General features: G+C 37.3%; 1 non-coding gene and 1 pseudogene across 1 annotated transcript; one reads left to right on the top strand and one right to left on the bottom strand.

The window, feature by feature from the left end:
- Positions 1-39,576: 39,576 nt before the first annotated feature.
- LOC121164944 lies at positions 39,577-40,091 on the top strand (annotated as a pseudogene).
- Positions 40,092-56,005: 15,914 nt separating this feature from the next.
- On the bottom strand, positions 56,006-56,109 carry LOC121165451. The gene has a single exon (XR_005885242.1). It is a non-coding gene; the product is annotated as a U6 spliceosomal RNA (small nuclear RNA).
- Between the last annotated feature and the right edge of the window lie 15,980 nt (positions 56,110-72,089).

Raw genomic sequence — 72,089 nt, 5'->3', positions numbered from 1 at the left:
ATAAAAATCAGAGAATATCAAGGCTTGGAGTTCACAAGTGAAGGGAGATAATATATGTTGCTGACAACAAGTAAGGTTTTCTGGAGTGGACATCTGATCTCACATCTTAGACACCATTGGGAGTGCCCAGATTCCATATCTAAGTGATTAGGTTCAAGCCGTAGCTCCACTCCCAATTTTTCTTTCCTGCCAATGTATACTTTGGAAGGCAGCAGGCAATCCAGCTAGTCATGGCCTGATGCTGAGGTTGAAAGAACACACAGTAAATTCAACATATTCTTAATAAATACATGTATAAAGAAACACTCGAGGCTTCACTGAGACAAATCATTTTTAGTCTCCTATGTATTGTCCTAATTTTTATATTTAACTGCAATGGAATTCAGACCTGCTGCCTCACAACGTTTGGACTCATTATCATAGATGCATTGGCCACTAACCTCATTTGCTTAAATATCCATGAAGCTATTATTTCTTTCTTGTATAATCTAGTAGCTTCTTCATACCTTTTGGGAAATTCTTAAGAGGCACTAGCAGTTTCTTACATTTGATATTTTAATGTCTAGCATGTATATTTTTATCTTAATGATTTCACTAGGAGAAAAAGTACACTTGTGAATATGTGTTAGCCATATGGAAAAGACAATGAAGTTTAGTAATTAAAACTGAAAAAGTAAAGAACTATGCAGTAATTAGAACACTGATTAATCAGCTGATAATTTTATCTTGATTAATGCTGCCAGTTTCTCTCCTTATTGACCCAGGAAAGGTAGGTTTAGACCAATTAAATATAAATTATTCTCCTTTCCTTACATTCTAGGCAGCTTCCGGGATTCTAAGTCATACTACATTAAAGAAGAACCATGAAATGCTTTCACTAAATTGGGCAGCTCAACAAAAGATAGAAATGGATTCATGTTCCACATATACTGAAGCTTTTATCTAAGCCTAAATTGTACAGAACCGGTTTATTTGAATATTATCCAGTGAATATTAAAAGTAGAATAAAGTAGTATTTTTAAAAATCCTCTGATAACACTTGAACAGTTTTAAAAAAACAACTAGATATCTCATATAATTTATTGAATCTAATGAGAAGTTGGGAACACTGCAATTCAAGAACATAACAAACTACATGCAGGGTCTTACTTCTTTGGCTGTGCGAGTAAACAGGGAGAATCATCCTGCTATTAGGAGACACAATACTAAATCTTAGCAATGATTTTCCATCGCTTCTCGGCCTTTTGGCTAAAATCAAGTGTAGCAATGGTTTTCCAGAAGAGAGTTCATGAAAAAGTAATGAGCTAATAATAAACATTCCTAAATTTTGCAAAGAAACACAAATCCATGAAACACGTTGTTCAAAAGGTTAGAATGCCTAAGAAAAGTAACAATTACAAGATAGTTAGATGAAAGTTAGGAGTTAGAATAATTTTCCTACTTTTCCATTAAACTGATCACGTTCAAGACATTTGATAAAGCCAAGCAGTTAACATACCGATGCCATTTGGGACTCTGAATGTTTCTCCCATCATTAATGCAAGATCCACTCTCATCTACGTAGAAGTCCCCTTCTAGACCAACTTGTGAAAAATCAGCATATTCCTTCCTCTGTTGCTCCAGTCCTGTGCACGTATCTGGCTCCACGATTTCCAAACACTGTGGAAGGCCAGACTTGACCAACTTGCCCTAGATGACTGCCTTCACTAGCTACTCTCTGAGAGACAGGTGTAAAAACAGCACTTCCTGGTCCCAATCTTGGAAAAATGTCCTTTGTTTATATCTAATTCAGTATTTTTGTTAAGACTGTAGAGGCATATAGATAGTTCTAATTAAAACAGCAGCTATAAGCTGTGAAAATCTGTATTACGCAGAGAAAGGGAGACAGAGAGAGAGAGATCTTCCACCCACTGCTTCACTCCCCAGTTGTCTGCAATGGCTTAGGACTACAACAGGTGGCAGCCAGAAGCCAGATGCTTTATCTCAGCTAGGCACATGGGTTACAGAGGCCGAAGCAGTTGGACCATCCTCCACTGCTTTTCCCAGGGAGCTCAATCCAAAATGAAGAAGACAGACATGAAGCAGCACCCAGATAGGTGCCATCATTTCATACCCATGATACCATGCTGCTGGGCCCAGAAGCACTTCCTGATAGTATCTGAGTTAGGATCTTTGCCATTCATTTCATACCTGATAACCACAGAAGAGTGAAAACATGAAATACAGGATTAATGTACAATATGGCTTAGGTATTAGTTTGAACGTTGCATACTCCCCAAGGACCCATGTGGTCCCCGCCAAAATCTTAGATTACTGTTGCTAAGAGGGTAAAACCTTGATCACCTCAGACTCTCTGAGGGTAGCGTCTTTGGGAAGCAATTGGATTGGGCTGATAGAGTGGAGGCTGGATGATCAGACCCTGGGGGCTCTTTCAAGAGTCTGGACAGAGGCAAACACACACTGCCTCTTGCTATGTCAATGCTACCTCAGGATTACACACAAGAATGCTTTTACCGGAGCCCGAATCAACGTGGTCTGCCCAGTGCTGAACTGCAAACCTCCAAACCATAGTAAACTTCTCTTTTCTTGTCTCAGATATTTCTTTATAGTTTTTTTTAAAAAGGCTAACTCAGACAATGAAAATTAAATTCAGAGTGTGTGATTTCACTCTCACAGCTTTGATGGAGTTCTAGTCATTTGTATTTCTGAATTCTTACAACCTTAGCACCATGTAAGACTAGAGAGTGATTAATACATTTTAGTGGCAAGTATGTCCAATAATCATATCTTTTTGATTAGTGGTCATTTAAGCATCTGTGACTGAGAGCCAGTAATGGTACTGAGGGTTAAGCTGCGGAGTATGAAGCCGGCATTCTGTAACAGAGCATCACTTTGAGTCTCAGCCACTGTTTTCCAGCCAACTTGCTGCTGACATGTTTGGAAAGGCAGTGGATCATGGCATAAGTCCTTGGGCCCTTTCCACCCACACTGGAGATCCTGACAGAGTTCTGGGCTCCTGGAGGAGGCCAGTCACTCCTACCATTTGGGGAGTAAACTAGTGGATTGAAGAGCTCTCTCCTTAATTCTGCTTTCAGACAAATAAATAATATTATTAAAAGCAACGGATAACGTAATTCTCGGTAACAGTTTGTTGCCTACAAGTATACAAAATGCAACCAAGTACCTCATTTCATAGTCATAAGTAATGAGATGTTTTCCCAATTACATGCTTAATTGTGAAGTGAGTTTTAGAGTTAATTTCTTGGATTTTTTCCTAAATGAAAAGGCCATGCACTCAGTAAGTCTGTTTGCTATATTTAGCATGTTGCCAATCCTGGTTCAAGTTGCTATTTGCTGAATCTAAGAGTCATCCATTCACTCATCTGACAATGCCATTTACATTATGAGATACAGTACTGAAGGAAACTGTTCTCATGAAGCTTACAGTCTAGTTACAAGGAACAAAAACTAAACGCAATAACACAATGAAAAATAAAAGACATTTTCTTTGTAAGTTCTTTGCAGAACTTACAGAGTTCATGTTTGACTTGAAATATTCCAACAGGATTTCAATTTCAAGAGAGAATTTTATTAATCATAATAATTATATTTAACTTGTGCTTAATTCTTGGCACTTAACTATGATATTATCCCTGTTAGCCTAATTCCTACAAGTTAAGTCAAATTGTTACTGTTTTACAGAAGAGGAACTGCAACTCAGAGAAATTAAGTTACTTCTCCAAAAACATTGAATACACAGTATAGCTATGCTGAAAATTGTGGCAGAAAAATCAAATAGAATGCTAACTAAACTATAAACATATAACGCAAGATGATATGATAAAGAACCATGTCAACAAAGCTCACTTATTCCACAAATATTTACTTTGTTGACTAGGTGGGCCACATGGAATATGTGACCCTTTATCTGAACGTTTATGATTAAGTAAACATTTAAATAAATATAGTACATAAAAATGGGCAACATAAAAAATGGGAACATATGGAAGCAAAGCACAGTTACAGATTGTAACCCAAGACAAGATGTAATGCCATGAACGTATCTGGTACATTTGGGGAATTAAGACTGCTAAGGGTTACAAAAGTGCAGGGTCAATAAAGAGGATGTATTCAACGACTGGAGGGTATGTTAGAGGATCTGTGGGTACCACGCAACAAATATGTGCTTAATGTCATGGCCTTCATGGCATCATTAAAGAACTTAGTTAGCAGATATGAATCTTGTATCACGTGACTGATAGTATTAGGATTTAACATTGTCAGAAAAAGGGTTTGAAAGCTGAAAGCTAGGCTGGTTGAGTTCTCAAAGCCACATGGTGCACATGTGAGGACCAGAGATTGAGATTAAATGGCTGAAAACAGAAAAACACATAGGAAGTAGAGATTGGAAAGGTAGACTGGATCAGGATGATGTAGAACTTGAATTGCTAATAATTGGATTTCCAAATATAGACAGTAGCACTTAGGATCAAAATTTAGTTACTCATTTTTATTACCATGAGCATCCCTAGTTTTGGATTATTCGGTGGCATACATGATAGAAAAAAGTACATTAAAAAATCAATTCATAATACAGAACTAAATCTAATCAAAATCAACAAAGACAAATATTACTATGGAAACATGATATATGTATTTCTGAACAAAAATAACTCTTATGTTCTATTTAGTTGTGAATCAGCAGATGGAAAATCAATCGTTTTTCTCTGCTTTTCACATAGATGAAAAAGTAACATAAACATTAAAAAATTAAAAATTAAAATTGACTTAATAGAGGATTTTAATGGAAAATGTGTTATAGCACTAAAATTATAACCAATCAGAGTCCACAATAACAACAAAATAATTTTAATCTTAACAAGGCTTTCCTAGTTTAAACAGCATGGTAAGTGATAAAAAAAATTACTCTAGTAAATGTGGACCCTCCCCTTTAAAAAATAATGATTTGTGTAATTTTTAATTTTTTAATTTATTTTTTTAAATTTTTTAAATTATTATTATTTTTTTTAATTGGAAAGGCGGATATATAGAGAGGAGAGACAGAGAGGAAGATCTTCCGTATTCACTCCCCAAGTGAGCGCAACGGCCGATGCTATGCTGATCCGAAGCCAGGAGCCTCTTCTGGGTCTCCCACGCGGGTGCAGGGTCCCAAGTCTTTGAGCTGTCCTCAACTGCTTTCCCGGGCCACAGGCAGGGAGCTGGAAGGGAAGTGGGGCTGCCATGGATAGAACTGGCGCCCATATGGGATCCCGGGGCGTGCAAGGTGAGGACCTTAACCACTGCGCCACCGCGCCGGGCCCAATATGTATAGTTTGACAGAAGCAGATATTTGGCTGAAGGTTGAGGTTGCTGATTAAAAAAAAAAAAAACCGGGCCCGGCGCGGTGGCGTAAGTGGTTAAAGGTCCTCGCCTTGCACGCCCGGGATCCCATATGGGCGCCGGTTCTAATCCCGGCAGCCCCGCTTCCCTTCCAGCTCCCTGCCTGTGGCCTGGGAAAGCAGTCGAGGACGGCCCAAAGCTTTGGGAACCTGCACCCACGTGGGAGACCCGGAAGAGGCTCCTGGCTTCGGATCGGCATAGTATCGGCCCGTTGCGCTCACTTGGGGAGTGAATCATCGGACGGAAGATCTTCCTCTCTGTCTCTCCTCTCTGTATATCCGCCTTTCCAATGAAAAAATAATAAAAATAAATCTTTAAAAAAAAAAAAAAACCGAAAAATACACACACAGATAAAAAAGCTCAACTGACTCCTCCAACAGAGTACACGGTTTGACTCTATTGTCATGTTAACCAGACATGAACTTGATACCAATAACTATTCCTTTTTCCCTTGTATGCTGGCCTATGTTGGATTTCTCTTGAGCCTCTATATCATTTATTATGCAAAATATTAATTACATAAGAATCCGTGCACATCCATTCTAAATGGATATAATTTCCTTATTTTAAAACTATGTAAAAATTCGTGTTTCAGAAGCAGATTTACAGCAAGATGGATTGTAACTGAGTTATTCAAAGAAGCTTCTAGTAGCAACTGTTTCTCCTTTTTTAAAATAAGCATACACTGAATAATATTTAATAATATGTGAATAACAGGTAAACGAAAAGTAACAATGAAACAAACAATTCTATAGTCACCAACCAGCTTAAAAGTAGCATTGTTATTCTGCACGCCACATCCAGGGTCTACATCAGTACACCACACACAGAGGTAAACACCATTCTGAACTCAGTCTATATCATTTGCTGTTTATTATAAAAACTATATTGCTTAATTTTGCATACTATGCTTTGTTTTTTACATGGAAATATATTGGACAAAATCTATGGCTTGTTTTTAGATTTGCTTTTTAGATTTCATTGTAATCAGGTATGTGGGTATAATATCCCCATTTGCATTGCTGTATAATACTGCATTTCATGAATACATAAAAATTCACTTATCCATTCTACTGACAATGGACATCTGGGATATTTTACACTTTCTTGCCATTGTAAACAAGGTATTTATGCATGTTATTTTGCTTGTCTCCAAGCATAGTTGTACGGCATAGCTCTTGATACATGCTGCTGAATTACAGGGAATCTATAATATAATACTGATTAATTTCTAAAGTGGTCCCAATTAATTTCATTTCTAAATAAATTTTATGAAAGTTCCCATTCCTTCACCTTCTTAACAAATATAAACTTGTAAATTCTACCAATTTGGTAACTATAAAGAGTATCTCAGTAATTTGAATTCGTGGTTTCATGACTCCTAATGAAATCAAACACCATTTCTCTAGTTTGCTTGCTGATCATCCTTCCTTTAATGAAGTTCAAGTCCATCTTTTCTTTGGAAGTCTTTGCCCTTTACACATACGTTTGTATATTATCTCTGTATATGATAGATTCTAATTATTCATCAATGTAAATATATGTTAACACATTCTTCCCCTTTATAGCCTTTTTTTTCCTTTTCTAAAGACACAAAGACAGCGAATGAATGAGATAAAGATCTAGAGGGGGAGAGAAAGAGAGAGAGAGACCTCCCATCCACCAGTTGACTCCCCAAATGCTCCCACCAGCCTTGCCCACTTCAGGAGTTCAGGATCCCATCTGAGTCTTTCATATGCAAACAACAGAAACCCAAGCACCTGAGCCTTGATTCATGGCTGCCAGGCTTGCACCAGGAAGAAGCCAGAGCAAACAGGAACAACTAGGACCTTCACCAGCACTCGATACAGGATGTGGGTCTAGCAAACAGTGGTCTGATCTGATGCAGCACAATGTCTGAGCTTATGGTCTACTTTAAGAAGACTAAGCAGGGCTACAACACCTGTGTACCTCATGTGGACGAGGTCAGGGAAAAGCCAGGCTGGGCTGATTATTCCTACTGCTGCAAACAAAATTAGAGTGGGTGAGGGTTGTTCAGGCTTAGCCACAGCATCAGCTGGCAGAAGCTGGCACTGGGGTCTAATTCTGTCAAGTCAAACCACAGAACTACCTGGAGAGTGCAAAATCTGGGAGTAGGAGAGGCCTGGGAGGGAAATAGTGGGCTCCTCCCTCTTGGGTTACCACTACCACAGGAGGGCATGAAAACTAGGACAGGGGCTGGGGTGGCTAGACAGATACCCAACAGCATCTGTGTGGGCTGATCAGTGGTGCTGGTTAGAGGGAACAAAGCTTTAATACCCATAGACATGTACGAGAGCCGAATGGGATGTGGGATAGACTAGACTAGTCTGCTACACATACTGGCAAACCAGGGTAGGTGGCGGGCCTGGTGGGGGTTATTGTGGGTTGTTCCAACTAGGCTGCAGCTCCTACAGGTTTATGCAAGGGCCGAGTATGTGCTGGGCAGAACCAGGCTGGACTGCAACACCCATTGGTTCCAATGGAAGTCGGGGCTGAAAACAGAACCAACCCAGCGATAGCAACCACCAGCTGATCGGGGCGGTGGATTGTGCCAGGCCCTGTACTTGCTAGTACATACAAGAATCTGGTCCAAGAACACCTCAGACAAAGTTTCTTTGGAGATCTCCCCAATCAATAATGCTGGACTCAGAACCCTAACCAAGAAAAGACAGAAGACAGAACAGGTCAATCAACCATCTCAGCTATATGTTGGCAGCGAAATACGGAGCAAACAGAGACTCTGTGATGGATTATGTCAACCAGTGGATTTTCAAAGACCTCATAGTGCTTGGAGTGGCAAGATTGGCAGCGATTCATAACTAATGAATTATCAAAACCACTTGAGCAAGAACCTCAGAGCATACCCTACATGCGGGACCTGGGGAGGGTGGGAAATTGGGTGGGTCTTCTCCCTTAATACACCCCTTTAAACATGAAGGAAACAATATGGAAATAATAGTCTTACCCATTTTCCTATAGCCCTTGAACCTCTTTACCCTAATCAACTATGGAAAGAGTGTCAAAAATATAATAGAAAGAAAGAAAGAAAGAGGAAAAAAGAATACAATATCAATCGAAATGGATAGTCCTAAGTTTTCTTAAAGTCAATTTTGTCTTCTTCATTCACCAATTCTGTTTTCATTAAGAAAATTTTCTTAACCCTAAGACATAAATGAATTCTCCCACACTGTCTTCTCAAAAGTTTAAAAAATCAAACTGTCTTTCCAGAATGCTGAACAGAATTCTACATGTCGTGTCATGTAAGCAATGAGGTAAGATGGGATTTCTTTGGTCCATGTTGACAATGAAGTATTTCAACAGTCGTTACTGCAGTAATTACATTCTCCCACTGACCTGCAATGCCAGTGCTTTCTCAGAGGAAGTGTGGCTGGGTTTCTGGAACTTCTCTCCTGCTCTGCAAACAACAAAAGCATTAGTTACTGCATAGTTGGTGGGATAGGTCCTTTGACCCTGTTCTTCTTCTGCATGCATGACTTGGCACTTCTTGCCTTTTATTTTCCCATGCACAGATATAATTCATGTTACCTAGGTCGACACTGGCTTCAGTTTGAATGTAATTTGTCCTTGCAAAAACATATACTGGGATTTGGCTGCCAGTGTAGTACAATTAGGAAGTGGGTCCTCTAAGATGGATTAGTATTTTTCTAAGTAACTAAACTAGCTCCCATTTCACTGAATGAGTTCGCACATGGTCGCATCTCCCTCTCTTCCACACTGGTCTACTCTCCACTCTTGCCAGTACTTCCAGCAGACAATTCTATCTGCCATATTTTGCTAAAGCATGACATGCAGCTTGATGATCTTAACCTTCCCAGCCTTCAGCTCCTGAGACAAAATAACTCATTTTTTGTAAGTTACTCAGTCTCAGATATTCTGTTATAGAAACAGAGAATGGGCAATATTCATCTCAAAAGAGAAAAAGCCTTCAAACCCCACCTTTAAACTGGACTTTACAGGGTTTCCCATAGGAATATTTTGTCTTGACAGATTTTCAACCTGACTTGCCAAAAAGTTCCTTTTGTATTATTAAATCTTATCAATTTTTCCAGATCTATAATATTGCCATATTGTTTTCTAATGCTCTGCCACCCTGAATTCTTAACTTAAACCCATTGGGTTCTGATACGGTATTTATACTTTGCTAGATTCATGCTGCTAACATTTCAAGGTTTAAAATCTAACTTCATGAAGAAATATAACTCTTTCTTAAACCAACCATCTCAAACCAAAAAATGGGGAAATTTATTTGTTCTTCTGCCTGAAAGAACCTTGGTAAAATATTCTAACATATGTCCCTACCTTGCACGCACAGGGTTCCCATGTGGGCGGTCCCAATTCACTTCAGCTCTCTGTTTGTGGCCTGGGAAAGCAGTCAAGGATGGCCCAGAGCCTTGGGACCCTGCAACCATGTGGGAGATCCAGAAGAGGCCCCTGGCCTCTGACTTCAACTGGCTCAGTTTCAGCCACTGCGGTCGTTTGGGGAGTGAATCAACAGATGAAAGATTTTCCTGTCTGTCTCTCCTCCTTTCTGTATATCTGACTTTCCAATAAAGATAAAAAAAAATAAATAAATCTTACACATGTTGTAATAATTTTTGAAGAGATAATCTTGCAACCATTACTGTGACACAGCAGGTAAAGGCACCACTAGCATCCCACATGAGACCAATTTAAACTCTAGGTGCTCCACGTTGAATCCAATTCTCTGCTAACTGGCCTGGAAAAGCAGCAGAGGGTGGCTAAAGTCCTTTCCTTTGCTAGGCTCATTTCCTGCCTGAGTTTTAAAATCATAAATGTTTTCAAGTCCGGCGCACTGATCATTTTTTTTTCTTACAACTGTATTATTGGACCCAGCACAATAGCCTAGCGGCTAAATCTTCATCTTGCACAAACCTGGATCCCATATGGGCACCAGTTTTAATTCTGGCAGCCCCACTTCCCATCCAGCTCCCTGGCTGTGGCCTGGGAAAGCAGTTGAGGATGGCCCAAAGCCTTGGGACCCTTTACCTGTGTGGGAGACCCAGAAAAAGCTCCTGGCTCCTGGCTTCAGATCAGCTCAGCTCTGACCACTGCAGCCACTTGGGGAGTGAATCAGCAGACAGTAGATATCTGTTTCTCCTCCTCTCCATATATCTGATCTTCCAGTTAAAAAAAATCCTTAAAGGTATTATTTTGGGTTACACATATTTTGAAGATATATAATTTTATATTTTTTATATTTTCCAGACTAACTAAAGCTTTTATCAATAATGTTTCAACTCAGTCTACAACTAACCTTTCCTCCTGCTTTAAAATCTACTTTACCATGTATGACTCTATTAAGGTATCTTCGATTAATGATTGCTTGGCACATCTTTTCCTTTGTTATGACTTAAATTTGTATATGCTCACTTGATTGAGGACTAAATTCATTTGTCATAATTTTCAAAGCTTCCAAATAGGAGTTTGAGTCATTTTCTTTAACTGAAAAGTTTAGTTCATCCATACTGAGTATAATCACACATTTACCTTTTTAATCAATGCTCTTTTTTTTATCAACATTGTTCCATTATTTTAACCTGACTGACTTCTATGCTTTTAGTACTTACTAATATTTCCACCATTGTAATTTTCCATATTATAATTTGAGAGCTCTGTACACATTTTCTGATTCTGTGGCTGTTACAGAAATTTTACCGAACATATTTAACAAAACCTCAAATCATCTAATCTTTTTCGTTTCCCCTAAAACTTCTAAAGAACTTTGGAAACCTCTTAATTCCAATCACCTCCTCCGCAAGTAAACATTTGGGGCAGTATTTTGGTTAATCATCCCTTCGTAATGCATTTGTGTCATGTATCCAATGTTTATTTAGACTAGTTTCCACACACTTTGCTTCCATTTTGCTTTCTCTTTGTCTCACTCTCTCTCTCCTTCCATCTCTCCTTTCTGCAAATAGAATTGCTTTGCTTCCTAAAAAAATATCTGTGCCAGAATTCCCTTTGTCAACGGTAAACTCTCTTAACTCTTGTGATAAATTTTCTCCATATCGCCTCATTTTTGGAAGGCAGCTTTCTGGATGGGTAATTCTAAACAGACACTTTCTGCATACAGACATAATTCCACACTTTCCTCTGCTTTTCATTATATTAATGCAATGTCAGCTGTCAGTCTATTCACCATTTGTGCCAAATCTGTTTCCTATTTGCTGAATGGCTTTGAGATCCTTCCTGTGCCTTGGTGTTATACAGGCACAGTATAAGATTTCTAGATTTGGACTTAGTTCTATTCTTCCTCTGAGAATTCTGTATCCAAAAGTAAAGTGTTTTCCATCAATTCTGAAAATTCCTGCCACTATTTCTCTAAACAGCGCCTCCTCCACATTCTATTTTTTCCTTTTGGGAATCAACTTTGAAATGAGTTCTTTTTTTTAAACTATTGTTCATACATCTTAACTTGTCTTTTTCTATATTTTCTTTTCTTTAATCATTCTGTGATGCACTCTAGATTATTTGCCCAGAAACTCCAGTTCCCTAATACTCTCTGAATCTCTGTATAATTTACCACTTAACCTATCCTTTGATTTTCTAAATGCTAACTTTAAATTTTTCAAATCTTATTATTTTGTAGTTCTTATTCATAGTTTTCAATCTGTCTTTTAATTCTTTAAACATTTTAAAGATTTGTTATGAACTTGTTACAATACAATAGTATTTATTGTGCCTCTAGGCTCTTTTGGGTGCCGATTTGTTCCTGATCTATGCATATGAGTTCCCATTTTTTTATTATGCACTCACTCCCTTTGCCACATACACTTTCAGAAAATTCTCCAGGCCTGCCTGAGAAGCAATTTCCATCACAGAGGATTTCTGTTTACCTCTAGACCATTTTCAGTGCGGTCTTATTTAGAAACACATCATTGATAGGAGCCTTTCTTCCTATTCATTTGGTATTGCTTTGTTTTGCCAGCGCATATCCTATGTTATGAAGTTTCAGAGAAAATGTTCCCCATCCCCTTTGAACTACTATTAAGGTTTTGTATGAGAAATTGCTCTTGTACATGGAAGTTTACTTTAAATTCACTCTTAAAACTGTACCCCTTGTAATACCAGGATCATGTAGCAGTCTTCTAAAAGATCTCATACATGATACAGGAAATAGTTTGGGTTCAATCCTGGGTACTTTAATCAGATATAAAAGTCAAGGGTAAACATCATTCTAGTTCTGCAAATGTCTCCTAGGCAAAAACAGGAGTTAGCAGAAGCTTGCCTGTCTTCCCCAGTTCCATGTTCATTTTACTTTTGGAGTCTGAAGAGGGCAAAATTTCTTTCAAGCTTTCAAACAAAATCACAAAATTTCATTTTATCTTTAAATTTAAATAATCACTGGAAATGTGGCTCATGATTTCTATTCTGCATACTTTTGGAAACAAACCAAAGATTCTTTTTTTCCTCGTTTTTGTTTATCTGATAATGCTAGATGAATTCTGGTTGAATGTACAAAGAAATGGCTCAGCTTTGACTAAGGTTAGAAAGCAAATATGTTGGGCTTTGGAGTTCATGACCTCTATCACAATTACTCAATACTACCTTTGTAATTCAAAAATAACCACAAACAATACCTTAAAGGTGAGCGCAGTTGTGCTTTCAACAAATAAATAAAAACTTAATTTACAAAAGCAAATAGTAGGCCAGACTTGGGCTACAAACAGTAGTTTGTTGTTCCATGCTTTACACCATTATAGTGTTAGTAGAATGACAGTAGGGAGGAAAACATTTTATGGATGTATACAGCTGGTGGGACAGACAAAATATCCAGGCAAATTAATTAATTAATCTATCTTTGCATTGCTTAAATACAATGAAAATGAGCTTCTGCTAGCACAGGAAAAACTCTAAACAACAAAGTAAACATTATGAGGTCAGTAAGCTGTACAGACCTAGTTATTCCCCCACTACAGACCAGACCAGCTCTCAAAGAAACCAAATATTACCCCCAGCTGCTCTGTAATAGCTCTTATTCCAAGATACTAACCAGTAATCTCTTATGCTGGGTAAATTCTGCATTGAGACCTATCTAGGATTAGATTCACTGTATAAATTTTTTTTATAGAAGAGAATATACCCCCTAAGCATTGGAAAAATAAATATATTAGTTGAGATTGGCTGTAATGTATGTCCCTGGATTGGGCAATACTTATGGGATTCACAACAGGCTAAACTAAGACTAAAATGGTTACTCAGTTTGGAAATGACTATTTTTGCCACTCAGCAAAACAGAATCTTATAAATTCACCTTTGTAAAAGGTGAGGCATTACATGAACTCATGCTTTAATGGTTTGCTTATCAACCTACCTTGGGTTTTCAAAATTTTAGTATAAATTATAAAATATAAAGAGAGGTCCAAACTTTATAAAACAGTGTTACATTTTAATATAAGAGATCATAACTAATAGTGACTATTCAATTGTACAGAGGGCAAAAAATACCAAGTATGACAAAAATAGAGCTTATGTTACCTTTTTAAGTAATATATCAAAATAATAAATGTGCAAGTATTAGCTATTGGTTCTTTGTAGAGATGTTGGTCAACTTTTATCTGGATACCATACTATATGTGCTATGTGAAAGAAAGAAAAACATGAGCCACTCTTTAAAGAAACATCACTGAAATATACTTCAAAATAGTTTCAACATTTTATAACTAAGATAGATGTGTTTGTGCGTGTCTTGTGTGTTATACGCAAGCCCTCAAACTAAGTACATACAGAGGTCAAATTTCTTTGAGAAATCAGAGTTAGCAATTAAACACTATCCAAAAAGTATTTCCTTGCTTTTTTCCAAATGCCCATTGCAGAAAATTAATCACAAAGACTACAGGCACCATGATTTTCTCTCTAGATACAAATACATTTATGTGCCATCAGCTTCCAATTGTGGAAATGTCCTGCATTCTATAATGTAAAGAAAATAAACATGCTTTCTTTCTACACTTCCATATTCAAAGATGATCTCTCTTTTTAACAACAGATAGATTTATAAGAGGAGAACATACAAATATTATTGAAAATTTTATGTGACATGGGAGCTTGCACCAAAATATAAAAACCCAAGGGAAATAGTAAGCCTGAGGATATTTATACCAGTTTTAATCAAAATTGGAAAATTGTGGGGAAAAGGGATAGCATAAAAGGGGTATGAACAAAGAGTAATCAACTAGGAAAAACCTAGAGAGCCTTATTCAGAATGTCTAGAAATCTCTATTCGGTATCCCTTCGGTACACTGCTTGGAGAAAGAGTAGTGTGTTCCTTTTTGGGACAGAAGGAGAGGTTTCCATAAGAAGATATATCTGCCTCAATGGATGCCTGGAGTCCTACTTGCACCTATCATTTGTCAGCTGTCTTCAAGTTGAAATATCAATATTCTAAGGTGCCCTGTTTTGGATAGCAAGTCCTCAGTCACATCAATGGCAAACCTCATGTGGACCTTTGATTCTCAAGATATGGATTTTAATCTTTTATTGTATTGTAATTTTAATTTTTATTTTTTGACGTGAAAGGATGGAGAAGGAGTTAGATCATAGGTGCACTAGTTCACTCCCTACATTACTGCAATATCTATTGCCAGGAGTCCTAAACTGGGATCCTAGAACTCAAATCAGGTTTCCATATGGTGTCAGGGACCCATTTACTTGAATCATCAGCTACTGCCTCCCAAAGTTTGCATTAGCAGGAATCTGGAGTTGGGAAACACTCAGGAACTAACATTAGTTACAACATTAGTTCTAAGATTTAAGTTTACAAAACAGAATTTCCTATAAAAATAACAATTCAGGTGAGTTCCTAAAAGAGTATATTGATATTCACTTAAACCCAGAATAATTCAGTCTCTACACATGTATGCACTGATGTTAAAAACAGATGCCAGCATTTGATGCAGCACATTATGCTGCCAGTGGCAAAGCCAGCCTCCCTTAGGGGTTCCATTTCAAGGTTCTACTATTCAATTTCTGATCCACCTTCTGGCTATGGGCCTAGAAAAAGCAGCAGCAGAATGCCCAAGTGCTGGGGCCCCTCACACTCATATGGAAGACTCAGATGAAACCCAGCCTTGGCCTGGCTCAGCCTTGGCCTGGCTCAGCCCTGGCAAGTGAACCAACAGGCAAAAGATCTCTCTCTCTGCCTCTGTGTGTGTGTGTGTTTCTCACTTTGTCTCACAATAAATACATACAGCTTTAAAAAGTAACAACAATTAAGTTGTTCGGTGATACTGTAACTAACAATGGCACTTGTCATGCTAGCAACCCTTATCAGAGTGCCTGGAACTGAGCCTTGGCCCCACACCTGATTTCAACTTCTTGAAAAATACACCCTGGGAGACAAACGTAACAGATCAAGTATTCACGTCCCAAACATTCATGTGCAAGTTTGATTCTGTCATCCATAGGTTGAGTGCTAGGTTCCTGGCTTTGACCAAAACCAGCTTAACCTGTTGCTAGTATTTGAGAAGTGAATTAGTAAGTAAAAGATATCTGTCTCCCTATCTCTTTTTCTTTCTCTTTCTATTTCTCTCTCTCCTCTTCTCTTCCCTCCCTCCCTCTCTCCCTCTAGGCCTTTAAAATAAATAGTAACTTTCTTTAATTTCCATATTGTTTCCTTCATGTTTATTCTAAATATAAACATGTTTGATAAATATATGAAAAGAAAAATGAAAGGAAATAAATTAAGCAGGACTGTCACAAAACAGAGACAAGTCCCCCAAATAATGCAAAAAGTCAAAAATGAAAATAAGAGAGTAAAAGAGTATCAGACATTTTGGCTGGCAAGGATTTGAAATACAATTACTATGATACTAATGCTAACAGAAAAATGGACAATTTGGCAACAGGCAACAAATGCCTGAATGTTTGCATACCTTTCAAAATAGACAACACAAACTTTCAGAGCTTACCTTTAGAAAATATCATGAGCTCTCTGCAAGAACATTCGGTGTGTCACCAAGACAAAACCTGCTGGAAGGCTGAGGTTCTGCGGTTTCCGGGTGAGGCTGGACCGAGCCTCGACAGCTCGGCTGACCCAGCCTGCCTCGTCAGTCCCAGGCAGACCAGCTCTTCCCGGCAATGCTCAGCCCTGCCCAGACACCAGTGCAGCTGGCCCCTGCTCTGGTCAGCGGGCAGCGGGCAGGCATTAGTTCGCCAGTTCTGAGGCCCGGTGAGGGCTGGCCCGCAGTGAGGCGCTATCTGAGCCCGTGGCCCTCAAACTCTTAAACCTGCCAGACGCGAAGCTTTGCCTCACCGCATCTGGTGCCTAGCAGGCTCCTTCCCTATGGATACCTATTTGTGCTCTGGCTGCTTCACTTCCCATCCAGCTCCTTGCTTGTGGCCTGGGAGAGCGCCCAGCACAGCAGTAGCACTTCCCGCGAGATCGGGAAGTGGCTCCCAGCTTCGGATTGGCCAGTTCCTGCAGTTCCGGTCATCCGGGTTACTTGGGGAGCGAACCAGTGGACGGAGGATCCATTCTTTCCCCTCCCTTTTTCTCTCTTTCGCTTCTCTCTTTCAGTCTCTCAGCGCAAATAAAAATAAATAAATATTAAAAAAAAAAAAACAAAAAACGGGTACCTCACCAATAGAACATAGTGAGGCCACAGCCGGTCCTGGCCAAAAAAAAAAAAAAAAAAAAATCCTAACTGTAAGCCAATAAAATCAAGGTCTCGCCCAGTCATCCCTGATTGGGTCAAAAGCCCTTCGAGGAAAAAAAAAAAAGGAACCCTGAGGCACTCCTCCTTTTGCTTTGCTTAATAAACGTTTCTTGCTAGGGGGCTGAATGCTCGCGTTTCAGGCTCATTTTCCATCTCCAGCACTGGCATCGCGTAAAGCCGATGGTTCGTGTCCCGGCTGCTCCACTTGTGCTCCAGCTCCCTGCTTGTGGCCTGAGACGGTAGCAGAGGATAGTCCAAGGCCTTGTGCCCCCACACCCACAAGGGAGACCTGGAGCAAGTTCCTGGCTTTAGAGCAGCTCAGCTCCAGCCACTGCAGCTACTTGGGGAGTGAAGTGCTGAATAGAAGATCTCCCTATCTATCCCTCGTTGTCTCTGTAACTCTTTCCTGTACAGCAAATACATCTTTAAAGGAAAAGGAAGAAAACTTTGACATACTTGTAATTGTCTTGCAGCTTTTTATTTTATGGTAAGCTAAGGAAATACCCTGACCAAGCTTCACACACATGAGACACACACTAACATGTGAAACAAAGATGGAGCATACTGTAGAAGACATGACAATGACATAGGAAGAAATCCAAAGCACATCAAAGGAGAAAAACCAACATGTATATCATGCTCACTCAGAGAAAAAAATAAACATTTGTGTATAAATGAATGGATGATTAAACAGATGGAGTGTAGATTTGTACATGGGGTTAAATCAGGAGACTAATCAATGGAGGTGTGCAAAGACTGGGGAGAGTGACAAAATATCAACAACTTTGGTTAACCCTGCTGTGGTAATGAGTATGTGGTTGTGGTTCTTAAAGTTTATGGGTAGGTTAGCAATTCATTTGTGACTCACCTAAAATCTGTATCAATCTAGACCCCAATGAAGAGCTTGACATTTAATGTGCCAACTTGTACAAATGCTTTGACCGTAAAGACAGCCAGTCTGCTAAGTAGCTGCTACTGACAGCTTTTTCTAGGTTATTTACGACAGCCTGCTGAACTTTAATTAAGAAATAATTAGTGCTTCTTCTTTTGTGGATTTTCCCTTGTTGATTTTTAAAATTATTTTGTGCTTGCAACTGTTCTCCGTAACTAACTTAGCTAACCTTTTTACTTAACATTTCAAAGAGCCCATGCTTATATTTTATATTTACCCCTTTTAAAAGATTGATTTATTTATTTGAAAGGTAGAGACACATAGATGAAAGAGAGAGATGCAGTGAAAGGCACTTCATCTGTTGGCTCACTCCGCAAATGACAACTACTGTTCTTCCAGGTCTTCCATGTGGGTGCAGGGGCACGGGGACTTGGGCCATGGTCTGCTGCTTCCTCATGTACATTAGCAAGGAGCAGTCATGACTTAAAGCATACCCATATGGGATGTTGGTGCTATAAGCAGCCACTTAACTTGCTAAACCACAGTGTCGACCCCTTCTATTTACCTTTTTAGTTATCTTGAGTTTATACTTTTATATAAGAGACTGAAACCTACTCAGCTATTTTCCACATTTGAAATCAGCTGTTCCCATGTTATTTCCATCTCTTTAAGAACTATTGATGTATTTAATCATCAGAGAAAAAGGTGAGGAGAAAGATCTTGCACCCACTGGTTCACTCCCCACATGGCCACAACAGCCAAGTCTGCACCAGGCCAAAGCTAAGAACCATGAACTCCATACTGGTCTACCACATGGATGATAGGACCCAAGCACTTGGTCCATGTTCCATTGCCTTTCATTGCATATGAAACAGGAAGACATATAGGTGAAGTATATACTTGAGTATATACTTGTTGGGTATATTATATGATGAAGTATATAATGTATAATGGAGACTAGCAGACTGAGAAGTGAAGGTATGTTGCAGTATGCATCTCCACTCCCAAAACAAAAGGACTCTCGATTAATCAATTAAATATACTTTGACAATATGATATTGGATTTTTTACCTTTGCTTATACATACAATGCCACGATACACTTAAATAACAAAATGATAAACTTGTAACTGTAGTGAAAGATTATACTACAGTAATTATATGGGGGGAAATGGCAGGAGGGGAAATGGGGAGCGAGAAAGAGTAGGGGGAGGGAGGAATCATGGTAAACAGTAAGAATAAAAAGGGTGGGAACAAGAAGCAATTCAGAATGAATCTGCATTCTGATATGGTATGCTGATGTTACAAGTGGCAGCTTGATCACTGTGTCTCAACGCCAGCCTCCAAGTGTATTTCCTATGGAGTTGCTATAGTACCCTAACAAAGTTTGAACCTGTCCTGATTTTTCTTTCACATTTGTGGGGAGGACAAAGCTATAGTGTCTTTATAACTCAGAGTGTAAGAGAAATGAAAAAATCTTTCCCATCTCTAGGATCATAGCTGAGCTATCTTATAACAAAAGACTGATTAAAAAAAGCATAGAAATTGATCATCACAAGTTTTAAGTGACACAGGGGCATTGAGAAACAAAGACTTAAAAAGGCAAATGTATACAGTAGTAATGATGCATGATTAGATAAAGGGATTCCATCTTAATGGTGACTAGTCGGGGGTTTTTTATAAGCATTTGTTCACACTTTTCCCTGCCCTGCATTCTCTCAGATAAAGGTATTCCCTTCCATGAGTGTGGTGAGGTCACTTCTGCAATGAAGCGTTTACAGCCTACATCTGGGAAGGCCAGAGAATTCTTTCTGGGCTTGCTTCAGCAGAGATGGCTGGGAGCAGGTTAGAGACAGCTTGCTCCTTCTGTTTTGTCAAACACCAGGGTGCCAAATTTTGGGGTAAGGTGTCCTGAACCCAGCCAGGAGTTTCATACCTTACCAAATAATTATAATGGCTATTTGCCCCCTATTGATTTTGAGAGAAGAGTGTAAAATTAATATGTCAAATTCAGAAAAGGAAAAACTTACTACACTTCTTTATTAAATGAGATCAATTCTACTAATACCTGAAAGATAAGACATCTGCTAATAAACTGTAGTCATTTTATAAAACTTTCAGGCCTCAGAGTCCTCTATCATTCTCAGTACATAGTTCCTAACATGCTTTTGCCTTCCTAATGTATTATCAAGAGAGAGTACATATTTTTGTGCATAATGTCTTCAGAACTTCGTGGAAAATATGTATTGCCTTTGAAGTTCAATATACAACAAACTTTTTTTGGAAAATATTGTATCTTAAATGAAACTTTCTGTAATAATATTTTTCTAAGGCATTGAACGCATGAAAGTGTTCGAAATTTTTCCTGGAAAGCTTATTTAAAAATCAAGTGATAACAAAATTGAGAAGTGATATCTCACTGTTAAATTTTAGGATTTGAGGGTTCAAAGAGGCACAGAGATGAGGGATCAAAGCAGAAGAGACTTTTGTTTTAGGAGGAACAGCATTGAGGGGGTTTGGGATGGGATTGTAGGCCACCCAGAGAGTGGGAAGAGAAGCTGAAAGTGAATGTGCAGCCTGCTGGGCAATATGCAGCAGCCTATTATTTTGTTTTTCTGGAAGGGGTGAGGCTTGTGGAAGGACAGATTGGTAAAGTTCCCTTTTCAACAATGTGTTTTCTCAGAAATTCCAAATATCCAGTTGGGGGGCTGTCACAAGCATTCGGATTCAACTAACTTTTAGATTATCTCACACCCTGAAAGTTGGGGGCCCCAGTGTCCCAACAAGTTCTAACAATAACCTTTTCTCAAGCAGAAAGTAATCTGAGCAGATCATGGAAACAACCAAAGGAAAGTATGTAGATTAAAAAATATACACTCAGTGAAAAAGGTAGATTAAAATTCCCTTGTAGATCTTTCCTTAAAATGAAAGATAAAATCTCAAAATGAAATACAAAATTCATTTTATCAAAAATCATCATTCAGCATATGCTATAATTCTCACAGAAAGATGGAGACTGAATTTTTTTCACAACATTCTGGTTTGCAAGAATCACACTTAAAAGTATGTTACAATGATCGATTTTCTGGACTCCACACAATTATGAATAACTCTTCTGGAAGGGAACTAGAGAGAAATCAGGAATGCCCTCCCTCTGGGTGGTGTGAATGAAAGCAGCATCTCCTAAGGGAAGAGCTTAATCCCCCTGGCTTCAACCCTACTGTGCAACAGATGAGGGGATTCCTGTGGTGCAAATCGATGGGCAGGATTTTCATGAACTAAGAGGATATATGTCATAGAGGTAGAATTCTTTGGGGATTTGAAGCAAAGCACATATTCAGAATTATCCCTGTTTGGATTTTGACACACACACACACACACACACATAGTACATGTTCCTAAGAAACCAGTCTGGGTTTCAGGAAACCAATAAAGCTAGCTAATCTACAGATGTGTGCCTTGGTCATCTGCTGGATATTTTCGTTGGTGACCTAAGAACAGGTATTTGGAATAATCTTCATGACTCTAAACCAAAAATACAGAATGAAGGAAGGAATAAATGAATCTCAGGCTGGAGGCAAACCAGTGTTTAAGGTAACTAGTTTACCTACCAAAACCAACTGTTTGTAGAGTATCAAATACTGATTAAGAAATGACACTACATTTTCACATGAATAGTTTCAAAAGAAACTCATTCATCTTGGATTTTAGTAACTGGAGAATACCAATCATAAATCCATTATCCCTTTACTGAATTTTGTCAAACTGTGATTATTTTTAAATTGTGTTTGATTTAGGCTTAGTTCATTCTTAAATTTTCTACTTCCAGATATCAAAAGATGTGGCAGTCTCATGCTTTGATAATATTTCTAAGGTTAAATAGTATCTTATAATTGCATTTCTTAACTAAATAGAAACAGAGAGAAATAAGACCGTCTTACGAAATCATTGGGAAAAGATAACCAAAAACATTTACAATTCTCTAGGTTCATCACATAATCTAGTATCTGTCAATAGACACCAGTCTTTTTATTCTCTAAAAATAATCCCAAATTTCAAATCAAAAATACAAAATCTGTGCTTGATTGGGAAATGAAAAATTATACCACCCATTCAAAGATAAACTTTCCATGAACAAAGAGTGAATTTCCCAAATTTGTAATATCAATAGCAGCTGAACTTCATAGTATCATATTTATTCCTAAAATCTGATACAATTGAGAAGTTTGTTTCAGTTTGTCTTCAAGAACAGAACTGTTAGATGATGATCGCTGACCAGCTGTGAGTGGAATAATATCAGCAAATTGGCCAAAGTTGTAACAGAAACCTTATTGGAAAATCTACTCCTGGGCCCCCTTGGCACAGTGCAGAGGGGCAAGAGAGGAAGCGAAAAGGGCAGCTGAGATACATGTTGAGGAGTCCTGTACCCCTCTGCACTTGTGGGACTGGCAAAGGGACTGTCTGTGCCCTAGTTAGATAAGGAATGTCTGTTCAGGTGTGTCATTGGTCGGCTGGAATCCTGCCAGACCAGTGACATAACTGGCTCCTGTGGGCCCCTCCTGCTCCAGGCTGAAGCCTGAGTGATGTGCTGGATCTGAAGTGGACCCAGCCCCTTCCCTCCAATGCCGTGAGTAGCTATCATCAAGAACCCAATAAAATAACTCATGAAAGAATAAATTCTTATTCAACTAAATTTAAGGAGTATCCTGCAATCATTTTCTGAAATAATGGTTAACTTATAAGGTTCTGTGCTTTGAGAAAAGATAGCTTATGGCTATGCAACACATTAGCAATGATTTTGATTGCTTTGTAAACTCTGATGAAAAACCCAACTTAACTAAGTAATTATTCTGGAATAATTATAACTGCACCACAGTGTATAAAATCAGCGCCCTCTCTTATATTGAAATGAAACACTCTTGCACGGAACAGAACAGGGCCATAAAGATGATGATTTTCATTTACTTTAACAAAGTGACCATGTGTCTTTTTAACACCAGGGAACAAAGCCAAAGATCTGAGAACAGTTAGTGCTATTTAAAAAAAAAAAAAGGTTAAAAATCACCAATTATGACAAATGTAAGTAGATATAGGATTAAATAAAAGTGGCTTTAATGTGCCATGGTACACTGTTCTCTGTTTAATGAGGCCAAGAATAAAAACAGAGCCATTTTAGGAAATCACAGGGCTGAGTTGCATATGGATGCTTCAAATGTTGAAGGGGTGTGAAAATTTATTGAAAAAAAAAGTTTCTGAATTATAACATTGCTAATATTTCTAAAACAAGCATTCATATTTGTAATTTTATTATAGTTGATGGACACCAATGACATCCAATATCGTAAGTTAAAAATAACTTTCTGGAAATGTCATCTTATTATTTCACAGAAACTGAAGACAAAAATCATTTATTAACATGTTCACTCAAAATGATGGCCAGCTTATTTGCTTATACTTGGAATTTAGTTACCTTATTTTATCAAGCATTAGCAGAAACCAAGTGATGGCCCTACGTTTATAGTGCTCACAAAAACAAGATTAAAAAGGACATAACATGTGAAAAATATAAAAACATGATGCAATCTAGTAGTCTATAATAAAACTATACTTGATAAAATGGGAGTGAATAGTTGTAGTTGGAAAAAAACTCCTGAACAGAAATACATTCTCACTCACTATATGGTTGAAAATTAAAAAGACTAATACCACCAAGTGTTGGCAATGATACAGCACGCCTGAAACTCTTACTCACTGCTGATGGGAATTCAAAATAACAGAATCATTCTAGGAAGCCACTTAGTTGAATTATGCAAAATTCAACAGGTATATATTTCTGAGAAATGCTATGCCTAGATATTTACCAGAGAGAGAGAGAGAAGCTTCTGTTCACACAAAAGTCCTGTGGGCAAATACTGATAGCAGCTTTATTCATAATATCAAGAAGTGGAAAAACTGAAAGGGCCATCAAATAAACCTAGGAAAACAATCTGTGGTGAATCCACACAGTAGAATGTTACTCAACAAGAACTCAGATGATTCAATTTCCACATGCAATAATATGAATAACATTTGACATATCAATCAGAAGAAATTGGGCACAAAATATGGCATGCTATATGATTTCACTGATATTACAACAGGAAAAACTATAATAAATGAAAGACAATTGATTGCCTGGAGCCAGGGTATTTTTTATACAAAATTTACTTCAAAGGGAGAAAAAAGAGATTCTGGGGCAGCTGATGTTTGGTAGTGCAGTGGAGATAATAGGGCTGTATATAGTTTGTCAAAATTCATTGAAACATTTTACTGTTCATGTAAATAGTACCTCAGTAAGGCAGACTTTTAAAGAACATAAAAGAGGAATTTAAAATATAGAATTTATGTTACTTTGCATTAAGAATCAAATTAGGAACGAATGAAAATAATACATTTACTTATGTCAAAAAGAAAAGAAAAATTAACAGTGCGAGGTCACAATGAATTACATAACTACTTTAAAAATGCAGTCAAGAAATCTATACAGTACTGTGGGTGGACGGGCAACTCTGACAGACCTATAACGGAATTGATGATGGGAAGTATTACAAAAAAATAAAGCACTGGTCTGTGTAATGGGCAGAGGGAAAGAGGGGGAATGTTCCAGTGGGGATTCCACCAAGCAAGTTACTCCCATCAGTTTTCCTCTACAGGAAGTCTAATATAAACTTCTTCCTGAGAGAAGAGCACAGAATTCTGATATGAGCAGAGAACACAGATATAAGATAGCACATTCCGGTTATAGAGACAGAAAGAGCTATGCTGTTAAAAAGGATAGATCTTTATCTGAGTTACCAGTATTTGGCAAAGTTTAATGAACTCTCTCTCTCATATATATTTCATTATATATGTGTGTGTATGTATAAAAGTGTTATCTAAAATTGCTTTTTAAAATAAATTGGAAAGAGCAAAATGAAACTATAAATGAAAAGAAATCCATAGTAGTTATTCTGAAAAGAAGACAATCTTTCTTGGCACACACCTGCAAGACTAATACCTACGTGGGACATACAGCCAAAGTAAGTAATTCTCCTAGAAGCTTCTTTCTGCATTAGATATATCAGTTTTCAACACTGATCCTTTTTCCTTTATTGAATTATTTATGTTTAGCAAATGTATAATAAAATACATGCTCTCACTTAAGCATGTGTGTTCAATTCTCAAACAATTCTTTTGTTACCAAATACAGATCACTAGACTACACAGAATAGATGAAGGGGCCTTCAGAAAGTTTGTGGAAATGCTTATATTCTGAAAGAAAAAATGTGCATGGATTTCAACCATCTTTTCAATAAAATAAGTTTATTTTTAATTGCATTTTTATGAACTTTTTGAAGTACCTTCCATTATAATGGAGAGTATGGCAATCCTAATTCCTTCTAAGCTTAAGTAGCAGTAATATGGATCAGATGAGAATTATAAAGATTGAAGGATAAGAAAAAAAGCTGATCCAATCAAACTTTACAATAAAAAATAAGCAAATAAACATACACACATGGGTGTATGCATTTATGCCCCTATGCCCCTTTGTGTATTTATATAAGCACAATATGTCCTTGTTTTTGGTTGTGAAATGTTTAACAAAGTTTTAGAAGTAGTATATAGACCCCCACATATAAAGCCACAAATTTAACAGTTTAATCTCTCATTTACTTGTTAATGTCTTAGAATTTACAAAGTGATTTGCTATAACATTGATAGCCTATGAAACTTAATGACATTAATACTGCTCATATGAAGTTCAAAATTTGAAAGTTATAAAACTGTAAAATAAAGGATTGTCTAATAAAATGAAAAATACATGGACTCAAGTAAATACAATTGAAGAAGCTAATAACCACAAGTTGTACTTGAAAATGCCTACAATACAGTATGTGAGAAAAGATCAAATTTCTATTCCCATGAAATCAGAAATGTAGAATTAAAGGAGAGAAATCCTTAAAAAAATCATGTTCAAGAAAACAGAGCACAAAATCTGGTCTATGAAACGAGAAACAAGCATTTCATCATTCAAAAATATAGAAGACACAATTTCCTTTAAGTAGATAAAGCACACATATAAATTATTTACTATAATAAAACCAGCTCCACTAGATGAAAAGACAATAATTCAATTTTAATGATACAGATTTAGTAAATAGCTTTTTCTGGAACTGGAGGAATGGTGATTGTCTACTACAACTGAATAAAATACTAAACCAACCTCTTCATTTCTGAAAAGATATATGATGCAAACATGGCTGAATAACAGATTACATATTACAGCATCCTTGTTCTACCCAATAAAAGATGATATGATGGAATGCAAGAAAATCATGGTAAATCCTGACAAATAACCAATGCCAAAGAACCAGTGCTTAATTTTCAAGAGAATGATAACCGGCAGAGCTGAACAATCCTCTTAAAAAGACAAAAAAGCAGATGGCAGACCCATCAGAGTAGCCTCTAACCTATACCACCATGGAGAAGAACCCTATTCAATTTACGAAGACATCTTGCATCATCAGTTGGACATTCGTGTATATGAATGATAGTTATCTAGCCCAGGAATTCAGAGAAAAAATTATTTATCTCAAAGCCCATTTTGGATTTAACAACTCATGGCCCCCTCCTACTTTTTTACCCAAGTTCTTCACTTCTACTTTGTGGGTTCCACCGTACAAGATGCTTCCAAAATCACCGTTTACAGGCCATTAATAATGATCTATTTTCTTTCCGTTATCACAGCAGCAATTCTCATTGCCTGCTCTCACCCATTCCAGAGTATGCTCTTCAAATGAAGTACTCTCCACTTGTACTGGGTTGTCCAAAGGGAGGACAACGTTATCCCATACTGACATGTCGATTTTCCCTTAGTTTCTACAAAAACTGGAAGAGGAAAACAGAGGAAGAAAACAGAAAAAGGCTTTGCTCCTGGAAAGCTGCAAACCTAATTTCTACACGCATGAATCCCCAACTTCTACTCACATACATTTGTCCTACCTCTATAATCACCAATCTTGCTAATGCAACAGCGGGCATACTTGGCCTTCTTCTAAAAGCAACAAGGAGATTGCCCTTTTTCAGAAATTATTCTGTACTGTTCTGTGGCCACAGTAGCACTTTTCACAGTTGGGATTATTCTCCACATTGTTGTATCCCGTCAAAGCCACTCAAGAATTCCTATGGTCCCAGCAGCACTAAAAATACATAACAGCCTCCTTACAATAATGACTGTGAATCACAGCATTCCTCGGCTGACATAAGTAGTTAAAATAGTTGAAAAAAAAAGTTAAATAAAACTTTTTAAAAAGTTCAAGTAAAAAAAAAATATGAAAAGGGGGTTGAAAAGGACTCCCCTACCGTCTAACAATATTAAAGTCTGTCTCAAATTTACAAACGTCCTCAGTAACATCAAATGCCGCAGCTTCAAACACACGCGCCAGCTTCAAGCCCGACAGCTTCAAATGCCGCAGCTTCAAACACGCGCGGCAGCTTCAAACGCGCCAGCTTCAAACAGCCTTGGGGCAGCCATCTTGCACACGCTCCAAGGAGCACAACCTCAGGGCCCTTAGGCGGCCACCCCATCCCAGAGGCCACACAGAGGCTTTGTTGGGGGAAAAAAATGGGAAGAAGGGGGGAAAAAAGAAGAAGAAGAAATGTAATTTGCAGGCGTTAAATTAGCCCATAGAGGGAGCTCATAGAGTCCCATAATTTCACAGTAATTGGAATCTCCTGTAATTTAAAATGTAGCCCCATCATTTGTTAGAGAGTGCTTCCAGGGGTCAAAGAGAGCATGTCTTACTTCATACCGATCTCTGCATGCCTATAAAATGCAATTCCAGTTAGACCCCCTTGACCGTGTGTTTTGTTATCGCAACAAAAAGATGATGATTCTTGGCTACATGTTCTCCAAAACCAGCCCAGAAATTAAAGTGACTCGTCTATCTGTGCTGTTAGGGTGAATCCAACGGAATAAAGACCATAATAAGAATAAAGTTCCAACAATTAGAATTGTCATGGCAATAACCTAAATGTCCTCCCATTCATGGCATTCGTTTTAGAAAGCTATGTGCTTTCTTTCAACCTTGACTAGAGGTACCCTCGTGGCTCACCATTTCTCTCGCTGTCTAGAGTCCTTAAACCGGCATTGCTGCAATGTGCCTTCAGACAAAAGGACAAAACGGGAAAATGAAATGATATAATGGCAGAGAGCCTTTTCAATAAAACATGAGAGGAGCAGAATTCCAAATTCTGTGTGGCGAGAAAGATGTAGGAGAGAGTAAATTCGAAAATAAAGGAAGCATCTAAATGGACAGTGGAAATCCATGGTCTGTTCTTATGAAAACAATTTTGATAGGTAACAGCTTACATTAATATAATTCTTAAATATTTTGCAATTTTCAGTTTTAGATGCAAGCGAAAAGCTTTCTAAAAACATTTAACCTTTAAAATAGTCTTATTACTATCTTAAATGCAAACTAAGAATGGAAAGAAAGCTCTCAATATGGAGAGCTTAATCAAGACTCTAACACAGGTGGATTTTATTCTATTTTGGAAAACCCATTAAATTCTAAGAAAAACATCTATTTCGGTTGATGCATTAAACAGCTTGCTTCTATGTTATTACTGTTTCACCACAATACACCTGCTAGGTTTGGGAGTTAGGATTACCTTTCACGAACTCTCTAGTTTAAAAAACATCACAGTGTAACTTGAGGATTTGAACAATATTCTCCTATTACAGATACTATATCAAGAAATATAAAAGGCAAACTCTGCAGCTACACACTCTAAGAGGAATCATTGTCCTGAAGGTGTGGTTCACAGCTGAATTTCAAATCCATGTTCATCTCATCTATGCAAAATTCCTAGTCAGGAGGGAAATATATCACAATTGTATCTGAATTTGCCTCTCTACTAAACTGTTTTAGCTTCCTAATAATTTCCCCTCTTAAAAATCCCTGCGTTTCTTCTGCCTCAGGGTTAGGTCACTAATTTCAAACCCAAACAAAAAAATGTCGAAACTGTTGCAGATACAATTTGATAACAATGACCTACAAACTCAGATCTTTCTGGGCATTTAAAGCAAGATGATCTTAGAGATGTTAGTCCTGATTTGGCAAGGTTCTGGGCTGTCAGGGAAGTAACGTGAACATGATGGGTAAAGGGACAATCAAGACTTGATATCTCAAAAACATGTGAACCATTACAAGTTATGAAATAATTCACTTACCATGGAACTATGAAACTTGTCATTGTACCCTTAAATTCATGAGCGGTGGCAGATAGCTTTATTTAATACAAGCATCTATGTTTGAGTGTTTAAGGACATGCATTACAGAGGATAATAATCTATGAATTATGTTAATTATTATGGTCACAAAAAAGGACATGATGCTTATCTGCTATTACAAAAGAGACCTGAACATATTCTTTCACTCTCCCAGCAATCAGAGGCTTCCACAAGGTGTGAAAAAAGAAAAAAGTGAAGAAAGCCTCTTTTGTTTCTCATTTCTTGTGTTAGAAAAATTATCAGAAATCATGATATTTGATTCTATTACATGTATGATTACCACTGGACATATCCCAGCTCGGAGCAATGTTGTGTAGTAAATAGGAAGAATAAAAAGCATCTGTGTCTCTAACATTGATGAAAGGGATACAATCAATTTGCTTCACTTGAAGTTCTAACCAAGCTCCATATCTGTGGGAGATCACACCCAGATGGTGATGGCACACGTGTCTATTGGCGTTACCTCATCAGAATGAATAGGACATGTTATTTCTGATATTTCTGTAAGACTAGAAAACCACACTCTATATTCAACTGAAATAGACTTAAAAAATAGTTGGTTCACTTTTTTTTTTTTTATCATTTATGGTTAATCAGTAACTGTGAAGTCTCAAACAAGCTTCCTTGTTTAAACTACTTTTATGCAATCTCCCTAAATCAGTCTTTCTAAACATAATGGAGGCTCCCATTGCTTCCCAGGAACATCAATACGATTATGCTCCTAAAAGTACTCCACTATAGACGTACAAAGTAGGGTCAACTGTTAGCAGCTGTACAAAACATTATTTTGCATGAATGATGGTGGGTATTTTTGTTTAGCTTTTAGTGTAAAAGTATTAAATTTATTTCTGACATCTGATTTATTCAAGTGCATACAAAAACATGCTCTCAGAAACTGAGAAGAATTCTGTAAGAAGCTTGTAATGCAGACTCCTACATGCCAACTGTTTAGATATGTAATCATTTTTCTGATAATCCAATTTCTAGAAGAGAGAAATCAAATGTCTGAGATCTCACAATGAAACAGAAAGTCAATCCCAAAACACCTTAGCTATGTGCTACTGTAGCCTAAGAAGAAACTATCTTTAAAGTAAGAATCCAGTAATCAGAGACAAATATAATCAGTAGTGAGATGTTTTGGAATGCTTGAGAGTTAATATTCTGCAAGAATAACTTGTTTCTTAAATACCTTTAAATGGCCTATCAAAAAATCGTACTTTAGTCCTTTACATTTTAGAATTTATTTTATGCAAGTAATAGTGAAGGAATAAACCATTAAATTATCTTTTTATAGAAAAATTTCCTTATTCTGTTGTAGGAAAATATTTAAAGAAGTCTGTACAGAAGTCATTAATTAAATTATAGAAATTGTAATATTTTCTAGAATCACAAAAGCCAATGAATCCTGAATACATTTCTAACCACAATATAAAGAAATTATATACTTCAGACCAAGGCACCAAGGAAAAACTTGAAAATATATTGTATCCATTAATTGAGGGGGGATATAACATGAATATATACTTATTAGAGCATTTCTCTTCTTTCAGAAGGTTACTGCATCTGAGCCTTTAAAATCTAGTGTAGCTATATAGTTGATCTTGCAAAGCATACCCTTCGAGAACATCAGAAAACAATAGTAATCATTAAACCAGAAAGCCCTGGACAACGCAGACTTCACAGTTGTCTTAAGTGGACTAGGCTGACTTGAAATGACCCTCAAGGAGAGATGACAGTAACACTGACATATTTTGAAAACGTTCTTACTTTGAGATTACTCTGAAGGATTAGAAGTAGACCAGTTTAATACACGTCAGTTGTCACATCCTGAAGGGAATAGGTTGAGACCTGATCTTCTGATCTGGATGAACTACTAGACTGCATGCATCTGCAAACATTTTTTCACATCTTTCATCTCCACCTCAATAAATTATAAAATACAAATGAAAAATCAAACACTCAAGAATGGTATTATGTGACTTTGTAACTTCTTGTGCATAGAGCAAGAAAGAGGCCTGTTTTTGGTCTCTGTCTCTCCCTATCTATCTCTTTTTATCTATCTATCATCTATATATATATATATATAAAATCAACCAATAGAAATTTACTTTGTTGTAAATTTCTCATGAGTTGAAGCATTTTTTTTGCTTAACCATTTTAGAACATCTGTGAGATGCAACTACAAAATAGAAATTGCTTAACAAACTATGCATTAAGAGAGCTACAATTTTGTTTCCCTTTATCAAGGGAAAATAAAATAAATCCTCCATAAGTTACAATGAGAACTAGAGGGACTGATTACTCAAAATATAGTAACACCTACATTTCTTGAAATATTCCCCAAGACATGGCATTTGTGCTGAGTTTCCAATAATTTCCTCAAGCTGTATACCTGAAAAATATATGTCTCAAATCTGGTGTTCATAATCTGGTAGACAACCACATGTGTTCACAGCTCATATCTTTAAAACAATTATTCTCTTGAGTATGCAAATATACTGGGCTTGCAACATGTTTATTCAAAAGAGTGGGCAAGAATGTTTCTTATGTGAGCATCTGCAGGTTTCCAGTGGAAATCTGCATATAACAATCCATTTCCCCATGAATTCATTTTTTAAAAAGATGACAGCGATACATATTTTAAGATTTTACCAAGCTTTCAACAAACTCAATTTGATGACAATTTTTCAACAACAAAATTTCATGAGAGAAATAAAATTAATGCATGCATGTTAGGACTTATTGCCTAGTTTATTGCTTGTGTTTTTGCATTTTCTAAAGACAAAAAGATTAAAAGGCGACTGGAACCTACCAGCCTTTTAGCCACACCCTATCCACATGTACTTCTGGCTCTAACGTTTTCTTCACAGATACTCAGTCCTTTTCTCTTTTCATTGTCAAACTGTTCATCTATCTCAAGGCATAGATACATTTAAAACTATTCAAAATATTTTTTAAAAATTCAGAATATTAATCATTTTAATAAAATACATTTATATATAACTTGGAAATCTCATTTAAAACAAAGAGGTAAATATATTTGTAATAGTTGAGAAAGGTAATATAAAATGATATATATATGTTCATATACATTAAACTGATTTGCTGATATAGATGTATATATAATTAAAGTGGTATGTTCAACCAACACTGTAACCAACAAAAAATAAAACAATCATTTGGCTCAAATACCCAAGAGAGATTTTTGACCATAAATTATTAGCATATACACAAACTGTAATAAATTCCCCAAAGTGCATTTTATAAATCATATTTTCTTTCACAATACATGAAACCCAGAAGGTTTTTGCTGTTCTGCCTTCCATTTTCAACAACAATGAACTATTTTTTTAGAAAAAAAATTGCCACAAATTAAAATGCTAGGTAAAATATCTTAAATCCCTTTAAAAAACGTGAGGACTAACAAGTTGCTAAGACACTAGGGGGACAAAATTGTCAGGAAGAGAAAATACATTGAGAGAAATGTTACACATAAACACTGATCTGATTTGAATGTCTCTTCCAAAAACCCATGTTGAAACTTAATCCTCATTGTGGTGGTATTAAAGACGCGGATCTTCGGGGAAGTGATTAAGTGATGAAGGCTGTGGCTTCGTGAATGGATTAGTGCCTTACAAAAGGACTAGAGCAGCTGGCTTACTCTGCTTTGGCCCCTTTACCTCCTGCGCCTTGGGAGGACACAATGCTGGGCCCTTTCACGGGAGGTAGGGACAAACCAGCATCTTGGAAGCCAACAACTCTCACCAGATATCAAACCTGCTGGCACCTTGATGTTGGACTTCTTAGCTTGCATAGCTGTGAGACAACATATTTCCATTTCTGTAAATTATCCAATCGCTGGTGCTTTGTCAGAGCAACACAAATGGAGTGAGAAAGGCATCAAGTTGTTTTTGGTGCTGAGAGGGTGGGATGCTCAGAGGAGAAAGGAACTCAAAGCCTCAAACCTGGCCACAGCACAGTCTAAGGCTGCATTCACACTCACCTGGGACGGAACGAGGTTGTGCATAAAAGGCTAAAGTCACCAACAAACAATGCTTTCAAGACATCAGAAAAGAACTAAATAAAAGAAATACGTGAAAAATGTGTTTTGGATGGATTTTGTCTCTGGCCAATTTTCCAGTAAACTGGCTTTCCTTAGGTTCTTGGGAACTTCATGTTTTCTACAGCGTCAGGAGCACCTCCCATTGATGATAACCCCAAACACTAACCAGAAGCAAATGTAAATCTAACTGGATGGGCATTCATCGAAGGCCTTCACAGCTATGCTTTTTGAAGGACAATGCATGTACACAGGTGAAAGTGACAAAGCACACAAAACAAGGCATCATAAGCCAGAACCAATAAGAAAGGTCCATAGCAGATGTTGATATGCATCAGATACTGAAATTACTAGGCAGTTTATGATACAGTAACAACTACTCTACCCAAAGAAACAAAAGACATACTTAAAAATATTGGTGGTAAATAGAAAATTATTCAAATGTGCAACGCACTGAGTTCTACTACTACCCATAACATCAGGTGACATGATTTCAACGTAATCATCCCAGGGAAAACAATTGCAAAAACTGACAATAAGTATTCATTATATCTTTCTGGAGCAATTGGAGAGATACCAAGATTTTCAGAAGAGAAAGAAAGAACAGCAAAATAGGTCCTGTGTGTAGAGTTGCTTTTAACATTAGGGTGATTGGCAAAATGCCTGTGGGGAGTTTGCAGGGATTGAGAACATTAAGAGGTATTTTAAAAGATACACAAAGCTGAAAGGACAAAGCTCAATGATCAGGAAGAAATGCTCCAATACATACCCCAGGCTTTCAGTTTGGATCTCAAAAGGCTGTATTCTAATGGTAAGTAAAAACTGGAAAACATTGGTCATCAGAAGAACCGAAAGTCAACATCAAATTCCTTCAATTTCTGATTGGGCTGAACTGCCTCCATATTGTTGACATCTCTACCCCAACTGCATGTCAGAACTAAAGGTAAAACCATTCTAGGGTATACGGAGGTCATATTATTTTTGCAGTTGTAGAATATGCTCAGTATTTTATCAAAATTGCAATGGATGGGAGAAAACAAAACATGAACAAACCATAACAAGGATTCTGAAAGAGCTGAGAGTGGATCTAATAATGGACACTGGATTTACTGTAATTAACATGTCCTTGCAATTAAAAGGCAATGAGAAGAATGTTAGCTGAAAACCTATAATCTATAACTACAAAGGAGAACCAACTCTAAATTTGTGAATTTTAAAGTTGAAAATAAGAACTCAATCTAAAAGCTTAACCACAGTTTAGATAAAGCTAAGTTTAGAAGGGAGGATTTGAAACTGAAGGGAAATTTAAAAAATATAAAGATGAAATTATGAAGATGTATGACACAAAATATAAGCCAAAAGACATAATGGCTAAAGTGTTGAGGAAATGGGTACAAATTTACAAGAACCAGATGCAATAGAACAGTAAATTCATAGAACAAATCCAAAGGCAGCTGGGAGTAAAAAGGATAGGTTCAGTCAGGGGAACGATGTTGTGTGAGAACAGAAAGCATAGGAGCCCAGCCCCAAGGGGGGTAGAAACAGAATGGTACCTTGAGAATGATGAGATAAAACAATAACCCTCTGAAAATTATATGTCCAATCAAGATATATAAAATTTAAACAAATAAAACTTAAACACTTAGGGCCAGTGCAGTAGCATTGTGGGTAAATCTTCCACCTGCATCTCACATGTGTACCAGTTCAAATCTTGGCTGCTCACCATCTGATCTATCTCCTTGCTAATGCCTGTGACAGGAAGATGGTCCAAATTCTGAAGCCCTTGCCACCCATGTAGGAGAATCAGAAGTTCCTGGCTCCTGGCTTTGATTTTACCAGTTCTGGCCATTGCTAAAATCTAGGAAATGAAACAGCTGGTCAAAACTTTCACTATATCTCTGCTTTGTTCTCTATACCTCTGAGTTTCAAATGGATAGATTAATTTTTAAAAAAAATCTTAAGAATGTTATGATAAGCAAGCTTATATTTTGCTTTATTTTACTATTTTTTAAATGTAAATAAACTCATTTATTCTAGGTGGCTAATGCCTCCAAGATGGCGCTTCTACTATACTAGTCTTTCTATTCTTGCAATCTTCTTTTTTTTGTTTTAGATTTATTTTATTTTTATAGGAAAGGCAGATATACAGAGAGAAGAGACAGAGAGGAAGATCTTCTGTCCGATGATTCACTCCCCAAGTGAGCTGCAATGGTTGATGCTATGCCGATCCGAAGCCAGGAGCCTCTTCTGGGTCTCCCACATGGGTGCAGGGGAAGTGGGACTGCCGGGATTAGAACCGGCGCCCATATGGGATCCCGGGAGTGCAAGGTGAGGACCTGAACCACTGTGCAACCGCGCCGGGATCTCGCAGTCTTCTGACTGCAGACTTGACTGTTATGGCGGAAGTGGTGTTGCACATTCAGGCCCCACCAGACATTGTCTTCATGCAGGAACCACAATGCCAGATGCACAGGGCACACCTCTTCATCTTGGTTTTGCCACAGAACGAGCAGGCGCATTTGGCATGCTGATGGCTTTCAATCTGCCTCACCGTCTCCCAGGGACAGGCACCTTCACCACCATTCTGAGCTTCTTGGTGTGTTTACCCATATCGCTGCCACCAAGGTATGAGCCCAGAGAGAAAACTTATATTTTAAAAAAATTTAAAGGGGGCTCAAGTTAGAAAAAATGATATCAGGACTCAGAAGTAAAGGTGTGTTTAGAGAAATTAATGGGATTGATTGATGAATTGGCTATTGGGTCAAAATAGAACAACAACAACATGCTTATTAAAATAACTCTATGTTAAATATATTGTAATAGCAGAAATCAGAAAAATATTTCATGTTGTACTTCACTGCAATTAATGAAAGACACAGTAAACAAACTAATGGAAGGGGAAGATTTTAAATAATAAAAACAGGAAGCAGGACAAGAAAAAAGTAAAAGATACATAAGCGCTTCAAGATCAAAAGCGTTAGTTAAGATTAAGAAAAAGATTTCAGCACAATTAAATGTTTAATTATGTATTTATCTTCAAAATTCTTAAAATAAGGAAATTTGGCACTTACAAAAATGAAAAATACATACATTCAGAATTACAAAATCTCTTTTTAATAAGCTCCTCTTTCATTGATGAAAACAAAAACCCCTTCATTTTGGTTGCCTATGGCTACCCATTTGCCCCACTATCATTTATTCAAAGGAACTGCTCTGAATACGTTGGGTAAGCTCACCCAACAGCAGACAATAAGCAAATAACCTTGAAGTAAGCTTAAATATTTTTAATCTTCTTACAAGTATTAGCTAAAAGGAGAGTGAGGAATTACCAAGTTGGATTTAAAACTATGTCAGGTATCTAAGAGACGAGGCTCAACACTCAGAACTTTGAGGCAAACAGCCTGCCGTGTACCTGAAAGCAGAGGTGCAAATGAAGCTAAGAGATCTGGTTGATTCTACTGGTTGCAGTCCCCAGAATACCAAAGGCAGAGACTCAGAGATGCCAATCCTATTTGGGTTGGACTTGCCAGTGGCTGCAGTCTGAGGTGAACCAGAAGCAAACTGGCTTTCACAGAAACTGTAGCCTGGTTTTTAATCTTCTGATTTGCCCAGGAATTTTCAGTGTTGAATACAGATTTACAATGAGATTGCTATTTACCAGCATGTACCAGGCAAAAGGGAAAAAAAAAAGTTCTAGCTAAAGAAAGACATACCTAGGGAGTAACCCAATGGATAGATCTCCTTTGATTAGCTGTCTCTTTCTCTGTGTAATTCTCTCAAGGAAATAAATAAATCATTTTTTTAAAAAAAACTAAGGACTTTAAGAATTGATACATGTACCTTTAGAAATCATTAGAAATGAGAATGAAAATCAGAGAAAATGATCTGCATTGAAGAAAACACAAGGCAAAAAATAGCAAGTAAGATACACAGGAAATCCTAATAAGGTATAGTATATAAATACACAACAAACATATTCATACATATGTACATAAACATGCATACACACAGTGCAAACATAAACACACACACACACACACACACACACACACACACACACACACACACACACACACATCTATCTGCAGTCCATAAAGAGATCACTTAAAACTGGGCAATTATAGCAAGAAAAATTTGGTTAATATTGAAATGGAAGGTGAGAGACAGTGAAACTGTGTCTAAAATTCTGACATAGTAATAGCTGAGAATTTTAAGAATAAATTAGTAAATTTAACCAATAAAATATATTAAGAGACCAGAGAAATTTTTTTAGAGAAGAGAGAAATTTAGAGGTGCAAAGTAAGCCAAGATACAAAATGATGCAACTATATTGATATTTTTTGACTACTGTCCATATGATTTCTCTTCTCTCTAGCTCCCTCATGCCCAGATTTCAGCCACTTCAGCAACTTTACTTATTTGATATTGTGAAAATTATTGTATTCTTTTCACTTTAGAAGATAAGCCTGTTAGTGCCAGCATTCTTTTTTTCATTCTACTTTCAATAGTCATTTAAAACATAATTTGAAATTTCAAATAAATGCAAACTAAAAAAAAGAAACACACACATTTCTAAAAGAATAATGTTAAAAGTTCGACCTGTCTTCAAAGGATGAAAGACATAAACCCACAGATTCAAGAAGCTCAGCAAACTATAGGTAGAAAAGTAAAAGCAAATCATACCTGAGAATATTATAGAAAGTGAGATGAAACAAACTTAAAAAGGAATCATGAAGCAGCCAAAGTTTCAGGAGAGTACAGTTTTTCAGAAGACAACAATAATAACAAAAGCTAACTTCTCGGCTTCAGCTATAAATTCAGAAGACAATGAAATGACATTGCTGTCAGTTTAGAAACTAAAATAACACCTAAATTTAATGCCATGAGGAAACATACCTTCCAAAAGTTAAAAGGAAATAACCAATTCTCAAATATATTGTTAGTTTATCCACAGTGTAAGAAAAGCAAATTTCTTTAGAATTGGAGGAAAATAAAGCCTAATGGATGAACACTGAAATTGTTTTAGTAAACCTAGGAAATTCTAAATAAGCACATAATATACATTTTTTCAAATGCATGAGAGTAATTTCAACACAAAGAACATATTCTGCATATAACTAAAGTTTCATGAAGTGTTTCAAATGCTTCAAAGGCTTAAAATCATCAAGCATACAATCTCCAATCAATGTGGAGTTAAATCAGAAGCCAAAACCTGGATGCTAAGATATTATTATAATGTCCATAGGTTTCAAAGACCCATGTCCTATAGACCTAGGGTTATATTATCATTACCACTGAAGCTTACATAAGAATAATGAAAATACATTAGGAGTCACATGATACGTGCTGTAATTAAATTATCATACATCACAGTTTTTTTTTTTTGCTTAGAAATTTATTAGCTAAAAAGAATAACATCAATACTATACAAAAAATACCAAGGAAGGGAAATCAGGTAGATTAAATTGCCTCACTCAATTATTCTTAAAAATTATGTGATACTGAGAAGAGATAAATAATACTTGTAATGTCAAAAAGTTGAAGATAATAAGACAATGTGTTGATATAAGACACTGTTAAGAGCTTTCTCTTTGAGTACTCATTAAAACTACCCCCATTTAACCAAAAAGGGAGAAAAGACCCAAAACAAAAATATCTGAGATGAAAAGAAAAATGCACTAACAGACACTGCAAACATAAAAATAATCACCAAGAATTACTACAGTTATATGTCAACAAATTGGAAAATCAAAACGAAGTGGATGGATTTCTAGACATGTCAATCTACCTACATTAAGTCATGAGGACATATAAAACCTAAGTGGAGCAATAGTTAAGATAGAGACTGGATCAGTAATAGAGACCCACCAAACAAAAAGTGTCCAGGACTGGATGGCTTTACTACTGAATTCATGAAACTTTTCAATAAGCACTAATTTTAACTCTTGTCAAAATATTCAGAACAACTGAACAAGAGGGAATCCTCCCAAACTCCTTTTATGTGAAGATTATCCTTACCACGTGATATGCAAGTGTAATGTACCAAAAACACAAAATCGTTTTCAAGTAATTATGGAGCATGTAGCAAAACTTGATCCAATCATTAAAATCTCTTATAAGAAGAATCGTGTGTTCCTGGAAGTAGCCCTGTGGGACCTCGTACAGAAAGAATTCACTACTCGTTGGACCCCATGAAGTCATACAGGGGCTTGAACCTGCACGTCCACTTTAAGAAGATTTTGGGGACTGCCCAGGCCCTCAAGGGCATGCACATCTGAAAAACGACCAAGTACCTGAAAGACACCACATTGATGAAGTCCCGTGCTTCAGTTCCGGTCAGCGCTGGGGTTAGCTGCTGTGCTCAGCTGCTGTGCTCAGGCCATGAAGTGGGGTTGGACACAGGGTCAGTGGTCCCAAAAGAGTGGCGAGTGTCTGTTGTATTTGCTGAAGAAGGCAGACAGTAATGGTGAACTGAAAAGTTTGGATGTGCATTCCCTGGTCATTGAAAACATCCAGATGAACAAAGCACCCAAGATGGATCACTGCACCTACAGGCCCACGACCATATCAACCTGAACATGAGCTCCTACTCCACATCGAGATGATCCTCTGGGAGAAGCAGCAGATTGTCCCTAAGCCAGAGGAGGACGTAGCACAAAAGAAAAAGATATCTCAGAAGAAACAAAAATATATGGCCTTGGAATAAATTCTGCATAAAATAAACGCAATGAAAAGACAAAAAAAAAAAGAAAAGAATTATGTAAAGATCAATAGCAAATAATACTTAAAATACTCCTAAATACTAGAAAGCTAAGCAAAGTTTTTAACATATTCACCAAAACTGATTCAAATAAAATGCTTTACTGAGCTGTAAGAGTATATATATTAAATTCTGTAGACTGCTGAGTGGTGCTATTAGAGGGACCATAAAACTTATTCAGGATTGTATATCGGACTAAAAGTCTCAAAAACATTTAAATAATTATTACCAAAAGAAGTTAGAGTAAGTTCACATGCTAAAAATTGCAACATTGGGCCCGGCACATTGGCCTAGCAGCTAAAGTTCTCACCTTGGATGTGCCAGGATCCCTTATGGGTGCCGGTTCTAGTCCTGGTGGCCCTGCTTCCTATCCAGCTCCCTGCTTGTGGCCTGGGAAAGCAGTTGAGGACAGCCCAAAGCCTTGGGAACCTGCACCTGTGTGGGAGACTTGGAGGAAGTTCTTAGCTCCTGGCTTTGGATTGGCATAGCACCAGCTGTTGTGGTCACTTGGGGAGTGAATCATTGGATGGAAGATCTTCCTCTCTGTCTCTCCTCCTCTCTGTATATCTGCCTTTCCAATTAAAAGAAATAAATCCTTAAAAAAATTGCAACATTAAGTGCAGAATTTAATAACCAATTCAACATACACACAGTAAGAGGAAATAATTCACAGAACTAAGAAAGACTGTACAATTGTCCCCAAACAGTAGATGATATATCCTGGGACCGATGTGTGGCATAACAAGCTACTGTCTGCAATTCTGGCATCTTTTAAAATCACTGATTGGAGTTCCCGCTATTTCACTGACAATCCAGCTCCCTGCTAATGCACCTGGCAAAACAGCAGGATCCATACACGGATATGGGAGACCTGGCTGTGGCTCCTGTCTCCTGGCTTTGACCTGGGCCAGTCCAGGCTATTGTGGCCATTTGGGAAGTGAACCAGTAGATGGAAGATCTGTCTTCTCCCTGTGGCTCCTTCTGTCTCTTTCTCTAGAATTTTGCTTTCAAATAAATAACATAAGTCTTCAAAAAATAAGATTCTACCCTTGGAGCATGCTGCACATCGGGGCCTTGGGAGGATATTGGGTGGCCATTTCCCATTTCCAGGTACTGAGGCAGTTGGGAGGCTGGGTGGGGCTTCTCCTTATATGCCTCCACTTTCTCCAAATGCAGGAGGAAGAAAAAGAAAATTTGGAAACAGTGGGCTCATCCACTTTCCCCTACTCCTCGACCCTTCCCACCCTGATCAACAATGTAAACACCATCTAAAATTAAAAAAAAAAATTAAGTAAGATTCTAGTTCTACTTTGTGGGTCCTATGAATATTATATCATATTTTAAAGCTTTCCATATATGACTATATTATGATTCTGTGTTTCCTAAATGCAATTACATTAGATAACAGAAATGTGGTAACCATGTATATGGAATAGATTATTATTCAGCTTTTAAAAAGAAAATCACTTGCAGAAACATGAATGAATCTTGAGGATATAAATGGTCTGTAATTATCCAGACATGGAAAGAAACATATGACCTCACATGCAGAGAGCAGAAAAGTTGAACCCAAAAGATCATAGAGTGGAGTGACGGTTGTTAGATGCTGCACGGTGAAGGAAATGGGAGATGTTGGCAAAGAATGCAAAGATTCAGAGAGACACAGCAGAAAAATTCCGAAGATCTGCTATACTGCATGGTGACATAAATAATAATAAGGATGTATTTCTAACCATAAATTTTAAGTTCTCTTCATCACCAAAAGTTGGTATGTATGTTAAGTGATAGATGAATTGTCTTACTTTATTAATTTTCTAATATATGTATAGATGAAATCATCCCATTGTATGCCATACATAAAGCACGGTGCGTTTTTGTCAATTAAAGCTAAGAAAAAGAGTTTGCAAGCCAGTAATCACATTTTGTAAAGGTCCAGTCATTGTTACAAAGCAAAAAGAAAAAATATATATAAATAAGGGGGAAATTGTGAAACTGCTATTGCTCACTTACAATAGATGTATATAAAAATTAAAACTAAATGTTTCAGGTGAATTAATGAGCTAATTATTTACAAATCACTGATAATTGTTGATGACTAGTGATTGTTGATAAGCAAAACAATAATATTTATAATCAACAAGACCAGTAAGCCAGCTCATAAAAATAGCTAATAAATAAATGAATGAATAAATAAAAGCATTTGGCAATAAATGAAATAATAACCTCAAATCATTTATTCATGTACTAGTAATGGACAATTAGAAAATAAAAATAAAGAAATAAATAAAATGCAAAAGGAAAATGAAAAAAACTACCACCAAGATCCACCTAGTTCACAGGAATCATCCTACAAACATGATAAGAGAAATTATTATAAGATCTTAAAAATTGGAGGAGGCATCATTTTAATAGAGATATAGAAGGTCTAAATCAAAAGAACAATCTAGAAAGACAAGCACAAAAACCTTACACTTCTCGTGAGTCTAACGATAGACCTTTTGTAACTAAAATACTGTGGTATTAAAACACAGAAAAAAGAATAGGTCCATAAACACACCTACACAAAACAGCAACATGAAACATTTTTAAAAGGTTATACAGCCTATATATAATTATAAGAGGAAAAAGGAATTGAAAGCACCAGAGGATGGCCTGAAGCCTTGGGACTTTGCAACCTCATTGGAGACCTGGAGGAGGCTCCTGGCTCCTGGCTCGGGACCTTGTGGCCATTTGAGGAATGAACCAGCAAGGAAAGATCTTTTTTCTCCGTCTTTCCTCCTGTCTGTAAATCTGCCTTTCAAGTAAAAAATCAAAAAAAAAAAATTAAAAAAAAAGAGGAGAAAGAAATATCTTCCGAGTATTTATTATGGGTTAAAACTGAAAATGTGAAAAATATGGAAAAATTACAAGCCTGTTGTAAAGGCTGTGAAGGACAAACTCTCCATAAGTTAACACTAGGTATTAGGCTGTGGATTTTTCTACATAGGACACAAAAGCCCCAGTGGAAGGGAAAAGTGGATATATTGGACTGCATCAAACTTAAAACATTTTCTATCACAAGGCACAATTTAGGGAGCAAAAATAGAAGCAGAACAACAAAAGATAACTGAAATATATGTATCTAATGAAAGAACTGAATTTAGAATAGAAACATAACCAATATATGACACTAAATAAAAAAGAAAATTACAGATATGCAAATAGTTTGAAGAGACAGTTCACAAATAAAAAAGTAAATATGAGAAAATAGATTTTTTATGCTTTCTGAGAGATGGCAATGAATAACACAACGTATTATTGCATGTCCTTCAGAGTGGTTAAAATTAGAAAGCATTGATCATCCAAAAAGATGATGAAGATATTAAAACTAGATCTCCCATACTCTGCTGACAGTGCTGTTCCTTGCTGCAGCTAATTTGAAAAAGTGATGACACCCCCCAAGGCTGGATGCATGCATACCACATGACTCAGGAGGCCTACTCAGAGGTATATCAGAAATGTTCCCACCTCTATAGGAAAGGACATAATATCAGTGTGCGCATCAACTCACTATCCAAAGTTTCTTGGTATGCACATAAGAGAACAAATAGCTTTAATAAATAACAATTAATATGCTACATGATTGGAGTTCCTAAACATATTAAGTAAAGTTAGCTAGATAAAGAAATGCCTTAAAAAAAGACTCATTTCTATCAAGTCAAAGCACAGACATAATAAAGAGGTATAGAATAATCTGGCGTATCATAGTCATCAGCTAATATCAGAGAACAGAATTCGGTGATATGATGTGGAGGGGATTTCTGAGGCCAATGTGAACTCAGGAATCAGGAGCTTCTTCCAAGTCTGCAATATTGGTACAGGGGCCCAAGGACTCGGGCGATCCTCTGCTGCTTCCTCGGGCACGTTAGCAGAGAGCTCGATCATTAGTGAAACAGCTGGAACTTGAACTGGCACCCACAGTGGATGTCCACACTACAGACAGAAAGATGCCACATGCTGGTCGGTCGTTCTTTCTTTCTTTCTTTCTTTCTTTCTTTCTTTCTTTCTTTCTCTCTCTCTCTCTCTCTCTCTCTTCTGCTTCAATCAATGTTTACTTTTACTGAAAGTAAATTACATGTTCACGATCTCTGTTTTGGATAATGTTCATTCATAAGCAGTACATAATTTTGAATTTACTATTTTGTTTACTGATTTAATACCTATTTGTAAAATACCTTAAAACTGCATTCCTTAGAATTTTCACTTGTTAGTAAATACTTTTAATATATTCCTAATGACTTGATAAAATATCAAAATATGTATGCTCCTATAACTTTTTTGCATTTTTCACAGCCCAGCATTTGCGTGACTTAAAATTCTACACTATTATAAATAGTACTGAAATGAGTATCCTTTTATATTTTTGACAATTGTTAAAAAATAACCTCCTGTATTTGCTGGGCGTAAGGGGTATGTATTTTTTGGGGGGAGATTTTTCTACAGAGAAGTATGCTGATTGAAGTCCTACAGACATTTTGTAGTTTTCCATGCAAGCGGTAAAACACTGAGGTTCAAAGCATAGAAAGCGCTTCCTGGTTATCCTAGCGTGAGAATCCTCGACAAGCAAAGCCATTGTTCCTCATCACAGGAAATCAAGATCAGCTTAGATTTCCCAATTCCCGTCTTTGGGCTGCAAAATCATTTTAATTGATACAAATCATTCTACTACAATGTTATGGGTTGAGCAGGACTTGATTTCCCCAAATTGATGCAGACATTAAAATCTCGAAGTCTTTCTCATTGAGAGTCAATGGGGATTCGTGCACATGGCTGACAGAGTAAGGTGATGACTGGATCTAACTGCGGCGCCTGAGAAGTGGGTCTGGCGGGCCACTGAAGGGCTGCCCTCAGAAGGGAATGCTTGTGCTCTGATTTGGTCACACAGCCCAGGTGGGCTCCCTCGGGCACTCTCATTCCTGGCTTTACAGCTTGATGCATCCACTCTCATAGCTAAACTACACCAGCCACTAGACGGATGGGGCCTGAATCTGAACTTGCGACTCTTCAAATCACACACGGAAATAAATCATTTCCTTGCCCCAGACGTGCTTTCTGTCTGTTGTAGTGACAAGTAGACTAAGAGATACAGTCATGCTATCAAAGGGACCAACTCTACATGTGGAATGAATGCAGATTTTAAGGGAACCAGACCTATTTTAATTGCAGCCTTGTATTTATGCAATTAGCTTTTGAATGGTTTTTAGGTTTCTGAGCCTTACTTTTCACTGAGGTGAAAGATGATAATTATAAATAATATATAGGATTGCTTTGAACCCTGAGATATAATAGATATAAAGAATCTCACATATTATCTGGCATAGTTGTTATTCAATAAAAGAAGGTTTTTTTTTTCTCTCTTTTCAGTGCTGATATGCTTTCAGCTACCCATATTAACAGGTCAAGTAGTATAAATAATTCTGAAACTTCATATCTTATTGGACCTTTTATTGCTGATGATAAAATATAAAGCAGTTGATTTATTTCAGAATCTCCACCTGCTCCAGCCCTCGAATCCAAAGTAAGGACACTGAATACCGTACAAACTGCAGAATCAATCTATAAAGAATTAAGAGTGGGTCTCAGGTCTTATTTTATGCTCAGAAGCTTGAATCATTACGAAATTAAAAGCCCCTTTGCACGTTGTGTTTTCATTTGGCCTTTAATAAGTAACTCTCAAATGTCTAGCCTCTTTAAAAGGGGCTTTTAAAAATCAAATCAGAGGTTAAGAAAGGGTTCTGCTTAACAATATTTTTTCTATGTGAATACTATCGTTAAGACAATTACCACTGATCACCTTTTAATGATATTTCAAAAGTACTTGAATAATTTTAAAAAGGTCACACAAAGCTACATAACTTATGAAACTGAACAGCACGCACAGGGCTTCTGCATTTGTTCAGACACGGACCAGGTTTCCATTCCTGCAGGCTCACAGACGGTTTTCTCCTTAGCAGTTTGCCAAATGTATTTTAGAATGTCCAAAATTTAAAATGTTGATGTATGTGAACCAACTACATAATGAAAAAACTCCATGCACCATTAAAATGATAATGTGAATCACTCCTATTTCCCTCCAACATGCCAAGTGCCACTAACCAGATCACACGGAAAGAACTGGAAAGGCAAATTAGTAATATTTTTGAGTGGAAAAGATAGGTAGACATGCCCAGTCAACGCTGACATTTTTGTGCTTTGTTTTGTTTTTTAAGAGGATTTTTTTTCCTTTTTGTTGCAAATATCAAATTATGACCATGGAATATGTATAACAAGCTCCAATCCAATTCTTGATTATTCAGAGCCTAATCATACAGTTTGTGTTTTACCCTAGCCATTTGCTGCTACTTTTCCTGCCTGCTGCCTGCCTTTTGCCATTTCACTGCTTGTTAGTCTTTGGCCAGAGTATCCCAGAAAAAGAAATTTTAAAAAAGAGGTGGGGGCGGGGGGAGGCAGGCCAAACGATTTGAACTTCTTCCAGTTTTGTCTAAAGTTCCCACAGGAGTTGCTGAGGATACATGTTCATAGATTCCGAGATTGTCTGACTCTTGCTAGACTTTCTCAATTCTCCACACCTCTGTTAAAACTGCGGGGATAATTATTTTGTGAGCACCCTATTCTGTAGAGAAAAAGACAGCTACTTTGTTCAAGAAACACACACACACACACATCTAATGTGTGATATGGCATATACAAAGCCAAAATCATTTGCTCTCCATGTGGTTGTGTCCTAGAGGAAATGGGCAATGTTAATTCCTGTCCAGATACCCCTAAAACACATTGCATATTTCTTGGCTGATTCCTCCAGAATTTATCTTCCTCTTACAGAAAAACAATTCCTAATAACTATCCTATTATCTCTTACATCATTGACAGTGACATGATTAGCTGAGACAAAAGAATTCATTACTCTTAAAAATCAGCTTAAAGACTTAAATAGAAGATTAATGGAATTGTAACTCCTTATGAAGGACCGTACTGTTGTGACAATATGGGGAAAATCAGTGTGAGGTGAAAAATGGGAGGGGAGGGGGAATCCAAGACTCTAAAGACTTGTATCATAAAATTCAAAATTTTAAATAAAATTACAAAGAAGGAAACAGATATATGAACAAAATCCACAAGAGCTGTCCTTGGGGAATATTTTTTTGAATTTGGAACCCACAGGGGTTGGATTCAAACTGCAGCCCAGATACTCCATTGGTGTTACTGAGTTTTTAAATGTTACTATTTTTAATAGTCTATAATGAGTATGGTGATACCAGTAAATGCTAGAGGGCTATAAAGAAACTAGGACTCTCAAACATTGCTAGTGGGAATACAACATGATGCAGAGCTTATGAAAAACAATGAAAACATTTAGGCAAGTTCTTATGGAGTTAAGCATTCACTTTTGTAAGACCCAGAATTGTTACTGCTAGGTACTGCTCTACACAATGAAAACATATGTCCACGAAAATCTCTATGTGGACCTTTCAAAGAAGGCTTATTCATAATTGCAAAATTCCAAAAACAATTTAACTGTTCCTCGACTGATGAATAAATAATTAAATCCAGGTATTCTTGCCATAGTATATTGTTACATAATAATAATTTTAAAAAAACCCTACCAATTTGCATAACAAGAATGGATCTTAAATAGACTTTACTAAGTGAAAGAAGCCATATCTAACAGTGAACATATTATTCTGTTTGAGGCAATAAATGTCCTAAAGGCAAATTACTGAGATAAAAATTAAATCAAGAATATAAGGAGGTGAAAGAGGCATTTTACAATTGGGAGTATTTTGAGGCCGCTGAAATTGGTTTCATGAATTTCATGGTGTATAAATGATTCTATACATTTGCTAAACCCACATCCTTCTGCATAATACAGAGAATTAGTATCACAGTTTAAAAAAATAGATCAGGATTTGAGAGTAAAACAAAAACTACCATAAATGAGTCAACTATCTTACAAATGAAATTTGGGAGAAGAGAAAAAATTGACCTAAATTTACTTCAGAAAACATTATTTTTGCTGAAATTATAAGAGAAAGGATAGTTTCCATAAACACTGCACTTTAGTTAGAAAACTTATTTCTTACAAAGGAATGAGTTACCTATTCGGGATCTAATTTACATATATATAGAAAGTGATCAAATGGGTAATGGAACATAGAAAATAAGAACCAGATTTCTCTGTGTCACAGAGAGCTTAATAAGAATAGGGAAATGTTATCCTGAACATGATGTTGTCAAATTCGATCTGAAAATGTCAGTAGGAATTAATTTTAACATACCCGGATAAATACATAAGTAATGTCACCTTATACACAAGTGTTTTCTAGTTCTGTCTCCAAGATCTAGAGTCTAGAGCAATGGCTTCCCCGGGGGACATGGCAACAGTGTTTCAATCTGAGTTTCCAACACTAAGTTTCAAGAAAAGGAAGCACAATTTCCGAGTGAGGTGCTGCTCACAAGTCTGGGATAGCGATCCTTACACCACCCAGTACACCTTGTAATCTTTGTGATGTCACAAAGTAACCAAGTGCTCAAACAAACAAACAAACAAACAAAAAAAGCAGCTTGCTGAAAAAGAACGTGCACCAGTAGGAAAGAGTGTCCCAACACCAAAGCTGGGACACACTGAGTAACAACGACAATGTCACATTATTTTCCATAGTATGATATATAAACAAGTGAATAAAAATGAGTGGAAAAGTGATAGCACTTGGGCCCAGCCCAGTAACCAAGTGGCTAGTCCTCACCTTGCACCTGCCAGGATTCCTTACGGGTGTCAGTTCTAATCCGGGTGGTCCTGCTTCCCATCTAGCTCCCTGCTTGTGGCCTGGGAAAGCAGTCGAGCACAGCCTGAGACCTTGGGACCCTGCACCCACATGGGCAGCCTGGAAGAGGTCCCAGGCTCCTGGTTTCGAATCAGCTCATTTCTGGCCATTGTGAATCATTGGATGAAAGATCTTCCTCTCTGTTGCTCCTTCTATCTGTATATCTGACTTTCCAATAAAACTAAATAATAATTTAAAAATACTTAAAAAAAAAGAAGTTTCTTAGAGAATAATTTCAAGTTCTAAGGAAATTAAAAATAATGCCCCAGGGGTTAGTGTTACCATGCTGCTGCTGGTTAAACAATGCCAGCATCCCATATTGGAGTGCAGGTCCAAGTCCCAACTGCTCTATTTTTCATCTTGCTATCTGCCAGTGTACCTGGGGGAGCAGTGAACGTTGGCCTGTGCACTTAGACCTTGCTGTTCATGAGGAAGAGCCAGATGGGGTGTTGGCTTCCTGCCTTGGCCTGGCTGTTGAGGCCATTGGACAGTAATCAAGCCAATGGAAGATCTCTCTCTCTCCTTCTGTCTCTGACATTCTGTCTTTCAAACAAGTAATTCTTTCTTTTTTTGTGTGTGTGTAAGCTACTATTTTTTTTTAAAAAAAGGAATGCAGAATAAAGAAGAATTGAGAAACTAAGTATTGTAAGCAAAGATAAGCCAATAATCACCAATACTAGTAAATGAAAATTTGAGGAGAAACAAAATGTTTGCATAGCTTGCACAAATGCCTCCCTCAACAGATTAATGATACAGAGGCAAAATGTAGCTTTACATTGGAAAACTCAACATATCACCTTGCTTAAGACCATTGTAAGTATGCACTGTCATGTCTGTGTTGATCCTACAAAGGAGAAAAACGTACCATTCCTGTAATATTCTGGCCAAAAATGCATAACCTTAATATAATTATGAATCATAAGTCAAAGGTTATTTTATACAAGAACTGAGAGGTACTTTTTAAAAAAGTGTCAAAATACAACAAATCAGAAAAGGCCGAAGAACACTCATGGCCTGGATGAGCTAGCTGCTAGTATCAGGGATGTGAGTCCTCAGTTGAATTTTACAATAAAAGAGAAAAAAATCATAATGCAAAAACTGAAGAACTATACATAAAGTCTATAGTTTCTATCAACAGTATAGCAGTACAAAGCTATTAAGTATTTGTGATGAGATAGATATATATCATCAATAACAATTCATTTGAATAGACATTTATTAAAATGATACAATTTCCTGTAGCTTAAGTCTATCCTATAGGATATAACTAACATACACTGGATTGAAGGACAACGGAAATCATGTAAACATAAGGCTTTAAAATAATGACTTAATGATAATAGCACAGTTCTCTTTTCAAGTCACTACTACAGATCAGTAATGTATTCAGTGCCGACTCTTTCATGTTCTTTAAATATGTGGAATCTTCACATAGCTGCAACTTTGGTGTCTTCTCCATTTCAAGTGCAGAAATGGAGATGCTAATTTTGATTGTTCCAAAGCAACACAACAGTAGTTTCCTAGCTCTCCAGTGCATAAGGCAGTCATTCCAAAGCTTCTACTGTTGTTGAAAAGTCACAGGGAAAAAAAAGCACCCTAGTTCCCTACAAGACATGTCTAATGCACAGATTGTAAGATTTCCAGGTGCGGGCCCGGCAAGATAGCATAGCAGTTAAAGTCCTTGCCTTGCATGCGCCAGGATCCCATATGGTTGCCGGTTCTAATCCTGGCAGACCCGCTTACCATCCAGTTTCCTACGGCCCGAGAAAGCAGTTGAGGATGGCCCGAAGCCTTGGGACCCTGCACCCGTGTGGGAGACCCGGAAGAGGCTCCTGGCTCCTGGCTTCGGATTGGCATAGCATCGGCTGTTGCAGCTCACTTAGCGAGTGAATCATCGGACGGAAGATCTTCCTCTCTGTCTCTCCTCTCTGTATATCCCCCTTTCCAATAAAAATAAAATAAATCTTTAAAAAAATAAATAAATTGGCTCAGCTCCAGCCATTGTGGCCGCTTGGGGAATGAACCTTAGGACAGAAGATCTTCCTTTCTGTCTCTCCTCCTCTCAGTATGTTCGCTTTTCCAATAAAAATAAATAAGTCTTAAAAAAAAAAAAAGACTTGGGCCCGGCGCGGTGGCGCAGTGGTTAAGGTCCTCGCCTTGCACGCCCGGGATCCCATATGGGCACCGGTTTTAATCCCGGCAGCCCCGCTTCCCTTCCAGCTCCCTGCCTGTGGCCTGGGAAAGCAGTCGAGGACGTCCCAAAGCTTTGGGACCCTGCACCCGGAAGAGGCTCCTGGCTTCGGATCGGCATAGTATCGGCCCGTTGCGGGACGGAAGACCTTCCTCTCTGTCTCTCCTCTCTGTATATCCGCCTTTCCAATGAAAAAATAATAAAAATAAATCTTTAAAAAAAAGACTTCCAGGTGCAAATCTGTGGATGTAAAATTTTAGTTCTAGTGGAAGTTTCTAGATGACAGTCCTTTCCTTCCTCTATATTTCCACCACCCTCTCTCATCTTAGGCCCCTCCAGCTGGATGCGTCCATGATACCATGTTCACAGTGATGCTTCTGTCAATGCTGTAGTATACTTCCAGGTCTGTCTTAGACTCTCTTAAACCTTCCCTGGCACTGAATCTCAACAATGCTCAGAGTCAGCTTCACACTACTGCTCTCTAGGTTTTTAAACCAAATATTTAGTTTCTAGCTTCTTGCCTCTTATATCAAAAGCTTTTTAAGCACAGGCACCAATACGGCATAAACAATAAATCTTTTTTAAAGATTTATTTTGTTTTTATTGGAAAATTAGATATACAGAGAGGAGGAGAGACAGAGAGGAAGAACTTTTGTTTGTTGATTCACTCTCCAAATGGCCTCAACGGCCGGAGCTGCTCCGTCCTCAGAATGAGTGTGTGGGAAACACGCTAGCCAGCAGGTAGCCAGCACCAGACCTGGAGTCCCTGCCCCGTTTCACCTGGGCTTTTATGGGGTCTTGAGAGCGGGGAGGGTAGGTAACAACACAACAGCTCCCCCTCGGGGTCCAGGTGATGATAGGTGAGCAGAAAGCATTAACAGGTGGAGTTGGTGTTCCAAAAAAGCAGCCTGTCCAGACCGTATCAGTGCTCCTCTTCCTCTCATTTTCTATTGCGCATGTCCTACATCAGAATGCCGTTCTGATAGGAACTGTCACCCCCTCCCTTCCGTCAGTGCTGGCACCATGAGGCAACGAATGTGCGTCAGCATGAAATGTATTTAAGGGCTTGCAGACTAAGCCAAAATGACTCTTCTGCCCTGTGACCTCCTCATCATTGAGAACAGGTTTATCTGTAGACTCCCAGACGTTCCCTGGTGAGTACCATGAATTAACAGTCTTTTCTTAACTTAAAGCACTGCCCTGCTTGGGTTTCTCATACACACACACACACACACACACACACACACACACACACACACACACACACACCATTCACAGACGTACGAACACTTGAAAAATCTACCAGAGGTGAATGGATGATGAGCTCATCAGTTCCACAATTACACAAAGTTTAAATTGAAACTTGGAATCATCAATAATATGCTACTATTTTCTCTACCTGGACCATCTTTTTCTTTCTAGACCCCTGTGAAGTCTTTCCCTGTATCTATCCTCCAAGAATAGTTGGCCCTGTGTCTCTGATACTATTCACAGTTTCAATGCCAATTTTACTTTTTTTCCATTGTTATTATATTTTTGATAATCTTTACATAATTAATTAGGGTCCATGCCAATTTTTAAATCATTGTGTCAAATATCTATTTTCTTTTTAAAAAGATTTATTTATTTTTATTGGAAGTAAGATATACAGAGAGAAGAGACAGAGAGGAAGATCTTCCATCTGCTGATTCATTCCCCAAATGGCTACAACAGTCGGAACTGAGCTGATCCAAAGCCAGGAGCCTGGAGCGTCTTCTGGGTCTCCCACACAGGTGCACGGTCCCAAGAAATGCCTATTTTCTTACATATTTTCTAGGCTCCTAGAGATAGTGGTTCAATACCTATTTGGCCAGTACAAGGACAGCATCCCGTCCATTATTTCTGGTTTAATGAAATTAAGAAGTGAAATCATACATTATATACCACATGTAAAAATTTGTCTTGATATGCCATTTTAAAATCTTGGGCTTTGGTTTCCTAAGTTAAAGAATGCATTACAATTTTGGTTATGACAGACACCCAAGACCTGATGGTAAGCTGTATCTTACTGTAAGTTAAAGGTGTTTTATTCTGCTTACTATGTAGCTGCATGGCAATCAGAATTTTAAAAATAATTCTATGGAGCTAATGTGATTTATAGTATAACAGAGATCAAAAACAGCATGCTTTGGGAGTGTAGAGGAAATAATCGCAGCTTTTGATGTGAGATGTGTCAAAACAGGTAGATCTCTAGCCCAACTTTTAAAGTCGAAAGGAAAAGCATTTGAAGGGAAGACATAACTAGAACAAAAGGCCAAAGATTGATGAGCCTATAGAGTAGCCAAGGAACAACAAAGAGGCAAAAAATAGCTGCTATTTAGGGTTTGTGACTGATTCAGGGAAAAGGTGGCCTGGAAAATGATAGAATGTGGGAAAGAACAATTGTAGAGTACTGATCGAATTGTTTCAACTATTTATATACTAAAGAAAATCAGATTTTTGGAGGAAAATGATGCGATATTTCAGCAAGGTAGCACAGCAGTAGGTGTAAGCCTGGAGATCGGTTGCAGTTTCAAAAGACACTAACTACGGATACCCTGTGCTCTCACTCATCCTTCTCACGCTCAGACTTGGCAATCTGACAATGAATGCAACATAAGTAACTCTCTCTGTGAGGCATGATCCTCATTAGGGATCTCCCTCAAGGCAGCCAATTTCAGAAAAGACAACAATTATTTTGTCTTTTTAAAGATCCGTTTCAAAAATTTTTGTTAATCCATTCAACTCACTTTCATGATTAATATAAATTTCCATGAGTAGTATAAATCTTTCTAACCCAGCTGATTTTTCTAACTCTGGATGACAAAGTTTAATGAAGTCTTATAGCCAGCCCTTACTAACCAACAAACTCAAATTTTATGTGTTAAAAATCATTTGTTCTTGGGGTTGGTATTGTGGCAAAATGGGTTAAGCCAATGTTTGTGACCCATGATGGTCCACTTTCAATCCAGGTACCTCATAATGTGCCTAGGAAGCAACAAATGATGGTTCAAGTACTTGTGGAAAACTTAAGATGGAATTCCTGTTTCCTGGTTTTGATCTGGGCCAGTCCTGGTTGTTGTGGCCACTGGAGAGTAAAGCAGTAGTTGGAAGATATCAGTATCTTTAAAACTTGCCTATTCTAAATCAAATCACTACATTTTCATTTATCTCCTATAAAAGAGAAATAATCTGCAATATTCTCTACAAACCTCTCATTCAGAATTCGGTACCTTTCCTCATTCACTATTTCCCAGATGAGATAGATTGGTTAGAAGTAGTAAGGTCTGGACTGAGTGAATAGAATACAAAGAAAGGGATAAAACTCAAGTTCTACAGATGTGCCAGTTTGGCGAAGATTCATATGAATTATGAATGGAATGTCTCGTGATTCATATAAATTATAAATGTCTCAATGAGGTGCCCACATCAGGCTAGAATGGGGTTTGAGCTGAGCTTCTACACCAGAATCAAACACAGAATGAAGGAAAAGCTACATGGCACAAGTTGGGAGGTCGATGGGAAGCAGGGCCACTGGCACCCAAATGGGATCCCTGTGTGTACAAGGTGAGGACCTTAGCTGCTAGGCTACCTCTCCGGGCCCAAAGATTTTTTGAAAAAAGGATGACAAGAAATGGAAAATACAAAATACAGGGGAGTATCAAATGTTTACCCCTGAAAGTTACAAGTTACACAAGGAGCTCCTCAGAGGTTAATTTTAAGAAAAGAAACACTTACTTTAACCATATCTCATTGCTTCTTTGGGTCAACTGCTTTCTAAATTCATCTTTGACAATCAACTCTAAAGCTGAGTCTTGCAATGGGTATCTTTTGTGAATTTTCACAAGTCCAGCATGCTCCCACAGAGGTGTCCCCCAGCAGTGGAGGAGATCATCAGCCATTTCACTGTGAGTCCATCCTTGCACTGCATGTATGCAGACTTATTTCTCTCTGTTTCTACCTATGAAAATATTAATTTCCACTACACTTCCATTATGCATTCCCTTAGGTACAGTCCACCGTGGGGAAAAAAATGGTGAACCTTCATTCCCATGAAATTGATGAGCATGTAACAAAGGTATCAGTGTGACCCTAGAGTGGTGAAAAGGAGACTCCAATGTCTTCCTCTAGGAATAAATGCCAGTGTGCATCCCATGTGACACTAATGAAAGTACAATAAAGACTGGATCATCGTTACTTACGGGCAGTAGCAATTACAGGGACACTGACAATCTCAGGTGATTACAATCTGTTATGGATGATTGGTTAATAAATTGCATCACAAGATCTTATTACGGGGCCTGGTGCGGTAGCCTAGGGGCTAAAGTCATCACCTTGTACGCACCTTGTGGGTGCTGGTTCTAATCCTGGTGGCCCTGCTTCCTATCCAGCTCCCTGCTTGTGGTCTGGGAAGGCAGTCAAGGATGGCCCACAGCCTTGGGACCCTGTACCTGTGTGGGAGACCTGGAGGAAGTTCTTAGCTCCTGGCTTTGGATTGGCATAGCACCAGCTGTTGTGGTCACTTGGGGAGTGAATCATCAGATGGAAGATCTTCCTCTCTGTCTCTCCTCCTCTCTGTTATCTGACTTTGCAATAAAAATAAATACATAAAAAAGAAATAAAATCATAAAAGATCTTATTACAAAAGGTATAAATAGCTACAAAGTACAATAAGGTAAAATTCCCAGGTAAAATCCTTAGATTTGACATTACATTACCTTTTATTAGAGCAAGCTGACCTTTTGGGATTGGCTCATTTCCCTTAGCATAATGGTCTCCAGTTTGGCCCAAAAACCATGAAACACTTCTTGAATTTGCATATCATCCTTGTGCAGAGGCTATGCTAATCTCTGTATTATTCCAATTTTAGTATATGTGCTGCCGAAGTGAGCATGGCTGCTACACTTTTGATCCAACTTCCTGCCAATGACCTGGAAAAGCAGCACAGAATAGCCCAATCAGGCCCCTGCACGCTCATGAGAGACCCAAAGAAGCTGGCTCCCAGTCTTGGACCTGCTCAGCTCTGGCTTTTGTAGTCATGGGGAGTGAACAAACAAATGAAAGATCTCTTTGTCCCGACCCACTCTCTAAACTCTTTCAAGTAAAATAAATGTGCCTTTTGAAAAAGTAATTAAAGACCAATTTTATATCATTGTTTCTATCTTAAAGAAAAGCAAAGATTTATTTAAAAGGCAGAGTGACAGAGAGGGAAAGACAGACATTGTCCAGCTCTGATTCATACCCTGCAGATGGCCACAATAGCCAGGGCTGAGCCAAATTTAAGCCAGAAGTCATGAATTCTACTGAGTTTTGTTCCTTGTGAGTGTCAGGGACTCAATCACTTGACCCTTTAATTGCCGTTTGCCCAAGCCATTTGTACAAAGAAGGGACAACAGCCCAGAGTGTAGTATGGGATGCACTGTAAGTGGCTTGATTCACTGCACCACAATTATTCTGACCCAATGTTATTTTCCTTCCATTTGACTTCCTGGATTAAGTATATAACAGAAGTATCTGTATAAAGGATCAATTTTAAGGATACAAGTATTCAAATAGTCTTTGGTGTAAAGAAGGAAATGGCACAAGAAGATGCTAGGCACTGAATTACTTATCAGTGTGCATACCACACATAAATCACCCTTTTCTTCTCTATCCTCTAACCAATCTCTTGCTGCTCGTCCTCCCAGGTATGAATAGAAACCATAAGTGAAAGAAGAAATAACTCTTGCATTACCGGAAGCACACAATAAAATAAACTGCTTGGTGTGATTGTTCAGTTTGGGCTCGCAAGGTCACTGAAAAAGATTAGGTTTTGCTTGGGTTGGCACCAGCTGAGCAGGCAAGCAACATAAACTGTAGGTGAGGACAGATCTGTGTTGTGCAGAGTCCCAGAGGACAGGCAGCCGGATGGCTCTGCCACGCCAGATGACCAGCCATGGACATAACTCTAAATATGGAACTGTGTTCGTTGGCCTTCCCCAGGGATTCTGAGATCACTGTTCCATAGACAAGCTTAGTGAATTGTCAATAAAGCAGATGGAAGTCAGAATTCCCATCAATTCAAGGCTTCAGTTTAAGTTCTTTGAGTTGGTTAGAAATGGAAATCTGAATTGCACATATCTCCTGCGCAATCTGTATATGATATTCATGGGTAATAATGATCTTGAAAGTAAATCATATTGGAAAATGTTGATGAATTCAGGTAGAATTTCTATGGTGCTTCTGTCTTATACTTTTAGCTCTCAAAACCCTCATCTCCTTCCACATCCAGCCCCCACTTTTTTGGGACTGTTTCTTACTTTGCTTTAAAAAAATATATTTAATTTTATTTTAAAATAGTTGTTAACAGATTCAATGTGACTGGTATATACACTTTTAAGGACATAATGATATTCCTACCTTCCTCCCATTTTTCTTCCACCCTCCTTCTTCCTTTCTTTTGCAGTAGTTTTTGCAATAACATATTTTACATTTTTATTGCAGTAAAAAAGGCTTAATACTTCACCAAATAAGGAGCTTAACAAGTAAAATGCAGAAGCATCATAGTTTAGTGGGAATACAGACAAGACTATAAATAATATTTGAATGGAAAAATGGCCATTTCACCCAGTTACAGTATGTTTTAAAGTAATCACAGATCATTCAATACATACTATAGTAGTATGAAATTCTTACCCATTAGTTTGGCTAAAGTGTAAAATTTTTACAAAACTAAATTTGCACTAATATTGACACACAGACGTTTCTTCATTCCTTTCTTTTTCCTTCCTTTTTTCTTTCATCCTTCCTTCCCTATTTTCTTTCCTTATTTTCATAATTCATTCTTTCTTCCTTCCTTTCTTCTTTCTTCCCTTCCTCCCTTTTTACTCATTTTTAGCTCTCACAAGTCAGACAAAACATGCAGTATTTCTCTTTGTGGGCCTGATTTATTTCACTCACCCTACTGTCTTTCAGTTGAGTTCCTTGCAAATGACAGAATTTAGTTTTTTTTTAATATTTGAATAATGTTCCATTGTGCATATATGCCACATTTTTTAAATCCATTCATCTATGATGGACACCTTGATTTATTCCAAAGCTTGGCAATCGTAGCCAGTGCTGCCATAAATATGGTAGTACAGGTATCTGCTTGTGTTCAGACCTGTTTGGAATATATTTTTCACATGACATGTCTATTTCTAGTTGTTTTTTTTAATCCCACACAGTTTTCTATATAACAGTTGCACGAACATTCGTGCTAATAGTGTATAAGTATTCTCCGTTGCCCACATGCATGCCAGTATTTGTTACTCTCTGTGTTTTGAATCGTAGTCACTCACATAGAGTTGAGATGATAACTCATTGTGGTTTTGGTTTGTATTTCTCAGATGGCTACGATGTTGAGAATATGTTCAAGTATTTGTTGGGTATTTGTATCTCATCTTTTGAAAACTGTCTAACTGAAATCCTTTGTTCATTTCTTGACTGGATTGTTTGTCTTTTTGTTGTTGGGTTTTTAATTAGTTGATAATTTCTGGATAAGAATGCTTCCTTCACTATATTGATTTTTTAATCTATGCAAAAGCTTCTGAGCTTGCTATTGTCCCATTTATTTAGTTTTTTTTTTTTTTTTTGCTGCCTATATTTTCAAGGCCTCCAAAAAGTCATCTTCTACACTAATGTCTTGGAATATTTTTCTTACATTTTCATTCAGCAACTTCATTTCGTCAAAAAACAGTTATTTGTATGTGGATTAATTTCTTTTGTTGCTGTTGTTGCTCCATTGATTTATATACCAGTTCTTATGCCAGTATTACATTGCTTTAATTATTATAACTTTGTAGAATGCTTGGAAGTCATGTATTTTAATGCCTCCAGTTTGATTTTTCTTATTCAGGATTACTTTGGTTTTTCTGGGCCTTTTGTGATTTGATAAGATAATTTTAGAGTTGATTTTTTAAAATAATACTTCTATGGATGTCGTAAGTATTTTGGTAGGAATTTTACTGAATCTGTAGATTGCTTTACATAGCACATTTTAATGATATTGCTTCTTCAAATCCATGAGCAAGAATATCTATCCATTTTTGTGTCCTTGACGAGTTTGTTAATCAATGTTTGGTAATTTTCATTATTTAGAGCTTTCACTTCTGTGATTAAATTTGTTTTTAAATATTTGATGCTTTGTGTAGTTATTCAGAATTGGAGTTCTTTTTTGATTTCTCTTTCTTTGAGTTCATCATAGGCTAATGAAAACTACTCCTTTTAATATGTTTCTTTTGAAACCTTTACCTACACTGAATTGGTTTAGTAATTCTAAAAGCTTTTTGATGGAGTGTTTAGGTTTTCCACGTACAACAGCATGTTGTCTGCAAACATGTGTACATTGGCTACTTTTTTCAATTTTAATGTCTTTTCATTCTCCTCCCTAATTGATCTTGCTTTCTCTCCCTTCTTCAAATCCTCCCATCTCTCCACAACTCTACTTTTTAAATAAATCTTTTTTAAAGAAGGAAATTTTGCGGGGCTCAATGAGATAGCCTAGTGGCTAATATTACCTTGCATGCACCAGGATCCCATATGGATGCCAGTTCATGCCCTGGCTGTTTCACTTCCCATCCAGTTCCCTGCATATAGTCTGGGAAAATAGTAGAAAGGCCCAAAGCCTTGGGACCTTCACCTGTATGGGAGATCCAGAGGAAGTTCCTGGCTTCAGGCTTTGGATAGGTTTTTCAGAAATTGCAGCCACTTGGAGAGTAAATCAATGGATGGAAGACCTTTCTCTCTGTATCTCCTTCTCTCTATAAATCTGCCTTTCCAATAAAATTAAAATAAAAAGGAAGTTTTGTAATTATAAGATGTTTTAACTTTTGAAATGCTTCATTTATTTATCAAACATTATTATTTGGATAAATGGGGAGAATAATTTGAAAGTGTTGAAGATTTCTACTTTTCACTTTTCTAATTATTCAAGGAGGCTAAAATATTAGTAGAGTTAGAAGAGCATTTGTGATTTATTTTAGACAATAAATATGCAATAAAATTTACTAGCATGGAGCACTTAGGTTTTTAAAATTTTTTTCAAAGAACACATTTAAAATGAAAGGCTGGACTGCTATTTTTACTCCAGCAAATTGGAACAGAGTCTATTTATATCACCTAATCTTATACATTAACTTTTCAGTTGTAGGTCACCGGGGTCTCTAAATGGGCAAAAGGAAAGAGGAATCCCAGAGCCATCACTGTAGGCAACACTGCCCTGCCTCGTAAACTCCCAATCCGATTACCACTCTGGTAGACAAAGTTCCATGAAAAAATCTACAAAATCAAAGTTCTAACGTTTTTAATGATAATTGTAACACCATTACTAGAGCAGGAGGTGATGGAAACTTCACCAATTGTGATGTATATCTCTAAAATTACTAAAATAAAATGTTAGCCAAATTCCCAAATAGAACTTGTGGTTTGGTTGTTTGGTTTTTTCGTGTTTGCTTTTTTATAAGAGTTTCTCTAGAAGCTTTCTTTCCCAGTAAATGTTAGCAGGTATATCAATATGGAAATATTCACATGTATTATTTTCTTTCAATTGATTCTTAATTTTGCCTGTCTTCTGATATTTATCAAAAAGATAACTTGCCAAATTTAAAAACAACATTTAAAAGCAATTATGCATAATTTAAATTTTATATAAAAATAAACTATATGCTACTTGATTTCATAAGTATAATGAAACAATAAAAAAATCAGAATTCTTAAAACTTAAAAAAAACTCTAAAAATTAGTAGGAAATGAGAAGTTAATAACACAAAACCAATACATTTTGTTGAAACCTTTTATGAACAACTGAAGATAAAATTAAATAAAACAAACCAGGAAAACACAAATTCAAGGTTAAAATGAAAACCTTGGTACAGTGACTTTAGCAAGATGTTGGAATCACTCAGCCAGGAAATTCTCATCAGAACAATGATCCATGTAAACAAACACCTTCACAAACACTAAGGATTCGGGTGAGGAATTATAGTACCTGACTGAAGCGGAGATGAGAAAGGATGGTTTGATGGGGACTGAGAGGTTAGTGTCGTATCACTTATTCCATTCTTTCCTCAAATCTATGCAGCACTCAAGGTGATACTTGCTACTTAAAGGAAGGAGGAAGAAGTGAGTCCCCAGCATGCCAGAACTTATGATATGCAAATAAAACAAAACACCAGTGTAAGTCAAAGTTTATAATAATTAAGGCCTATTGGAAAAGACATATCTCAAACAAATAAACTACTTGAACAATACACAAGAAAAATACTAAACACAAAGTAGATTGAAACAGAATCATGAAATAAAATCCATTATAATACATGCCACCATCCATTCATCTGCTTGCTTAATTCCAAATCATAGATATAAGCACCCGGCATGATGGCACAGTGGTTAAGGTACTCACCTTGCACGCCCGGGATGGCCGGTTCTAATCCCGGCAGCTCCAGCTCCCAAATCATAGATATATCGAATAATGTACAATGAATATCAGATTGCAGGTTATCTCTTTCAAGAGATTTAGTTTTTAAAGATGTGTATGTAGAGATAGAATAACTGGATTATGCAATAGACTTACTTTTAATTCTGGAGGTAGCCTCTATACTGTGCTCCTTAACATCTGCACTAATGTATATTGCTAGCCACACTGTACACAATTTCCCCTTCCTAGGCATCCCTGTCCAGGCAGGTGAATTTTCATCATTTGGATAAGGGCTATCCTTTCAGCAGTGATGCAGTATCTCATGAGATCAATTTACATTTCCCTGATAATTAATGATACTGATCATCTTTTCCTATACCTGGTAGCTAGTTCTACAAAGTTTGAGACATGTTTCTTTGAGATTTTTGCCTATTTTAACTGTTTAAAACAGATTTAATGGTTTTTACCTGTTTGAAATGCAGAAGAGACAGAGTTCTTCCACCCACTCGCTCACTGCCCAGACATGGAAGATCGGAGAACAGGATCCATCTTGGCTTCAGCCTGGCCCAACTCTGGCTGCTGTGGCCATTGAGAAGTGAACCAGTGAATGGAAGACCTCTCTGCTGCAAATATATGTCAGTAAGTGAAACTTAATAAAAATGAAAATCTTTCTTTGCTCATTTATGAAATTTCACCAGTGTTGACTCAATGATTCCTGTCTTGTCCAATAGAAAACAATCACTTAATCTAATTGCTTATTTTCAGGTCTAAAGCTTTCGAGATTTAGCTAATAGGAGATTTTCTTAAAGATTTTTTAAAAAATTATTAAAAGGTGAACTTATAAAGAGAGAGGGAGAGACGGTGAGAACTTCCAACCACTGATTCACTTTCCAAATAGCCAGGGCTGTGCCAGGCTCAAGGCAGGAGCCTTTTCTTTTACATGGGTGCAGTGGCCCAAGTATTTGAGCCATCCTCTTCTGCTTTCCTGGCCACATTATCAAGGAGCTGGATCAGAAGTATAGCAGCCAGGGCTTAGATTGGCACCCATATGAAATGCCTGTGGCAATGCCAATGTCACATGCCACAGCTTAACCAAGAAGAGCACAGCAGCAGCTTCCGAGTAGGAACTCCTGAGTCTTCACCCTGTGGTCTTGCCAAGTGTCTTCATCATGTTTTGAAAATCTTCATACTTTCCGGCTTATCAAGGTACTTCAAGGTTCTTTTATTCTTTTCTTAATGCAGCATTGGAACCAGCCCATTTCTAAAGGAGATCTTGGGAAATGGCTTCCTTCACTGGGCAGCTTTATTCGGGAATAAAATTTTACTTGCTGTTTAAAATGCTACCGCTTTTGTCAATGAATAGAGCTAAAAATACATGAATATATCACATATGTGTTTGTATTCATGATTTTAAAACTAAAATCCAAATGTTCACAGCAACATCTCTAAACACAGTTCCACACGTAAGGGTTCTCCATGGCTTTTCTCCTTTTCACATTTTTACCTTCTCTGACAGTGAGAAATCTGGATTTCATTTTCTTTGGAATATTGTCTCATCTTTTAAATGTATGAACATTAATGTGGTCAGCCTTCTGACTCCACTTTAACTGTATGAGTCATGAATGTGAACCTCATCAGCCATGAAGCACAGTGAAAGCTTGTACTGCAAAACACAAAGTGCAACTCCAGGGTGCCTATGTACATCCTGGATCTAGTTCATTTACAGCAACCCATGTTGTGGGTGTTAAAAAAAAATTGCTAGCTATGTGGGAGATGATTTTATACAATGTAAAGTCTTAAATGCAGAAAGAAATTCGACTGTGCAAACTCCATTGTGTTAAAATACAAATGCTTTAAAAAGTGCTATTTGTTTCACACCCTAACACATCAAGAAGGGAAGAGAACTGAAGAGCCTGGTGCTGTGGATACCTGACTAGATACCTAGCTATGAAACAAATGTCCATGTTTGAGATTTAAGAACAGAGATGATATATAAACCTTAACTGAGTGTTCTACTCACACATCTGTACCCTTTCAGTAAGAGCTTAATTTCCAAAAAGATACTACATGCATATGAAAATTACTTGCATGCAGTAAACCCTAAACTTGCTCAGTTTTAATTCATATGTGAAAGAATTTATCGTTCTAAAGTGTTTCTATAAATTTAAGAAAAAGGTCAATGGAAAAATGCTATGTATTTCAGTATAATTAGATTTATACTCAAGTATGAAATAAACTATATATTCTAGGAAACATTTTAATGGAGTCCAAGGAAATAAGCAACATCCTCGGGAACACCTCATGAGCCATTCAACCCTCGTGTACGTCATAGCAAATGGCAAACAGTAGATACTGATTAATGTTTACTGAAAGGTGAAATAATCAGAAAGCAATTGAAGACCAGCCTTTCAATGAGTAAGTTGATAGCAGTCATTACTGAGGCTCTCTCTTCAAGCCTGCTTTTAAGAACTGGATGTCAAGCCAAGTCTTCATGTGCTGGCAAGCCGGTGAGCACTCATTTCCTCTCACAGTGAATTTTTAAACATTTGAGTAAGAAACTGATCTTTTATTCAAATAAAAGAGCAAAATATGTCCCCTCCCCGACAGATACCTAAAAGATCATGCTGTTTGATTAGAATTTGATTTTTAAAAGATCTATAACAGCATAGAGTCTGATCGCTCACTTTAATATTTATGGAACAAGATTACCTTCTTTTTGCAGCTTAGAAGATGAAATAAGAACCTTAATGTGTAGAATACAATTGGAGAAAATATCCAGCAGAAGCTAGTTCTCAGGAAAATACCTCAAATACCATTGAGTAATAGCAGAGTAACTGTACTAATCTTAAAAACTGATTTGGGATACATTTTCCCAAGGGTAAACAGGACAGATTCTACCTAATTTGAAGCTTCAAGCTGAGAATCGATTTGGACACATTGTGTGTTCCTTAATTCTTGCTGAGTACAAAAACAGCTTGCACTTGCTTCGGTGAGAGACCTAGAGAAGCGTCTTGAGTCTCACTGCCCTCCTCTCTTCCAACTGAAGTTACCATCCATGAGTTCCAGGTGACTTCTGAATGAAGAGTTACACAAGCATCATGGCATAATCATAATCTACCAGGATAATCAAAACAGAAGCTTCTAGTGAAGATTAATTTTCTTTCTTTAGACGTATGTATTATTACAGGAGCTATCAAATTTAAAATCTATAAATCTTCCACATATTTTTTTTTCAGTCATAAAAATGTCAAGTCCTTGCATTTCTTTTGAGGAAAAATCAAACTGAGGACTGTCTCTCAAGTACTGTGATCTGCACGTTGCAAAATTTTTTTTAATTCACATTTTTAAAAATACCCAAATATTTCCTGTTTTTTTAAAGAATTCCCTATGGAAAGGGAAAATAGCATTCAAATGTCAAATAAAGAAATGTTTGCATAGTTAGGATATAGAAGCACAAAGTTTTGGTCAAGGTTTGATAGATTCCTCTATCAGGGCAGTAAATTGGGAAATAATGCCCATTTTTTCTCTCTTTAGCATGAACCTGAAGTCTTCCAGTGAAAGCTAGTCTCCAGTCCATTTAAAGGTAAGGAGGCAACCTTTAGAAATGGGCAATTTCATATTCTACCTTCCTTCCAATTCTACTGATTGGTGGGTGAGAGTAAGTAGTAACAGCACATTCTTAATGGTTTCATACTATATATTTATCTGAAAAAAATGATATAGTTTTTCTATGCTGCATGGCTGAAAATTTCTAGTACAAAAGCTATATGCTCAGAAATAAACATTACAAATAGCAGAACTATCAATATAAATTACAATGGAAAATGCAGAAATTTGGTAAAATTTTCTGGAATCACCATTCAGAACACAGCTGAATGTATGGTTCATGACATTAGCATTGTGTCTTCTCAGTTAACAAATGTTTGAGGAAAGAAGACACATTTTGGTGAATTTGAGGATGACTATGTTCCAATACAAAAAAGAAGTTTCATGAGTAATATATTTGTATTATGCAAAATAATTTTAAGAGAATTATATGGCAAACAAAAGGAGAGGAGCAATGGGGCAGGTGGTCAAAGATAGAAACAGGAAAAGGAGAGCTGGGACTCTGACCTCAAAAACACATAAAATTAAGCTAGGAAGACAGATGACAGCTGTGTGGGATTACATTTAAGGCAGTGATGAATTAATATGCCAAATACTTAAGCATACCTTTATTTTGAAACTTCTTTGTACTAGATATATATCAAAGTTAAATTGCTTTTTGATACAAGGTCATTGATTTCCATATTACATTTTGAACAATAGAAAAAAATAAAAATTTCATTGACTGGCAAGCTCCTAGGAGTATTGTATTTTATTTCAATTGTGTAAGCATTAAACACTCATTTATAGTCTATATGGAAACTGTTTACTTACTATGGTATTTGATTTTCAGAAAGGAATTTGGGAAACTATGGACTCTGACAAATCCAATTTATAACTTGTTTTATATTATCCGTGAGCCAAGAATGATTCTTGTAATCTTCAACAATAAGAAGACAGAAGATGGGGGAAGAAATACAGAACACAGGAACTTGTTCACAAAGTCCAAAATGTTTACTGTTTTGTCCTTTACAGAAAAGATTTCCAGACCCTGAACTAACTATGCACTGTCATCCAATAACCCAGAGATCGCCAGCCCCCTGAGCTAAGAATTATCAATACAGCATATCCATTTTATGCTGTGTACATGTTCCAGAATACATATAAAATCTATTATTCACTGTTACTCTCTCAAAAATTGTGAATCTCTGCATTACCTATGCTATTCGACAAATCCCAAATAAGTCTGCACATGACCCGGTTGTCAACACCTGGATGGAGAACATGCCATCTGCAGGACATAGTTGGACTCAGCCACTCTCAGTTTCTGATTTCAATGTCCTCTATCAGAATATCTGGTTTCAGTCACTTAAGCATGTGGCTTAAAGCCAGTTGCTTCAAGAGCATCTGCAATCAGCCCTCACCTTTCAAATCCTTTGTTTAGAAATGTGTTGAACCTTTTGGCCTGTCATTGGCGAATGTCCATTTTCTGCAACTCTATTTAAAACCAAATAAATGCACTTGCAACTGTAAGACAGTGAAGTAGTAGTGTTATCCACTAGCTGGACAGATCTAATCTCTAGGGATTTGGTGAGAGAGTATTCCAGCATTTAGTTCTTTTTTTCCAGAATAAAAGACCATGTGAATTCAAGGGTCCCCAAAAACATTCTTCATGCTTTCTAAACTGCTAGCTCATTTTCCCTTTCTTCTATTAAAGCATATCTCAATCAATGTTTATCTTTCACACTTTCAAATTGAATTCAGATTACTCTTGATGAGGTTTACCCCTGACAGTTAACAAAATCGGTCATTATTCCAAAAAACACAGAGATTTAAGCCTACTCATTTTATTAATTTGATTACATATAAAGCTGTTGATAGCTATGGAACCTCCTTTCTAAAGTTTATAGTACTTAGATGATGGCCATTAAGCAAAGGTTTAAAGATACATATCTTGGGAAGTTGTGAGATCTTTAGATATTATCGACAATTGAGACTTGCAGGCTTTTGCAATAATTGGGAAAACAAAATCATCTTGCTTAAGACATCGTGGATATATTTCCTTTACCTACCAAGATAAAAATGTTTTCCTTAAAACTTTTATTTTATTCATCTAAAAATTGCGCGTAAGGCTAACAGTAATGAGGATATTTAGTTGGAAATATATTTACTCTTAATCCTTTTAAGATAGTCTTTTAAAGATACAGATGGCATTTCATCATATTTTCTCACATGGAATTCCTCACAAGTCACATGTTCAACAAGTTGTTACATATCTTCTACACACAAGGCACTCTTGCTGACAACAGTGGTTCCAAACCTGAATAGTACACTTCCTTATGACTAATGGCTTTACAATAATGGGTAATATTGTGTAAGCAAACAACTGTCTATAACAGGATAAACAAAATGAGTAGATTAAAGGTGACCCTAAATCCTGCAATGGTTCCAAAAGAATAAGCAAGATTCTTAATAGGTGAAGAACAAAGAATCCTTCACAGAAATGTGATTTTAATTCTTAGCCCTAAAGATATGGTCACAATATTTAATAATATAATAGAGGGAAAACACACCTTAGACGAAAACAATAGTAACACAAAATGAGGAAAGGCAAAAGTTATAGAGCATATCTGGGAAGGAATACTTGCCTGCAACATAAGAAATGTTTACTTAAAGAAAAGTGTAATCAAGATATTGTGAGGATTGAAATAGCTTGCTAAGGAGTTGAGAAATGACGGAGTGACCAATTTCCTAGTAAATGATACAATTTGTTCAAAATATTTAGTAGAATCTTCCTCTGTCTTCAGAACAAAAACACTCCATGAACTTGGAAAGACTGTAATGTAATGGAGGAACAGAAAAAAAATAGAATGTAAGATGATATGATTTACTACAAAGGTTGGCAAAAAATGGCCTGGACTAAAATTAATCTGGAAACAACTAAAGGCTGATGGGGAGAGCAGCAGAAGGCAGGGAGGCTGCAGCTGTGAGAAGCAGTGGGGTGCCCCAGAGAGGCATCCGGACTTTGGAACTCAATAATTCTAGGTTGGAATTCCAACACAACCACTTACTAGCTGTGCAACCTTGAACAACTTGTTTGACCTTTCTTAGGTTTATTTTCCAGAACTGAAAGATGAGTTGATATTGTCAGCCTCCTAGGGAGTTGTGAACATTAAATGAGATAATGCATGAAAAGCACCTGGCATCGTATCAGCAGTCAATAGTGGTGGCAATTATTACAACATCCCAGGCAAGAGGAACAAACACTGCATAAGATGCTGGTGTTTATACATAAAACATAAGTATATCTCAAATAAAACACAAAAGAGAAAGTAGAGGAAAGGTAAGTGTGAAAGGACATTGTATAGCAGTCGGTCTTAAACTAACCTGTGCCTGTTTTAAACGGTGTGTGTTTCCATGTTCTCTGCAAAATGGAAGATTTAGCAATTCGGAGGAGATAGAGGAGAAACAAGAGGATTCAACGATGATCATGACAGGGTTTCTTAATCCAAAGATGGTGAAGCCTTAGCAGGTTAATGGATAGAATTCAAGGGGTTTTGTGCTTTTTTTTTTGTTGGCTTGTTTGTTTTTAGATTTATGTATAAATTCAAAAGTGAGAGTTGCAGAGAAAGAGGGTGAGAGAATGTCCCATCTGCTGGTTCACTCTGCCAGATTGTTGCAACAGCAGGACTAGATCAGGCCTTAGCCAGGAGTCAAGAGATTTTTCCAGATTTTTCATGTGGGGAGCAGAAGCCCAAGCAAGCACTAGGCATATCTTCCACTGTTTATCTCAGGCCATTAGCAGGGAATTGGGTAGGAAACAGAGCAATTAGGGCCATGAACTGGTGTCCATATAGGATGCTGGCATTTCAGGTGTAGCTATGCCATAATGCTAGCCCTAGAGTCAAGATTTTAGAAACCACCTTGAATATGATTTTTGTAAGAGCAATGACTAAGAAGAAAACCCACAGCCTTCATTAGATACTCAAAACGATGCCTATACTAAAATGTTTAGTTCCATGATTTGTGGGTAATACATATAAAGGAGCCAGCAGTTAGCAATAAAAGTGGAAAAGTCTGAGGGAGCAGGTATCTAACCTTGCAATTTAGACATTAGGATCCCTGGGTGGACAGTGTGGTTGTTTCTACTTGGGTGCCTGGGATTAAGCCTTGCCTTTGCGTCTGATCTAGTTTGCTATTAATGCGCACCCTAGGCCACTATAGCTCAAGTATTTGGGTCCCTATTGCTCAGGCAGAAGACCTGGATAAAGACCCGAGCTCCCAAGTTTAGCCTCTCTCAGCCTCAGCCATTGTGAACATTTGGGAAGTAAACAAATGGCTGGGCAGTCTATTTGTTTTTCTCTCTGCTTCTCAAAACATTGGGTAAGTAGGTAGGTCTGTGTATGACAGGAAGGAAGGAAGGAAGGAAGGAAGCAAGGAAGGAAGGAAGGAAGGAGGATTAGGAGGAGAAGGAGAAGAAAGAAAGAAAAGAAAAGAAAAAAAATTATATTCTGAGATATCCTGCAGGCAGTTGATTATATGACTAGGAATTTGATATGGACTTGGTTCTAGGAGGTACATTTAAGTGGCATTTATGCAAAGATAAAGAGGAACACTAAAGCATGGTGGGAGCAAAAGAAGAAAAATGTAGGGGAAAATATAAAGAGAACAGACCTACATTTGCATAATGAGCTGCAATGAGTGGGTAGAGACTCAACCATCAGTGGCCAAAAGACAAATACTTGTGATGTCAGTCACATGTAGAATTCAAGGTTTGAACATGAAATAGAGTAGAAGGGTGACAGAGACTGTAGGATGCGGTTTTCTGGAGATGTTGGTCAAAGACCACGGAATTTCAGGCCAGCAGCAGGAATGAGTACAAGGAATTTATTGTATAACACAACGACTACACTTTATAACAAAACATGGTGATGCAAAAATCTCTAAGAGTAGGTTTTAAGAGTTGTCACTACAGATAAAAGTGTGAGGGGTTATACATGTTAATTAACTCAACTACCCCATCTCACAGTGTATACATGTTTTAAAATATCCTGGTGTACATGATAAATACATATGGTTTTTATAAATAAAAAACATTAAAATACATGAGTGGCCAATAGAGGAGGCCAAGAAGGAGAGAGATGAGAAGAGGAGTTAAAGGAAGGCTCTATGAGAAGAAATGAGAAGCCAAAAAGGCAACAGCTTCAAAATGAAGGGGAAAATAGCAAGGAGAGGTGAGACTGAGAACTCAATGTTGGCAAATGCACAATTGCAGAAAAGAAATAAAGGTTAGCATTCAAAGGGCTAACAAGGACTGTGTGACCATTTATTAAAATACTTGTACTAAAATCAACGTTTTCTGCAAAGAAAGCAAGCTTCACAATTAAAGGCCTCATTCTGCCGAAGGAAACATCAACACACTTTTGGGGGAAAAAGACAAGACCACTCAGGTGCAGCGTTAGGCTTAACACCTAGTGTTTTCCATTTCCAAATGGGGACTATCCCCAGTAGCCATAGAGACTGATTCAAAAGCCAATTACATCCGTGTGCCTCTATTCCCTGCTTTGCCTGATTTGTGGTGAAGTCTAAGCACAGAGGGAAAATGTCAAATAAAAAATCGGTGTCTCCATAAAATACCCACACATTACAAGAGGATAATCCTGCTTCTTTGAACTAGCTAAAAACTGACCTTCTCTTGCTCAAAACTGCCTGTAAGAGTCCCAGGACAGGTTGTTCTGACATTCTTTTAACATCATCTCATCATCACAGCCAAAACTAATCACAAGAATATTACCCGTTGACAGGTGCATTTATTCTGTCAATTAAATCAGATGGTTAAATCGAAATGTGCCCCAAATCTCTCTTGTTTGCATTATCCATATTGGCGTTTCTTGGCTCTGGTTCATTGCTGGCTGGAAGTCGTCCAGCCCCCACAGAGTCACTTTGCAATATTGTGCCAGCAAGTTTCCATGCTCTGCAGCCGCCACTCCAGTGAGGCCAGAGCAGCACTACAGGACTGGCCTGGAATGTGATATTGCTTCGCTAAGATTTATTAAAAAATGGAAGGAGGGAGACTGAGATCAATGTTTTTGGAATGGGAGAGGATACATCACCTCATAGCCAAGCACAGGTGACGTGTAGGCAATGAAGTGAAGATGCTAAAGACAGCCAGTGAGAAAGGTATAGGAGAGTTAAAAGCATCCGTGCTCCTCCAGCTTTCAGTGCCTTCTGAGAAACTCTGCTCCACCCTAGTGACTAAAAGAAAACCGTTTCTAAGGTCTGACTCCTGGTTGAATGGCCATTTCTTCAACATATATGAAGTATCTCTCAGACCAATGAAACAGAAATTCTACTGAACCAGACCCTGTGCACAGTTACTGACAAAGTTCCCCAACACAGGGAAATTATACAACAGTTTGCTCATAATAACCACTGACAATGAGGTGTCTTAAGGACAGGTCTAGGATTCTAGTCTCAATACAGTTGAAGCTGCACTGTATTTTGGCTCCCATTTCAAGATCTTTTGCTATTTTCAGGCAGTGTCACCATGTAAGCACAGCTATAAAGAAACTCTTGTTTTTGTAGGGGACATTTAAAAAGCACATAGTCTGAGGTGGAAACACAAAATGAAATGGAAAGGTAATGAGTGGGAAAAAAAAAAACCTAAGGTGTGAACAAAGGTTGACAAGCGAGGCTGAAAATGTGGAGTCACTGCCACATGTCGTGGACTCTGAAGGTCTACTCGCATGTAACTGTAAATTTCATTTTGCGCATTATCAGCTTGAAAAGGCCTAATGGCCTCTTGGAAACATTTCAGATTGTCAAATAAGCATACATGTAGACTACTCTTTCAA

The sequence above is a fragment of the Ochotona curzoniae genome, unplaced genomic scaffold (genome assembly GCF_017591425.1).
Source record: "Ochotona curzoniae isolate NIBS_2020 unplaced genomic scaffold, NIBS_Ocur_1.0 contig_883, whole genome shotgun sequence".
Classification (NCBI taxonomy): Eukaryota; Metazoa; Chordata; class Mammalia; order Lagomorpha; family Ochotonidae; genus Ochotona; species Ochotona curzoniae.
This window is presented reverse-complemented; position numbering and strand designations above follow the sequence as displayed.